Source organism: Mobula hypostoma, chromosome 7 (genome assembly GCF_963921235.1).
Source record: "Mobula hypostoma chromosome 7, sMobHyp1.1, whole genome shotgun sequence".
Taxonomy (NCBI): Eukaryota; Metazoa; Chordata; class Chondrichthyes; order Myliobatiformes; family Myliobatidae; genus Mobula; species Mobula hypostoma.
In genome coordinates this window covers 21693161-21759524 of record NC_086103.1, presented here as the reverse complement: position 1 = coordinate 21759524, position 66364 = coordinate 21693161, and the positions used below count along the sequence as shown (strand labels likewise).

At 42.9% G+C, this 66364-nt stretch overlaps 1 protein-coding gene across 5 annotated transcripts; it reads right to left on the bottom strand.

Annotated features, from left to right (window-relative positions):
- Window positions 1-8953: 8953 nt before the first annotated feature.
- Window positions 8954-64548, bottom strand: spry4 (sprouty homolog 4 (Drosophila)). 5 transcript variants are annotated; one of them, XM_063052647.1, is made up of 4 exons: window positions 64233-64548; window positions 61344-62207; window positions 38823-39025; window positions 8954-9112 (listed from the first exon to the last, which is right to left on the bottom strand). In XM_063052647.1, exons 2-3 carry the CDS (start codon window positions 62166-62168, stop codon window positions 38834-38836), a joined length of 1017 nt encoding a protein of 338 aa, XP_062908717.1. In that variant the 5' UTR covers window positions 62169-62207; window positions 64233-64548; the 3' UTR covers window positions 8954-9112; window positions 38823-38833. The 5 variants fall into 5 exon arrangements, with proteins under 5 accessions (XP_062908717.1, XP_062908718.1, XP_062908716.1 ...); XM_063052648.1 differs by lacking the exon at window positions 64233-64548 and adding an exon at window positions 62538-62871; XM_063052646.1 differs by lacking the exon at window positions 8954-9112 and adding an exon at window positions 21993-22016.
- Window positions 64549-66364: the final 1816 nt, after the last annotated feature.

Sequence of the window (66364 nt, the reverse complement as noted above, 5' to 3'; positions counted from 1 at the left end):
GCTTGTTCATCTGTGTTTATAGACTCAAAGATTGAGTTTATGATAGGTTTCCTTTTCAGGGTTTAGAAACATTACCTTTGCTTTTTAGCTGGGGAGGGGTTAGGGGGGAGGGTAGAAAGAAACATTCCTTTGAGGTTTGCTCTTAGCATTTTGCTTAAAATGATGCCGAATTCATTTAGTTCTCCTTTTTCTTTGATGTACTCTGCTTCAAGCGTTTCACTGACCTCTTCCTTCTGTTTTTTTGTCATGGTGATGATAATTTTACTAAAGCTTTTCAGGTCTAAAAACAGCTCAGTGAATTATACAAAATAGCCGTTGTAAAGAAAACTTGCAATGCTCACATTCTTCAGCATTGCCTCTGACTGAGTGTATCTGCCAGTGGGGTCTGTTTATGCAACAAAAGTCTGTTTAGGCACTCTGCCTTAGACTCAATGTGTATCCCCAAGGAGCTCCACTACAGCCCATCTTTCTTTACGTACCAGGAAATGTCTCGACCATTTTACCATATCAGTGGGTGGGAGGGCCACACACCAAGCAAGAAGGATGTTAGAGGAGGGGGGGGTGGTGAAGGTGGAGGCTTGGGGGGGGGGGGTGCGGGTAGCAATACCAGGAGAGCAATTCAATACCAGTCAGTGCAAATAGTCCTTAGAATTTGTCTGAGAGAAAAGAGGTTAGGAAGGCAGAGAGTATGGAGGAAGAAGTCTCTGAAAAAGCAGCAGCTGCTGATGAAAAGAGGAGTGAAACGAGAACATAGCCAGTATTGGAGGGTTAGAGAAGGGGAAGAAGGCAATAAGAGTTGAGACCTGACAAGATCAGAAGACATTTGACGGTCAGTTTGTGCAGCCTCTTCTAGCTCTACAGCCCTCTGAGATCACTGCTTTTCTCCAAATGTGGACCACTCCTTATCTCTAAGTTTCACCGTTGTCAGCCCTGCCTTGAGCTACATCACCATAATTCCCTCGCTTTTCCCCTCCGTCTCTCTAGTTTTGTAAGGCACCCCTAAAAACCCACCTCTTCAACCCAGCTTTACCTCTCTCGTTTAAATCGTCAAGTAAAGCCAATAACTTGAGAATAACGGGCTGACCTGACAGGATTGGAAGACATTTGGAAGTCAGTTTGTGTAGCCTCTTCTAGCTCTACAGCCCTCTGAGATCATCGCTTTTCTCCAAATGCGGACCACTCTTTTCACTGTGGAGTTGAGTTTATTTATTTATTTATTATCGATTTATTTATTGAGATGCAGTGTGGAATAGGCCCTTCTGGGCCTTTGAGCCACACCGCCTAGCAATCCCCGAATTTAATCCCAGCCAGATCACGGGACAATTTACAATGACCGACTAACCTACCAACTGGTGGGTCTTTGGACTGTGGGAGGAAACCCATGCGGTCATGGGGAGGATGTACAATCTTCTTACAAGCAGTGGCGGGAATTGAACCTGAGTCACTGGTACTATAGAGCACTGTGCTAACCACTGCGCTACCATGACCCCCCCCCCATCTGTCATGTGCACAAGTACAGTGAGGTACAGGTACGTTACAAAACGTTCTTGGGGCAGCACCTCAGGCACGTAGGTGCAGACAGCACATGTTTTCCATAGGTTGATACTTTTTGGTAATTATCCTGGAATTTTACAATAAGCTTTAGGTATTCTATCAGGGAGCCACAGGTTTGTGGCATTTGGCATTAACCTAGGAGAAGTAAGCAAAGACAACAGGAAGAAAATGTGTACTTGTGACTCAAATTTGTTCTGGGCATGAGTGCAATGTGGTCAAAAGTGAATCATCTGCCTGCTTCACAAGAGCTTAAAATAATTTTGATATTCACTGTTAGCAACCGTACCCAATATCTCATACTTTCAAGGCTCTGCAGCAGCTGACTCATCTGGTTGCCTTGAGTAATGACAATAAACTTCAATTCTATTCTATTCTATGCTCATGAGGTCATAAATATGCTGCACCAAATTATTTTCCCATTTTCTGTGTTCAGGAGCCAAAAGCCTGAATTGGTGAAGAGGAACTCTGAGAGATTGGTACTCTTAGTAAGATCATGAGTTGCCCCTATACAATGCTATTTAAGTTCTCTTTCAATGTTACCGGGGTGGTCGTAGAAGCAGAGACATTAGGGGCTTTTAAGAGACTCAGATCGACTGGAAAAATGGAGGGCTATGTGGGAGGGAAGGGCTAGATTGATCTTAAAGTAGGTTAAAAGATTGGTACAACAGTGAGCCAAAGGGCCTGTAGTGAGCTATGGAGTTCTATGTTACCCCTGAGCCTCAACTGAAAAATCACTTTGGTGCATAAAGGATAATGACGCCAGTAAGTGCCTGATTAAGTTCCTAGAGTGAATGAAACAACCCTAAAATTGTTTCACTCTCGGAGTAAACAGCCTTATGTAATTGAATTTCTAGTCAATAGGATTTAAACAGAAGAGATTCTGCAGATGCTGGAAATTTAGAGTATAACATACAAAATAAATAACAAAAATGCAATGCAGGTCAGACAGCATCAATGCAAAGGAATAAATAATCGACGTTTAAGGCAAAACCCTTAAAGTTTCTTTCGGTTACTTTTTCTTGGGTTGCAATTAAACTCCTGCTGTAACGTGAATCACAGTTAAAGAGAGATCACTGGCTGCTAGTTCCAAGCTGCCTACGTCTTCTTAACTTAGAGATGACATTGAAAGACATTAGTGCTGTGAGCCTACATCTTTGTTTCCAGGCAACCACTAGGATAAGGAACTGTAAGTGATTAAAGGTCACCTACGTTTACAATATTTCTGTGATCACAAAAAAATGTTTCATTCCTTTTTTGTTTCGTTTTTTTTTGTTTATTTTGTTCCACTCCATTGCTTAAGTCATGAGAAATATTTCCTCAGGAGCCTGAAATTGTCCAGTGTTACTCGGGGCACCATTCTTCTTCAACGAACTAGTACAAAAATATTAGAAAACTAGTCCACTTGATATGCACACACGAGGAATTCTGCAGGTGCCGGAAATTCAAGCAACACACATCAAAGTTGCTGGTGAACGCAGCAGGCCAGGCAGCATCTCTAGGAAGAGGTACAGTCGACGTTTCAGGCCGAGACCCTTCCTCAGGACTAACTGAAGGAAGAGTTAGTAAGAGGGGGAGGAGGGGATCCAAAATGATAGGAGAAGACAGGAGGGGGAGGGATGGAGCCAAGAGCTGGACAGTTGACTGGCAAAAGGGATATGAGAGGATCATGGGACAGGAGGCCCAGGGAGAAGGAAAAGGGGGAGGGGGGAAAGAACCCAGAGGTTCCAGAGGATGGGCAAGGGGTATAGTGAGAGGAACAGAGGAATAAAAAGGAGAGAGAGAAAGAATGTGTGTATATAAAAAAATAACAGATGGGGTACGAGGGGGAGGTTGGGCATTAGCGGAAGTTTGATAAGTTAATGTTCATGCCATCAGGTTGGAGGCTACCCAGACGGAATATAAGGCGTTGTTCCTCCAACCTGAGTGTGGCTTCATCTTTACAGTAGAGGAAGCCGTGGATAAACATATCAGAATGGGAATGGGACGTAGAATTATAATATGTGCCCACTGGGAGATCCTGCTTTCTCTGGCGGACAGAGCGTAGGTGTTCAGCAAAACGATCTCCCAGTCTGCGTCGGGTCTCGCCAATATATAGAAGGCCACATTGGGAGCACCGGACACAGTATATCACCCCAGCCCACTCACAGGTGAAGTGTCGCCTCACCTGGAAGGACTGTCTGGGGCCCTGAATGGTGGTAAGGGAGGAAGTGTAAGGGCATGTGTAGCACTTTTTCCACTTACAAGGATAAGTGCCAGGAGGGAGATCAGTGGGAAGGGATGGGGGGACGAATGGACAAGAGAGTCACGTAGGGAGCGATCCCTGCGGAAAGCAGAGAGAGAGGGGGAGGGAAAGATGTGCTTAGTGGTGGGATCCCGTTGGAGGTGGTGGAAGTTACGGAGAATTATATGTTGGACCCAGAGGCTGGTGGGGTGGTAGGTGAGGACAAGGGGTACCCTATTCCCAGTGGGGTGGCGGGAGGATGGAGTGAGAGCAGATGTGCATGAAATGGGGGAGATGCGTTTGAGAGCAGAGTTGATGCTGGAGGAAGGGAGGATATGCATCACAATGTGGCCCAATTCTGTTCCCATCTGATGTCGGCAACATGTGCAGTTCTTGTGTGTTACTGCTTGCATTAGCAAATAACAAAGGCAGAGTGACAAACAGAATGTGCTTTATTAAAGATAATACCTCTCCATTAAACAACAGTATCTGATATAACAATGCATCAGGGTCATACAGCACATGTGCACAGTTGTGGAAGATATACTCACACGTATCGTATATGCAGTACTGTGCAAAAGTTTTAGGCACCCTAGCTATGTACATATGTGTGCCTAAGAATTTTACACAGTACTGTACATTACAAAATCCTCGTGCATGCTTAGAAAAATATGTAAGCAAATCTACATTCTTTCAGCTCAATTTTGGTTTCATCAGACCATAGAACCTTCTTTCAGCTGACTTCAGAGCCTCCCACATGCCTTCTGGCAAACTCTACCCAAGATTTTATGTGAGTTTTTTTATCTCTTTGCTACTATCCCATAAAGCTGTGACTGGTGAAGCACCCGGGCAACAGTTATTGTATGCGCCATCTCCCACGCCAGCCACTGAAGCTTGCAACTCCTCCAGAGTTGTCATAGGTCTCTTGGTGGCCTCCCTCACTAGTCCCTCTCTTGTACAGTCGCTCAGTTTTTGAGGATGGCTCAATCTAGGCAGACTTAGAGCTGTGCTGCCATATTCTTTCCATTTCTTAATGATTGACTTCCCTGTTCCAAGGGATAGTCAGTGACTTGGAAATTTTCTTGTATCCATCTCCTGACCTGCATTTTTCAGTCACCTTTTTGTGGAATTGCTTGGAGCGTTCTTTTGTCTTCATGCTGTAGTTTTTGCCACGATACTGACTCATCAGCCGTTGGACCTTCCAGATACAGGTGTATTTTTACTACTATCAATTGAAACAGCTTGACTGCACACAGGTCTCCTAAAACAGATTTAACTAATTATGTAACTTCTGAAACCAATTGACTGCACCGGCGATGATTTAGTGTGTCATATTAAAGGGGGAAGAGGGGGTGAATACTTATGCAATCAATTATTTTGTGTTTTATGTTTGTAATTAATTTAGATCACTTTGTAGAGATCTGTTTTCACTTTGACACAAGAGTCTTGTTCTGCTGATCGATGTCAAAGAAAGCCAATTTAAATGCATTGTGATTCAATGTTATAAAACAATAAGACATGAAAACTTCCAAGGGGGTGAATACTTTTTGTAGGCACCGTATGTGTGTACTTTGATAATTAATATGCTTTGATCTTTAAAGGTTTAGCAGACAGCAATCCTTGGGCAGCCTAAGGCAATTTAGCTCCAGCCTTGACCAGGATTATCTAACAATGCTAAAGAGCAAATGAAGGACATTTCTGGAATTGATATCTTAAGACTTCATCATTTGGAAACACGTGGGTTATCAAGATGGCATGAAATAGAGGTCATCCATATTTCAAATGAATCTAAAAAAAATCTTCCTTTTTATCTAAATGATCAATATAATCGCCTTTCAACTTTTTTCTTCCCTTAATCAAATTAGTGGTCAATTTAAGATCCATTGAACAAATCCAAGATCACTAAACCCTGTGATCAAGCGGATTCAGAATGAAAAGTTATCAGATCAAAATTGCAAAAGAATGGATGGTGGGGTGGAGATACGTCTCTACCAAAGTAGTGCAAGCAAGGTGCTCCTTTCCTCCACTAGCCTCCACTTGCCAAGGTGCAGATCCTGCTCAGCCGCCCGGTCAGGATCACATGAAGCCATGGAAGCAGATATGAGCATCTGGGGCATATCACAAGTCCTGGTTATGTGACCACTGACACCAGGCAGACAATCTCTGAAGAAATAGCTGGGGACTCCTGTCTTGTGAAAACAGTGCCCAGAAGAAGGCAATGGCAAACCACTTCTGTAGAAAACTTTACCAAGCACAATCATGGTCATGGAGCTCATGATCACCCATGTCCTACGACTCAGCACATAATGATGATGATACCAAAAAAAATGTACCAGGGAGAAATAATTATAGCATCTGGTACTTTGATGGTCCAAGATGGCCCCGAGCTGCTACCCCTGTTGAATTATAGCTCAGATTTAGTTTTTTTTATTGTTTTTGTGACATAAGAAAGGTTTGGGGGACAGAGAGAGCAGTTAGGAGCCGCATTGGGGTTTAGGAACGGGGATGTGGGGGAATTGGAGGTAAGGCTAGTGTCTAAGTCTCCATTGCATGTTTGAAAGCCAGCAGCATGGGACATCTGTGGTTGGATGTCAGATGTCGGGTCAGCAGAAAGAAAATGCGGACCCACCCCCCAACTCAGTGAGTTGTTGGAGGGTCTGGAGTTGTAGTGGAGGGTCTCGAGTCCGTGTCCGCTGCAGGCTAGAGGCTGAAGATGACGACCTGCCCTAGGGTTAAAGGACTCTGTATGTGTGTGGGTGAGAGGGAGGAATGGGGCCTGTTTTGTTTGGTTGCTTGTTGGGTTTTGCGTTGCACTGCTGAGCATCATGGGCATGCTATGTTGGCGCCAGAGTGAATGGCGACACTTGCCAGCTGCCACCCAGCACACACTCAGATGTGTTGTTTGTTAACTTCACTGTATGTTTCAATGTACACATGATAAATAAACTTGAATCTGAAATCTTGATTCTGTCTGTTTTCTTTTTAAGAATTTGTAGAATGCATTCGTCCAACATCCTGTCCTGGCAGCAATCTGCTTTTATAACTGAAATGTTTGGATTACACAGACTCTGGACCACACGTTACCAATTCAGCTTAACCCCAACACTGAACTTAAAACTGGCCCAACGCTGGTTCCATTCAAAGAAAAGTGTTTGGCAAACCTTTATTATTTTGGGCAGTCGTGTGTCAGTTTCCTTACCGCGAGCTAATCTTCCAAGGCATTGCTAAGGGTGAGTTGCAAAATATGGTATAATTGAGGTTATAGATATGAACGTTCAGAGGAGAAAAAGCAGATTTGCAGCTTGGGGAGATGCTTACAGGGACAGTGAAGTAATTGTTAACGGTCTCATGGTTGGTGCACAGATAACCATCTTCTCAAAATAACAAAAGGTAACATATACAAGATGCTGCAGGAACTTAATAGGTCAGGCACCATCTATAGGGAGGAATAAACAGTCTATATTTCGGGCTGAGACCCATCACCAGACTTCATTCCTCTCCATAGAAGAGAATGGAATAAGTTCCCAAGAATGAAAAAAACATACAAAAACCAGTGGAGACAGTCTAATCATCACAGGCAAAGCTCTCTCCACCACTGAGTATGTCACCGAGGAGCCCTGCCACATAAACAAAACCAGTATCCATGATTAAGGACACCCATCATCCAGACCATGCTGTCTTTTACTGTGCCGCCATCGAAAGGAACCTCAAGGCATTATGGGTCCAATTCCCTTTGCATGTCTGATACAATGGAAGAAAGAGCAAGTTACCTGAAGTTGGAGAAGAGAAGTTATGCCTGCTCCAAGTTAACCCAAAGTTGAAGAGTAAGGCTGCTCATGCCCTAATCTCACTGAGATGCTTGTATCACCATCTCCTAAGTCAACAGCCTTGCAGAGAATCTGCAAACTTGGAACATGTGTGCACTCTTCAAGCTGGCAGCTGGGGAGTCTCCATGGTAAAGGGCTTTCCCAGCGATCATCTGGGTTTATGCTCGCAATTGGCCATCAGCGGAGCATGCTGTTCCAACATCCTACCGACTATGATACAAAGCAGGTAAAGTGACACTTTGGCCAGAGGGTGGGGAATCCATGGAAATTCATTGCCACAGATGGCTGTGGAGGCCAAGTCATTGAGTTTATTTAAACCTGAGGTTGATAGGTTCTTGATTAATAAAGACATCAGAAGTTATGGGGGAAGGCAGGAGAATGGGGTTGAAAGGGATAATAAATTATGGGGAGGGGAGGAGAAGATGACGGTGCAACGCAGCGCGCTGCCGCTTCAAATGATATCATATTTGTTAATAGGGGTCGTGCACAAACCTGATTTGATGGAGACAGATGTGAAGAAGCACGGATGAGCATCTGGAGAAACTTCTGAAATGCCCGCTTCGCTGCCGCTGCTACTGTGCGATCGAGAATCTCCGGAGGGGAAGGCCCCAAATCCTCGGCTTTGCCTATTGCCTATTGTCGGGGCCGGGGTCGAAGCGCTCAGCAGAGATGGTGCTCGGTGCTCAGTGTCAGAGGCTTGAAGTTTTCGGACGGACTCAGAGTCGGACCGTGGTCGGGTGCTTCCAGGGTGCTGCATCGGCAAGTTTGCAGTGCTGGAAGCTCATGGCAGGGAGAGTTTCTCCCTTCTACCGTCTGCGTGAGATGATGGGACTTTCGAGAGACCTTGAGACTTTTTTTACGTGCCCTTGGTCTGTTCTTCATCAAATTACGGTATTGCTTTGCTCTGTTGAAACTGTATGTTATAATTATGTGGTTTTTGTTAGTTTTTTTTTAGTCTTGGTTTGTTTTGTGTTTCTGTGATATCATTCTGGAGAAACAAATTGTATCATTTCTTAATGCATGCATTACTAAATGACAATAAAAGAGGACTGCGTGTCCTCATAATCTAACCTAATCTAATCTAAATCAGCCACAATTGAGTGGCAGAGCTGACTTTGACGGACTCAATGGTCTAATTCTGCTCCTATGTCTAATGGTCTTATGGTAACGTCTCCAACAGAATGGAGAAAAAACAAGTTAAAACAGATTAACTGGAATCAAAGCGGATGTGACCTTGCTCTGCTGTCGAGTAAATACTATGTTCACAATAGAGATGTATCAGCGTGTTTTATATAAACATGTTTACACTGGCAACTGGGGCCATGGTGCACAAACAGAATGGTGGTCGGAGCTGGTCGAGTTCATAAGCTATGATATATCCACTTCGGTTCCAAGATCTTTTCCTGTGAGTAACCCACCTTTTCCAGCCCTGGATGGAGCGTTTGTCCTCCTGGTGCCTGGATACAGACATCAGTTTTCGCCACAAAGCTGACAGGCAGGTCCTGCTCCCCTGTGATACAAGGTACAAATGACAAATTACAAAAGTTCAAAGTAAATTTATTATCAAAGTTTACATTTGGTTCTGTGCAAAAGTCTTAGGCACATAGATATAGCTAGGGTGCCTAAGACTTATTTTATGAATTGTATTGTACTGCTGCTGCAAAAAAAAACAAATTTCATGACATATGTGAGTGATGATAAAGCTGATTCTGATATGGGTTTCTATTGTGGACTGAGAGTGGGAAGGGGGCAGGGAGAGGGGGAATCACGGTTGGGAAAAGGGGAAGGGAGAGGGGAGGGAGCATGAAGCACCAGAGAGATATTCTGTAATGATCAATAAACCAAATGTTTTGAATCAAATAACCTTGCCTGGAGTCTCAAGACTGGCTGTGATGCACCCACATCTCCCCCTGCCCCTGGCAATCCTCCTCTGCCACCTGTCCCACAACACCACCCCTTCCACCCCCCCCCCGCGGCACTCCAGCCTCGCCACTCCCAACATCCTTTGCTCCTGCCAATTTACAAACTCACTCCCCGCTCCATGTTGACAAAGATAGTACTGTAAAAAGGTCTTGGGCAACCTAGCTCTATATATATGCCTAAGACTTTTGCACAGTACCGTACATCTTCTTTCAACTTTTAGGTTTTGGACAATGGATAGTCATTCCATCCAGGTGGTCAGTTTCTATTGGTGGTCTCTATTCGGGTGGTGTACAGGTCATAGCAAATGTTGTAGCACATGATATTCAATACCCTAGTCACACTTTATTAGCTTGTTAAGCACCTTTCTCAGGGAATGGAGAATTGCAAAGGCTAGTATGCAGAGAACTACATCTGAACTCTATATGTATTCAAATTCCTATCCCTTAAAAATATTAAGATTAATGTTACACTCTGAGAAGTGCCTTGGCTGCGTTCTGCAAATGTGTATCTGTGGCAGCCTTAATTCCTTATCAGAAGTGTGACCTTTCCTTCCTGTGAGGAAGACTGGTTGGAACTGGTTTTCTCCACTTTGACCTTTATGGTTATTAAGAAAAGGAAGGGCTGGAAGGGGTTCCTGGAAAACCTGTCTTGCGTTTTCATTTTACAGGCAGTCAAAAGCATATTTACCAGTAATGCTGTAGTTCTGCCATGTAATGATCACAGTAGTGTTGAACGCGCACACTTGAAAAGTAGGCTGTGCATTGCAAGCCCTACCCCTCACGTACTTCATTACAAATAACATCTTCACCCCTTATTCCCTTTCCGAAATAGTCCCTATAGTACTCAGGGGAGAAAAAAACGAGAGATTATTTAACCCTTTGACTTTTTCTTTCTGATGGCAATGACCTATAGTGTCAAGTTAAATGCACCAAAGAAACAAATCAATCAATATTGTTCAGTGTTTTACCCCATTTAAGTTGCTCCCTATTTTATTTCATAAAACCATAAGCCTATGAACCTATTAAGTCATTTCACCAATCCATCAAAGCTGATTTATTGTCCCTCTCAACCCCATTCCCCTGCCTTCTCCCAACCTTACTAATCAAGAACTTATCAACCACTATGTTAAATATCCCTCAAACACAAGGAAATCTGCAGATGCTGGAATTTCAAGCAACACACATAAAAGTTGCTGGTGAGCGCAGCAGGCCAGGCAGCATCTCTAGGAAGAAGTACCTCTTCCTAGAGATGCTGCCTGGCCTGCTGCGTTCACCAGCAACTTTTATGTGTGTTGTTAAATATACCTAATGACTTGTCTCACAGCCATCTGTGGCAAAGAATTGCACAGATTCACCACCCTCTGGCGGAAGAAATTCCTCCTTGTCTCTTTTCTAAAGGGATGTCCCTCTATTCTGAGTCTGTGCCCTCTGGTGCTAGACTCCCTCACTATAGGAAACATCCTCTCCATGTTCACTCTGTCCAGGCCTTTCAACATTTGATAGGTTTCATTGAGATCCCCCCTCATTCTTATAAACTCCAGCGATTACAGACCCAGAGATGTCAAACATGCCTCATATGTTAACTCTTTCATTCCCAGAATCATTCTTATGAATCTCCTCTGCTCTCACCTTCTCTTTTTGCTGACAAAGTTCATAAGGTATTGTTTCAAAGCCATCATTCACTCTCAGCTGCCTCATCCAGGTAGCCAGTGTTCATTTTCAGATTTCGACGTTGAACACGAGATGGCTTCTCATGATTGAGTAAATACAGAGCTGAATGATTTCCTGGCTACATTTAAGTTGTTCTTTCAGAGACCTTTTCAGCTGTTTAGAATTGTCTCAGAGACATTTAAATTTTGAAGAAGTACCTTTGAAACTTCAAAATATAAATAAAAAAATGAAAACATTACTGCATATTATATAGGAGGCCATTCAGCCCATCAGGTTTATGAAAGCTCATAGAGCAATTCCATTTCCCCATTTAATTTGTCCTGTAGCCTCATTACCATTAACTACCTCAGACATTACCCCTCACTAACACATGAGGGGCATTTTATGTTAACTTATACTCAGTTGTCACTTTATTAGATACAGAAGATACCTAATAAAGTGGCCACTATAGTCTTCTGCTGTTGTAGCCCATCCACTTCAAGGTTCGAAGTTTTGTGCATTCAGAGATACTCTTCTACACACCACTGTTGTAAAACCTAGTTATCTGAGTTACTGTTACCTTCTTGTCAGCTTGTCTGGCCATTCTGCTTTGACCTCTGTCATTAAAAGGTGCTCTCGCCCACAGAACTGCTGCTCACTGGATGTTTTTTTTTGGTTTTTCACACCCTTCTCTGCAAACTCTAGAGACTGTTCTCCATGAAAACCCCAGGAGATCAGCAGTTTCTGAGATACACAAACCACCCCATCTGGCACCAACATTCATTCCACAGTCAAAATTATTTAATTCCCATTTCTTCCCATTGTATTGTTTGGGCTGAATGACATCTGAACCTCTTGACCATGTCTGCATGCTTTAATGCATTGAGTTGCTGCCACATGATTGGCTGATAGGATATTTGCATTAGCGAGCAGGTGTACTGGTGTACCTAATAAAATGGCAACTGAGTGTATAACCTGCTTGCCTTTGAGATGCAGGGAGAAGCTGGTGCTCCCAGAAAAAGCATGCCTGAACCAAGGGAGAAATTGTAAAGTCCACAAACAGCACAGGATCCTAGAATTGAACCCAAATTCATTGGATCTGTGAGACAGCAGTTCCATTAACTGTCCCCAACAAAGGAAAAAATATAACTCTGCTTCAGATTTTACTTAAAGTTGAATAGTAAAGCTGCTCATATCCTAAGTTCACTGGGATGTTTGTCCCACTATCTACCAGGTCAATGTCCTTGCACAGGAAACTGCAGACCAAGGATAATTTACTTGTGAAATGTGTTGGCAAAAGGAGAAGATGTAGTGAGCAGTATTGATACATTAAAGGGAATCCCACGAATGGATGTTAATAAAGACTGGAAGGATATGTTGCATGAGTTTTATTGAATAAAATAGGAAGCAACTTAAATATTTAACTGCTGTAAATTCATTGAAAGTATTTATGTTAAATAATATTGGAACAAAATTTACCTTCAGTTGTCTTTTTGGTGCCAGTTTGAATGAATGAGGTTGTATGGGGGAGGGGGTTGTCAGTAATGTGTATCTAACCCCTCAGTTTGGCATTGGTGAGCACCATCCCCAGAGCCAGAGTGAATGCCGCAGCAGGGAGTGAGGTCAGGTGCCAATGAGGAATTCAGAAAGATAATGACCTATAAGTCTCTTGTCGATAGTTCTCTTTGGGTAAACCTGCGAGAGCTGAGCACATTTGAACCCAATAACATCTACTGGTTCATGAGGTGACCAAATCTTTTTTTCTTCTTCAGAAAATACCCAACTGTTGCAAGAAGTATACCTCTGCCAATATAGCTCCGTACCAGTAAAAAAAGGTGAAGTAACCTGGCTTTTTACATTCTTCATGCCCAGTTCCTTTTCATTACCTTTCTTCACTATTTCGGATCAGAGGAACCTGCTCTCTTAGATGCTGTTGTTCAATTTTCCCCAACTTTCTATTCCTCCCTCCATTCACAGCTCTTAATCGTTCCATTCAAACAAAATATATAGTATAGAAACACACCATGGGTCCTACAAAATCATTTCCCTTGGCTCTCCATCCAATTCTCCTTCGAAAGCACTGCCCACCAAGCACCTGCAGGGTTTAAATTTCAGATCAGAACCACTGTCTGTATGAAGTACTCTTTCCTCCCATCTCTTCCCACCCTGTAATCTTCTTGCCTTCTTTTAACCTAAACCTAGTCCTTGATCTACAGTATTTCCCCATTCTGAACCACTCACAATATTATAATACTATAAATCCTTCTTTCACCCTTCATTGGTCCCGAAAGAACAACCTTAACTTGTTCACTATAAACTTACAGCTAAGAACTGTTTTCCTTCAACCATTCTAGTTAATCTTTTTCAAAGAGAAATTGTGAAGAAGCAATTTTATGACTGCCCTAGAAAGGCAGGGGCAAGTCAGTCCCATTCTCCAGAAAGTGGATGTTTGAGAAATCGTTTGAGAAATCATTTGAGGGTTAAAGAACAAACAGATAATGAGGCTAAGCATGGATTATTACTCAAGGCTCACGGTAAGTACACAAAGTAAAGATGGCAAGAAATAAGTGATTAAAGTGTTCAGTTTTGCATGACATTACATTATGTGATAAAATTAAGGTTAAACAGTGTATGAATAGGCATGACTGTATGTGTTTGGTTTGTGTATGTATGTATGTACAAATGTATGTATGTGTACATGAGTGTGTGTGCACGCAAGTGTATGTGTGCGTATGTACACAAGTGTGTGTATGCATGTGAGTGGGTGTGCATTGCGTGTGTGTGTGTGTGTGTGTGTGTGTGTGTGTTCTTGTGTCTGATTCTGTTTTGCTTACATTTATATTTACACTTGTATGTGTTTAACTCTTCACTTGCTTGTGGGATTTTATGTGCGTTTATATAAATAAAAAATGTTATAGATAACAGATTATGTGTATGTTTGTGTGTGTATAGGTTAATGTTTGTGTACTAATGTATACACATGATTGCAAGTGTGCAGATATTTGTATATATCTGATTCATTCATGTGAATACTTTTGTGTATGTTTTGTGTATGTTTATGTCCAGATATATTACTGTACTCATTTATGTGCGTTCGGATCACTTTCTGAATGATTTGTGTGCATGTGTGGAATTTATACACAAATATAAATTTTCATGCATTTGTATGCACATACGAAATGGTTGGCGACTGTCTATGTTTGACTCCCCAAGTGTTTGCTTCTCTATATTTATGTGCATATGTCTGGGTTGACTACATTCATTTTAGTGTATTGATAATGGTAAATGTCATATTTTTGTGTACAGATGATTGCACTCAAGAGGAAGGTAGAAAGGAAATACATTTTTTAGAACAGCAAGAACTGTTCCAAACGGTAAGAATACCGGGGGCAGAATAGGTAAACAAGACAATAGAAGTACAGTAGATTTAATTCTATCAGCAGTTATCTTAATTACAACTTTCTTGGTAGCAAGCCGCAACCTCCTTTCTCTAGCAGAGAACATGACTTAACTTTGGCTCTGCTCACCAATACATTAATAAACTGACCTAAACAAGAGCGTTCTTGCCAGGATGCTTTGTACACGAGTGAACACAAGTTACAGATTGAAAATGTTTCCTAGAGTTTTTCCAGTACCAAATTAAGAGTATCATCAGCAAAGCAAGTATAGCTGGGACGAAACCACATAACCCTGAAAACTCTTTGTCTGTCAACAAGACATTAATTGATTCTTAAGGATGAAAGTTCATTTATCAACTTTAGTTGCCATATACTTTTACATGTATTCGAAATTTGCAGCGTTGTATTGGTCAGGGCATGACATGGAACAATAAACAGCAAAATTCAACAATTACACATAATAAAGAATTATAAGGCACAGTAGCATAGAGGTTAGCACAACACTTTACAGTAATAGTGACCTGGGTTCAACTCCCGACACTGCTTGTAAGTAGTTTATACGTTCTCTCTATGACCACGTGAGTTTCCTCCGGGTGCTCTGGTTTCCTCCCACAGTCCAAAGACCTACCGATTAATAGGTTAATTGGTCCTTGTAAATTGTCCTGTAATTAAATTAGGAGTAAATCAGGAGATTGCTGGGTGGTGCAGCAAAAAGGGCCTATTCTGCATTGTAACGCAATAATTAATTAATTAATTAAGTTAGCGGTTAAAGTATGAACGTAGAATAATATATGCATAAATACATAAATACCAATGTGTCTTTACAATGCAAACAGCATTATAAACTGTGATTTAAAGTGTTTACAGTACCTGCAGTGATGGGTGGTAATAATTTGAGGGGGAAGGGGGAGCTAACTATATAGGTTGATCAGATTAACTGTTCGGGAAAGAGTTAAAGGTTCTGTGTTCATTGCACTTTTTGCCTGATTTCTATTCCTTCTAAATCTCAAAAAATATAGTTCCTTCAAAAAACATACTCAAAAGATGAGGATCAGTCTTCTGGAGTTGAGAATTTCAGGGATCAAAGTTCAAAAGTTCAAAGTAAATTTATTATCCAAGTACATATATTCACCATATACAACACAGAGATGTATTTTCTTGTGGGGCATACTCAGTAAATCCAGTAAGCGTAATACAATCAATGAAAGACCACACTTAACCATTCGGGCAAACAAACAACATGCGAAAAGTAACAATAGTGCAGATACAAAAGAAAAAATGATAATAACAAATAAATAAACAAACAATAAATATTGAGAACACAAGATGAAGAGTCCTTAAAAGTGAGTCCAAAGTTGTGGGAACATTTCAGTGAAGGAGTGAGTGAAGTTGAATGAAGTTATCCTCAGTGGTCCAAGTACCTGATGGTTGAGGGATAATAACTGTTCCTGAACTTGGTGCTGTGGGTCCTGAGGCTCCTGTACCTTTTTCCTGATAGCAACAATGAGAAGAGAGCATGACCTTGGTGGTGAGGGTCCTTGATAATGGAGGTTGCTTTCCTGCGTCTATGCTCTGTGTAGATGTGCTCAATGGTGGGGAGGACTTTACCATGATCGGCTGGGCCAGATCCACTACATTTTGTAGGATCTCCTGGTGTTTCCATACCAGGCTGTGATGTCGCCTGGCAATATACTCTCCACCACACATCTAAAGACGTTTGTCAAAGTTTTACATGTCGTGCTGGATCTTCGCAAACTTTTAAAGAAGTAGAGGAGCTGCTGTGCCTTCTCCGTAACTGTACTTACAGTATGTGCTGGGCCCAAGGCAGATCCTCTGAAGTGATAATGCTGAGGAATTTAAAGTTGTTGATCCTCTCCACCTCTGATTCTCCCAGTGAGGACTGGCTAACTGATCTCCGGTTTCCTCCTCCTGAAGTCAACAATCAGCTCCTTGGTCATGCTGACATTGAGTGAGAGATTTCCAGCCTTCTGAAGAAAGACGTTTTCCTAACCTCAGTGCCAGCTTGCTCTTTGAGACTATATCCCCCTAGTCTGCATTCTCTCACCTGGGGAAAGAGCCTCTCTACACTTACCCAACCGATTCCTCTCAAAATCTTAAGTTTCAATGGCATCTCCTGTACTTCAGAACTACAGGGAGTCTGTGAAGATTATGCTCAGTTTCTGCTCAATGGACTGCCCCACCCTCACTAAAAAAAAGACACCAGTGCATTGAATCTACCCTACGCTGACTCCAAAGAAAGAATATACATCATTCAGATGCAGACAAAAACTGCACATGATTTTCTAATGCAGCCAACAACAATTGCAGCAAGACTTCCTTATTCTTTGACTAAACCCCAAGTAAATATAATAAATGATGTTTCTATAAAGCTATCATTTGTCATGGCTTATCAGAGATTCCCCTTCATTACTCGGTCTCGCTGTTCTGTCCTATCGGACAAACCAATTCTTGGAAAGCCATGCCAATTTGCTTAATATTGACATTTCAGTTCCATTTGACTGTGTGAACAGTCACTTTGGTGAAAGCAGAAATGTTTAAGAGTCAAGTCTGTCACTGTTCAAAGTCCAAGGCAGCCTGCTGGCTTTATGAGCAGATACTTGAATGACAGCTGAACCTGGGAGAAGCATAATTACTTCCTTTGGTGGAGTTTTGTGAAGGACAGTGAGAAAATAGGCCCAAGGCTCAGACTTTTAACATTTTATAGGCCACAGACTGGCATAAATAATTATTAGGAGAGGTGATGGTTTTGCTAGATTAGTAATAGGAAACAGAGCCTTTCAACTGATCGAAAAATTATACTTGAGCTCATAAAAGAGAACTATGTATTGCATTTTATAAAATGGCCTACGCAAAGTGCAAACAATTGACATCATTTACCCAAGCCTAGAAAAAAAAATGTTCAGTGTAATTTAAAGAGCAAGACAGCAGCATGGTGATTAAAGTCATTAAGGACTTGAGCAGCAGAGATCTGACACGCTGACCTGACATTTTATAACAAGTTATCTTGTCTCATCACAGCACTAGAAGCTCTAGGAACTCCGAATTCAGGAAAAACTGCATTCTTAGGTAGCATTTTCCTAACTTTGGGTTATCTTTACTAACTTTATCTCAGAGCATACTTTCAAAGAGTGAAAAAGGTACGGAAACACCATTGTAATCTGTATCCAACTGCTCCAGGGATATCAGGTTCAAGCATTAATAAAGCACAGGGTCTGGTATAGCTGTGATGTTCCCTGGTTCTTGGTTGTCACCCATGAGTGATGCCTGATTGGATGAGCTGCTGGAAGTTTTGGTTTGGTTTATTCTTATCGTCACATGTACCATGATACAGTGTCTTGCAAACTGTTTATACAGATAACATCATTACATATTGCATTGAACTAGAGCAAGGGTCCCCAGTCTAGGGTCCATGCACCCTTGCTTAATGGTATTGGTCCATGGCATAACAAAGGTTTGGAGTCCCTGCTCTAGAATATGGTAAAGCATTAACAATGCAGAATAAAATGTGAAAGCTACCAAAAAAAAGTGCAGCACAGGTAAACAATGAAGTGTTAGAGGAGGCCAAGAGTCCACCTTATCATAAAGAGCTCCTTTCAAGAATCTGGTAACAGTGGGATAGAAGCTGTTCCTGAACCTGGTAGTACGTGCTTTCAGCTCATTTATCTTCTGCCCAAAGGGAGAAGGCTTGAGGTTAGAAGAAGGTTAAAGAAGATTAGCTTTATTTGTCACATGTACATCGCAACATACAGTGAAATGTGCCATTCGTGAAAACAACCTTCTCAGCCTGAAGATGTCCTAAGGCAGCCTGCAAGTGTCACCATTCATCCGGCACCAACTTAGCATACCAACAGCTCATTAACCCTAACCCACACATCTTTGGAATGTTGGAGGAAGCCCACATGGTCATGGGGAGAACATGCAAACTCCTCAAAGACAGCAGCGGGAATTAAACCTCACCCTGACAGCTGGCCCTGTAAAGCATTACACTACCATTGCACCTGGGAGAATGCCTGGAGTGGGTGGGATCTTTGAAGGTGCTGCCTACTTTTCTGAGGCAGCAGGAAATATGGACAGAGTCCGTAGTGGGAAGGCTGATTCTGGTGATCTCCATCTTCAATTCTGCAATTTCTTGCTAGTCATATGCATGAGCTGTTGGTGTGCTAAGTTTCCATACCAAGCTCTTCATGGTGCATTGATAAATATTGATAAGAGTTAATAGGGACATGCTGAATTTCTTTAGCCTCCTGAGGAAGTAGAGGCATTGGTGAGCTTCCTTAGCCATGACATCAATGTGACTGGACCAGAGTAGGCTATTAGTGATATTCACACCTCGTAAGCTGACGCTCTCAACTTCAACAATGTTGATGCAGACAGGAGCGTGTACACCAACCCCCACCCGCCGCCGCCCCGAAGTCAATGACCATTGTGGGACGGTCCCCAGTGAAGAGATGAGTTAAAGGAGCAGGATTAGAGTAAGTAGAGAAAAAAAGAAAATCCATATGAGGACTACTAATGGCTATCACTTCCCTCACCATGAGGAAATTTACATTTAGCAGCAATAAAATGGTTTGAAAGCTCTTCTCCCTGCTACCATTTGACAAAGTCCTCCACTAGGGCCCTGCATTCGTCCTTCTGTCTTCCCTCCATACACCCAACTATGGCTGAGTTATCGAAGAATTTCTGCAGATGACGTGACTTAGTGTTGTATCTAAGGTCTGAGGTGTACAGGGTAAACAGGAAGGGAGTCAATATAGTCCCCTGTGAGACCCCAGTGCTGCTTGTAGCCATGTCTGACTCACAGCTCTGAAGCCGTTCAAATTGTGGTCTGCCAGTCAGGTCGTCCATTATTCAAGTTACAATGGAAGTGCCAATCTGCACTGAATGGAGCTTTTTCCCCAGCAATGAAGGCTGTATGATACTGAAGGCACTTCAGAAATCAAAAAATGTGATGCTCACAGTGCTGCCCTGCTTATCCATATGGGAATAGGAGTTCACTCAGCAGGTAGATGACAACTCCAGTGTGCTCCTGGTAGACAAACTGCAGGGGATTGAGGGCTGATCTGACCAGGGGTTGGAGGTGAGCCAGGACCAGGCTCTCTAGGGTCTTCATGACCTGTGAGGTCAAGGCCACTGGATGGTCATTTTCCACACAGTCGGGACCCTTTCCAGGCTGAGACTCAGATTGAAAATGCACTGGAGAACTCCACACGACTGCTCAGCACACTCCTTCAGGACCCTGGGGTTCACACCGTCCAGTCCCAATGCTTTGCCACGCCTGAGTTTCCCCAGAGCCCTTCTCACCTGCTCAGTACTGAAGGTGAGTCCGTGATGACTGGGGAGTTGGTGGAAGTTGGGGGCTGGGTGAGGTGAGGATGGGAATGATAGCAGTTGGTATGTGGAGGTGTGGGTGGTAGGTTCAGGGCAAGGAGGGGATGTAGACAGTGGTAGTCTGTGTTGTTCATCCATGTGTTGAATTGGAGGGGGGAAGAGGGAGGAGGGGAGACTTTGGTGCAGAGGGACTGAGGGGGATGTGAACAGGAGGCCAATTTTCAAACCTATTGAAGAATTGGTTTAATTTATTAGCCCATTCATGGCTGCATTCCGAGGCTCTACAGCCTGGCTGACTGAGCCAGTGAAGTTCTTCATGCCCCTCCACACCTCCTGTGTGCTGCTCTGCCCGAGCTTGTTCTCCAGTGTTGGGCAGAAGAGTTTCACTGGATCATCATAAATTGTCATTAAATATTGTCCAACTGATTAAAAACGCGAGCATTTAACCTACAGACTCACTTTCAAGAATTGTTATTGCTTATTTATTTATTTGTTTATTTATTTATTTATTTATTGTTATTTTAATTCTTTTCTCTTTTTGTATTTGCACAGTTTGTTGGCTTTAGTTGGTCCATCTTGATTGCGGTTACTCATTTATTCTATTGTGTTTCTTTGCATTTACAGTGAACACCTGCAAGAAAATGAATCTCAGGGTAGTATATGATGACATTTATGTACTTAGATAAAATTTACTTTGAACTTTGAACTTTTTTGAACTAACATAATAAATGCACAAAATAAAATCTGAATTCCTGTTTAGCCAGGGTGGGGATTAAGGTATATTGACTGACAGAGTTTAGTGGACTTTGAAAGTAAACATAGAACATAGTACAGCACAGTATGGGCCATTCGGCCCTTTAACTCTTCCAAGATCAATCTAATCCTTTCCTCCCACATAGCCCTCCATTTTCCTTTCATCCATGTGCCTATCCAAGTGCTTCTTAAATGTCCCTATGTATCTGCCTAAAGTAAGGAAATGAATTGTATTTAAGCACCACCTTTCATTACCTCAGGATCTTAGAGTGACTCAAGCACTTTTAGAGGGAAGTTACTCTTGCAGGAAAACGCAGCAGCCATTTCGCAGTTGAATTATACTCATATAAAAAGGATTGTCTTGCTCTTAAAATTGTATCCCCAGTCTTGAATATTTCCTACATGTTATACGTATTAATATGGAGGCCATTGCTATTGATCTAATTAACTAACTAAAGTGATTTCATACACAAACATGAGGAAATCTGCAGATGCTGGAATTTCAAGCAGCACACATAAAAGTTGCTGGTGAACGCAGCAGGCCAGGCAGCATCTATTGGAAGAGGTACAGTCGACGTTTCGGGCCGAGACCCTTCGTCAGGACTCATTTCGGATCTCCCCCTCCCCCTCCCACTTTCAAATCTCTTACTAACTCTTCCTTCAGTTAGTCCTGACGAAGGGTCTCGGCCCGAAACGTCGACTGTACCTCTTCCTACAAATGCTACCTGGCCTGCTGCATTCACCAGCAACTTTTATGAAAGTGATTTCATACCTTACTGGAGCCATGTGGCATCAAATTCAATAAATAGGGTACTAAAGTGGAAAGAACTGAGAATTTGGCAAGGTTGGTTAAAGAAAGGGTAAAAATGGTATAAGAATACTTGCAGCATTCTGCTGGCCTCAGCTGCCACGATCATTGTCTTGATCAAAAACACAGCCGTGCGATAATAATGCAGCATGCTCTTATGTCTACCTGAAGGAATTATAAAGTCATACTATACCAACACAGGCCCTTCAGCCCACTAAATCCGTGCTGACCACCCTGATCCCTTTACAATAATCATATTTTTTTTCTCTGCATACTCATCAACTCTCCCAAAATTCTTCCACTCTCCTATACACTAGAGACAATTAACAAACTTTCCTACGTTTTCTCAGAATGTGGAAGGAGGCCAGAGTACTGGAAGAAGTATCATGATCTCAGAAGCCAAACGTGCAAACTCCACACAGACCGACCCAGAGGTCAGTCTTGAACCCGTATTACCGGAATTGTAAGCTCTATCAGCTGTGCGATTGTTCCACTCTGCTAAAACCACACAAGATGTTGCCAGGACTTGAGGACCTGAGTCAAAGAGAAAGGATGAATAGGTTCAAAGGTTCAAAGGTTTATTTATTATCAAAGCCGGTATCCATATACAGATAGCTGTGAAACAAAGAAAGAACATAAAAGTCATTCAGAGAGAAACATCAAACTCATCTTCCCGCCCCCAACAAAAAAATGGCATCCCAATCATCAGCCTGCTAAAACCACCCTCCCCCTGCGCAAAACAGAACAGGAACATCGATCCCCAAAAAGCAACCCCTCCCCCACACAAAAAACTAACAGAACGCAACGCAACATCAACCCCCAGACTCTCTCCCCTCGCGCGACAAAATGGAAGAGGAACGGGTAAGGAAAAAAAACACAGAATATAAAAACCGTTAAGTCTGAAAAAAAGTCCACAGTCCATAAATGCAGATCCATGATACCATACTTTGATATCACCAACATTCATCTAAAGAGAGGGACACCACACAAGGCAGAGGCCTACCCACCTGCCATAGCGAGCCACACAGGGATAGGCCACTCCCGGACGCCTTCTCCGGCAGCAATATAAAGGAAGGCAGCCGGCGATGAAATTCTCCCTCACCTTCCACATTCGCCTCGATATCTCAATCTTCCTTGATGGTTTAATCGGAGATTAATGGACATTTTAAACAGCATAATGGAATCAAGCATCGACATTTCTTTGCATCGAGGCCATCTGAGTACGCGCTCGCTTCTCAGAATCTTGGAGACAGCAAAGTGCTGAGTCACTCAACCAACCTCCAAACCGTAAATCGAAGGCTCTTACAGTCCCAGAAACACAGTTAAGGTGAAAAACAGATGTAACTGAAGAAAAATATATATTTCGTGAGCAATCCGGAAGATGTCGACCGAGGGAATGTTGTACGCTGGCACTATCTTGACCGGTTAGGATTTTATTTGCTGGAGTTTAGGAGAATGAGGGTAAATTTGACAGGGGTACAGTATATGAAATTATGAGGGTATAGATAGGGTAAGTGCAAGCGGGCATTCTCCACTGAGGTTGGGGTCATGGGTTAAGGTTAAAAGGTGAAATGTTTAAGGGAAACTATAGGGGGAACTTCTTCGCTCAGGGAGTGGTGAGAATGTGGAACGAGCTTCCTTCGGAAGAGGTGGATGCAGGTTTGGTTTAAAAGAAGTTTGGATAAGTACATGGATGGGAAGGGCCCAGATGCAGGTCAATGGGACCAGATACAATAACAGTTTGCCATGGACTGGATGGTTTGAAGGCATGTTTCTATGCTGTCATGCTCTATGATTCTATGGCTCTACAAACTCGTAACTCTAGTATGAGTGCCCATAAGATGTCAATTTAATCGTGACTGGCCCTTTTACATCATCACCGGTTAAAGTGGAAAAGCACTTTATTCTTGAACAACAGGCCCTGAATGAAAAAAAAATTGAATCAACCAGAAGTAAATGGCATATTTTAAAATGAATTTCCAGACTGTGAAATAAACCACATTTCTTATTGTTCAATACCTTCTGCACCTCTTGTGGTCACCTTTTCCGCACATGTCTCAAAGGACTGAACAGCTTCAATGATTTTCCTTTCATATCCTTTAGTAACTAGGGACCGGTGCCTTACTCTTTGAAATACCTCCAAAATTTGAAAGTTTCCCACATGTTATAAGCATTAGCGCAGAGGCCATAGCTTTGTCCTAGGAAACCAGCAGAAGTGAGATCAAACCTCATGAGCACTATGCGGAATTGAATTCAGTAAAGGGGCTTCCAAGGTGGAAGTGACCGTAAAATTTGACAGATTGATGTGAAAGTCTAATGTCCTTCAGGGTATGAAGGCTACTAACCCACCTGGTGTGAGGTTTTAAGCTCTGTGATCGAGGATAACGCTCAGTGAGGAAATTTTTAAATGGGTAAATATTGCCCATGTTATGAGAAATGCCTTAAAGTAATTTTGAATCTTTATCTACAGTTTATTTAGTTCAGAGCTCTCCTTGCTCCTTGCTCTGTTGTTTTTTGGCTTGAGTTCTACCAAAACTCTGAGATTTTTGAAAATGTCCACCTGGCTTTAGCCTGACATCTCTTTCATTGCCTCCTTGTACTTTCTGCTAAATCTGTGTTTGATACGTCACCTAAGGCTCTCTCACATTTCCACAGATGTACTGTGGAGAGCATCCTGACTGGTTGTATTTCCATCTGCTACGAAGGGACCACTGCACAGGATCAGAAAAAGCTGCAGAAAATTGCAAGCACAGCCAGCTCCATCACTGGTACTAACTTCCCCAGTGCCCAGGACATCTTCAAATGGCAATGGCTCAAAAAGACAGCCATCTATTATTAAGGACCATCGTCACCCAGGGCATGCCCTCTTCGCTTTGCTACCGTCAAGCAGGAGGTACAGGAGCCCGAAAACACACACGCAGCATTTCAAGAGCAGCTTCTTCCCCTCCACCATCAGATTTCTGAATGAACAATGAACCCCCATGTGCACTCCCTCAGGATCTCCCAGTGGCCGCACATTTTAATTCCACGTCCCATTCCCATTCTGACGTGTCTATCCACGGCCTCCTCTACTGTCAAGATGAAGCCACACTCAGGTTGGAGGAACAACACCTTATATTCCGTCTGGGTAGCCTCCAACCTGATGGCATGAACATTGACTTCTCTAACTTCCACTAATGCCCCACCTCCCTCTCGTACTCCATCCATTATTTATTTATATACACACATTCTTTCTCTCTCTTTTTTCTTCCTCTGTCCCTCTCACTATACCCCTTGCCCATCCTCTGGGTTTTTCCCCCCTCCCCCTTTTCCTTGTCCCTGGGTCTCCTGTCCCATGATCTTCTCGCATCCCTTTTGCCAATCACCTGTCCAGCTCTTGGCTCCATCCCTCGCCCTCCTGTCTTCTCCTATCATTTTGGATATCCCCCTCCCCCTCCCACTTTCAAATCTCTTACTCAGTCTTCCTTCAGTTAGTCCTGACGAAGGGTCTCGGCCTGAAACGTCAACTGGACCTCTTCCTAGAGATGCTGCCTGGCCTGCTGCGTTCACCAGCAACTTTGATGTGTGTTGCTTGAATTTCCAACATCTGCAGAATTCCTCATGTGTGCACTCCCTCAATATTTTTATTTAACTTTTGTTCTCTTTTTACACTACTTACTTCATTAATTTTATATATATATATTTCTTACTGTAATGTATAGATTTTTATTATTGTTTATTGCAACGTGCTGCTGCCACAAGACAACAAATTTCACGACGTACACAAGTGATATTAAACCTGACTCCGATTCTGATTCTGTGTTTAATTTCATCTCCTATGCTTTTGTTCATTTATCCTGCTCGACTTGCAGTAGCTAGGACCAACTCTGACCCTTCCTGTTTGTTACTGCCTGCAAATTTGCATCATATTCTGAACCCTGTTCATGAATGAAAATTGGAAACAGTAGGAAACCCAACAGTAATTCCTTTAATACCTCAATTAACAGCATACCATCCCAGCCCCCCATGAGTCTTCTAACTAGTCCCTGCTGTTCCCTACCCTTCAGTGCTTGGCTTTACCATGAATCTTTATCATAAAGCTTAAATTGTAGTTGCTTGCATAGAATCTGGCCAAATGCTTTCCGGATGTCAAGGCAACACTGCGTCGTACACTTTTCCATGCTTAAAGCATTTGTCTGGAATTCCTGTCTGCTGCTTTACCTCAATTTAAAGTTATACCACTGTCACTATTTGCCTGTGTGCATAAAGTTAGATATTCAGCAATGTGTGAATGCGCCTCTGTTTTGGCAATCTTCCTTCCATTCTGTATTGACTCTTGCAGAAGTACAGACTGTCTTCTGCCATCTCAATCTAACGACTGCCATTGGCACTAACGAGAAGCCGCCCAGTTAATTTGACTCTTAATAGTGACGGAATCAAAGTCATAGGACCTTTACCTTACTGAGCACATGCCTCCTATTAAGCATCAATCTTACACTAATTTAATTCTATTTTCCCGACTACCCACCCCTACAGATACGACCATTCACCTACACGCATCAGGCAATTTATAGTGGCCAGCTATCAGCTGGCACCTTATTGGGATGGGCGTGGAAACCTGTGTATCAGGGAGTGCGTGTGAACTCAAGCAGAGGTCAGACCTGGACCTGGCTCACCGGAACTATAAGGTCACAACTATGCCATTTCACCGCTCAAGCTTCGGATGTTGAAGCCAGGCTCTAGTTCTTCTTCCAAAGTCGGCTATTTGAAAGAAGAAGTAGGCGAGGTGTGCTTACGGAACGATTACAAAAAAAAATAATAAGCATTCTGTCTCGATGCATAAGAGCTTGATGTGGCAACTGCACTGCAAGAAACTGCAGAGAGTTGTGGACACAGCTCAGCACATCTCAGGGAACAGCCTCTCCACTATATCCGTGTAAGCGGAACAAGGGCTACACATGCCCTTACACTTCCTCCCTCACCACCATTCAGGGCCCCAGACAGTCCATCCAGGTGAGGCGACACTTCACCTGTGAGTCGGCTGGGGTGATATACTGCGTCCGCTGCTCCCGATGTGGCCTTCTATATATTGGTGAAACCCGACGCAGACTGGGAGACCGCTTTGCTGAGCACCTACACTCTGTCCGCCAGAGAAAGCAGGATCTCCCAGTGGCCACACATTTTAATTCCACATCCCATTCCCATTCTGATATGTCTATCCACGGCCTCCTCTGGTGTAAAGATGAAGCCACACTCAGGTTGGAGGAACAACACCTTATATTCCGTCTGGGTAGCCCCCAACCTGATGGCATAAACATTGACTTCTCAAACTTCCGCTAATGCCCCACCTCCCCCTTGTACCCCATCTGTTATTTATTTATATACACACATTCTTTTTCTTTCTCTCCTTTTTCTCCCTCTGTCCCTCTGACTATACCCCTTGCCCATCCTCTGTTTTTTTCCCCCTCCCCCTTTTCTTTCTCCCTGGGCCTCCTGTCCCATGATCCTCTCATATCCCTTTTGCCAATCACCTGTCCAGCTCTCGGCTCCATCCCTCCCCCTCCTGTCTTCTCCTATCATTTTATATCTCCCCCTCCCCCTCCCACTTTCAAATCCCTTACTCACTCTTCCTTCAGTTAGTCCTGACGAAGGGTCTCAGCCCGAAACGTCGACTGTACCTCTTCCTAGAGATGCTGCCTGGCCTGCTGCGTTCACCAGCAACTTTGATGTGTGTCGCTCTCCACTATACTTCTCACTGCCTCAATCATGGTCTCAGCATCAACAAAAACCCCACCACCCAGGACAATCTCTCTTCCAGTAAAAGATGCAAAAGCCTGAAAGCAAGTACCACCAGGCTCAAGGACATCTTCTTTCCCACTGTTATCAGACCCCTGAATGAACCTTTTGTACAATAAGGTGGACTTTTGGTCTCACAATTTACTGTGTTAAGATCGTGCACTTAATCATTTCCCTGCACTACATTTTCTCGGAAGCTTTTGCGCTTCACTCTGCATTGCTGTTATTTTACCGTACTCTAGCTCCATTCACTGTGTAATGACTTGATCTGTACAAACAGCATGCAAGACAGGCTTTTCACTGTATCTTGGTGACATGTGTCAGTAATAAACCAATTCCAATACCAATACCAAATAAGGAAGGAGGATTAGAAATGCTTATGGAGCGAACGATAAAGAATTGGGATTAGATATCTATAAGTTAATCCATCACTGACAGGGTAAAGGAAATTGAATTGCTAACACTGTGCCAAAGGACAGTAAGTAAATGAAAGCATCATTATCTCTCTGCTCGACTCCAGAGCCCTTCAACCATCAGGATCCTGAACCAGCAGCGGTAACTTAACTCACCAATTCTGAACTGACTCCACAACCCATATAGACTAACTCCCAAGGACTCTACAATTCCTGATCGCAATATTAGTTATTTATCTTTATAAATGTATTTGCATGAAACATCCTCTTTTGTACATTGGTTGTTTGTCAGTCTTTGTTATGTATCGTCATCACCATGTGCCATGTTGTATGACATAGGTGATCATGTGACCATGATTGTTCTTGTCAAATTTACCACAGAAGTGGTTTGTCATTGCCTTCTCCTGGGCAATGTCTTTACAAAACTGGTGACCCCAGCCATTATCAATACTCTTCAGAGATTATCTGCCTGGCGTCAGTGGTTGCACAAGCAGGACTTGTGATATGCACCAACTGCTCATACGACTGCCCACCAGCTGCTCCCAGGGCTTCACGTGACCCTATTCGGGGGGCTAAGCAGGTGCTACACCTTGCCCAATGGTGAACTGCAGGCTAGCAGAGGGAAGGAGCGCCTTTCACCTCCTTTGGTAGAACATATATCTCCACCCCACGCGTTATTGATAGCTTCTCATAAATTCAATTGTATTTCTTTATTTTCCAGTAAATGCCTGCAAGAAAATGAACCTAGAAGTAGTATATGGTAATATATGTGTACTTTGATAATAAATTTACTTTGAAAGTTAAACTTAGCATCCTCAATTGGACACATTCACCAATTTCTTGCTCCCGGCTTAAAATTCTGCTTAATAACACAGTGGGTGTACTCTCGCCACGTGGACGGCCTTGGTTCAAAAGCAGCATAAATGCTCCCTCTCAAAAAGCAACGAGGACTGGGCAATAACCAACAGCGACACCCAACCCCCCCCCCCCCCCAGAGTGACTATAGCAAACCTAGCAAGCCTTTGTACTGAGGCCTGGGATCGGGAAAGTGTCAGCCAGAGCACTGTGATCTGAACAGTAAGTAGTTAAAAATATGAAATGATAAGCCAGGGGAAGAAGTCATTGTGGCAAGAATGTGTGCGATGCTCCCATCCTGCTGAATGAAACTGGAGCTGTGAATTTTATAGCTCCCCTTCACTTTGGAGAGGAAAAGCATTAGACCCAATCTGGATCCAGCTATGACAGGTCTAATGCCTGGGGTGAGATTTTATTATGAGGTTGTGTAAACACAGCAGATTCAATGCCCCAGTGGATGGTTGTTATGATTTCCTAAATGTATTGTTCCGTCCACAATTGTGAAAAGGGTCTGAAGTTCAAAGACAATCACTTGTCAGTCATTCAGGAGCGAGCCCTTTTTCTCAGGCATCTTGCTCCACGTTTACAGAGTCACTCTATGGCTAATTTGCTGTTCTCCTTTTACCTTTTGACTGCTTTAGCAGGCACAGAGAAAGGAACAGCGTAACCCCTCGAGCTCTACATTGGCACTTCTGTCCTGATGAAAGTGAGAAGGGCACATTCCATTCAGCTTCACCTCAACCTTAGGCTCCACAAAGGCCAAGCACGACTTTGCTTGAGAAGAACACGCCTACCCGGCAGCAGCAGCCAGAAAATCAGGCACATGGTGTTAGGAGAAATAGTAAAAGAGAATTTTAAATGGAGATCTAATGAACGCTGCTACGCAGATAGATAATCATGCACAGAGCTGAATATGCCTGGGCCCTTTCATTTTTGTGGTTTATATTCTATGTGGTTGTTTTGCACAAATTGTTTCTTTTTGCACGTGGTGGGAGGGGTTTGATATTTTTCTTTGAACAGGTTCTATGGTTTTCTTTGTTTCATGGCTGTCTGTGGGAAGACAAATCTCAGGGTTGTGTACTAGATACATACTTTGATAATAAATGTACTTTTTGTTCGTTTTCACTTAAATAAAACCCCCTGCCAGGGGTGGTGGTACAGTGAGATACTTAAGGAACATTGAAGGGACTCTTAAATAGACCCATGGATGATAGAAAAATGTAGGAGAGAAGCATTAGATAGATTTTAGAGTAGGTTTAACATGGTTGGCAAAGGGCCTGTACTGTGCTGTAAGTTTTTATGTTTTATTTCAGTTGGGCAGAAAGATGAATGGATTGTTAGTCTAGGGAAGTAAATGATAGGTCCAGGAAAAGTTGGTAATTCTTATTTAATTCCCACTCTGGAGTGTACCTTCATTAAGGACAGTGGAATTTAGACTTCACAATCAGATTTATTATCACTGATAAGTTGTAAAATTTGATGTTTTACAGCAGCAATACAACAAAATACATAAAATTACTATAGGTTGCAATAAGCAATATAAAAATACATAAATAAATATATTATGCAAAAAGACAGCAAAATAATGAGATAGTGTTTATGTGGGTGGCGGGGCAGAGATGCGTCTCTACTAAAGGAGGTGTAAGACGTTCCTTCCCTCCGCTAGCCTGCAGGTCACCCATGGGCAAGGTGTCGCACCTGCTTAGTCCCCTGATCAGGGTCACGTAAAGCCACGGGAGCAGCTAGTGCACATCACAAATCCTAGTTATGCGACCACTGACTCCAGGCAGATAATCTCTGAAGGGGCTTGTAAAGACACTGCCCAGAAAATGGCAAACCACTTCCGAGAACATTCACGGTCATGGAACGGCAATGATCACTCATGACACAACACATAACGAACAAACGCATGAGAAGCGTTTGCTGGCTCTGGGCCTACACTCGCTGGCGCTTTGAAGAATGAGAGGGGATCTCATTGAAACCTACTGAATATTGAAAGGCATAGATAGAATGGATGTGGAGAGGAAGTTTTCTCTAGAGGGGGACTCTTAAGAGCACAGGGCACAGCCTCAGAGTACAAAGATGAACCTCAAGAACAGAGATGAGGAGGAATTTCTTAGCATAGGGTGGTGAATCTGTGCCATTCATTGCCACGGACAGCTGTGGAGGGGAAGTCTTTGGGTATATTTAAAGCAGAGGTTCGTAAGTTCTTGATTGGTAGGGCATCAAAGATTATGATCAAAAGGGCGGAGGGGTATCGATGGGCTGAATGGCCTAATTCAGCTCTTTTGTCATAAGACCATAAGATGTAGGAGATTTAGGCCACTTGACCCATTGCCTGCTCCATCATTCTGTCATGGCTGATTTATTATCTGTCTCAACCCCATTCCCCTGCCTTCTCCCCATAACGTTTGGTACTCTGACTAATCAAGAAACTAATAATGGTCTCACAGAAACACGCACTATCACCATGAGAACTTTCAAACTCCATACGTAGACACCATAGGTCAGAATTGAACTCGGGTCAGTAGATCTATGAATCATTAGCTCTGCTAGCTGCACCACCACACTACGCCTATGTACGTGTTAAGTCACTAAACCGTTAAGGCATGGGAAAGGGCTTGGCCTTTTGAGCCTGTGCTGGTCCTCTGCAAGAGCAAACTCATTAATTCCATCTCCTTCTCAGCCCTGCAATCCTGCTTCTTGATATCTTTTTATCCAATCTCTAAAGCATGGGTTCCCAACCTGGAGTCCTCAGTTAATGGTAAGGGCCCATGGCATAAAAAAGGTTGGGAACCCCTCGTCTAAAGAGTGTAAATACGGTTCATCAAACGGTGCACTATGTGCCAGCATTTACACGATTGATATTGGCATTGGTATATTATTGTCACGTGTGCCAAGACATAATGAAAAACTTGTCTTGCAGTACAACATACACAAAATGTTGGAGGAACTCAGCAGGCCAGGCATCATCTATGGAAAAAAAGTACAGTCGATGGAACTGTATCTACAGATTTTCTCTTGTTTGTCATTACACATTACATTCAATTAGTAAAGGCATCCGTTAGTCTTGCAAGACCATGGATCTGCACCTGGAAAGTCTTCACTCTCCAGGGCACAGGCCTGGGCAAGGTTGTATGGAAGACCAGCAGTTGCCCATGCTGCAAGTCTCCCCTCTCCACGACACCAAGGGAAGGGCATTAGGACACCAGTGTCGTCGCAGAGCAATGTGTGATTAAGTGCCTTGCTCAAGGACACAACACATTCCCTCGGCTGGGGCTCAAACTCACAACCTTCAGGTCACTAGTCCAATGCCTTATCCACTTGGCCACGTGCCCACACATTGAGTTAGAATGAGATAAAGCAATAAAAATGCCGAATGAAATGTTAAAGCTACCAAAAAAAGTGTAAGATCATTGCGGACTTGTAAGAAAATTTAAATGAACATTGAGCCATTTAAAGACTTCTTTTGAAGCCTTGGCTACCCTGTCAAGCCTCCCGTTTCATTGCGGTAAACTCTGTAGGCCATTTTAAGACCAGTAAGACCATAAGGCATAGGAGCAGAATTTGGCAACTCGGACCAATCCAGAGGCAGAATTGGAAGAATAAACATCAGTTTTCACTCTAGACATATTCCCAGAATCTGCCTTGGTCCTCAGAAGTGTTCTTTCATTTGGGGAAAAGGCAAAATCTGATCAATAATCAACATCAATGAAGGTGCTAAATAGGTATTGAGGAGCGGAGACAAGTTTTCTGAGGATTGTCTGCATTTCTTCTTACCAGAGTACAGACGGGAAGTGGGGTCAAAGGAGACTAACAAGGAAGTTGATTGGATGGGCAACTTGAAAGAAGAAGCTGCAATGAGAGAGTAGACAATAAGGAACAGGAACTGGATGAGAATCAGGTTTATTATCGCAAACATAGAGCACTGTGCAAAAGTCTTAGGCATCTATATACAACTACGGTGCTTAGGACTTCTGCACCTATGGCTATTTGTCAATGTGAAGCAGAGAGCGAGCTTATAAATCTGGAGGGAGAAAAGGATGTTGGGAGTGGTGAGGGTGGAATGCTGCAGGAGGGGTGTGGAACAGGTGGCAGAGAAGGGGTGGAAGGGTTGGGGGGAAGGGGGGGCTGCAGACACATCTAGCCCTGAGACAGCAGGCAAGGTCATTTGATTCCAAACAACTGATTTATTGATCATTCCAGAATGTCTCTCTGGTTCTTCCCACTCCCTCCCCTCTCCCGTCTCCCTTTCCCAACCATGATTCCGCTCTCCCTGTTCCTTTCCCATTCTCAGTCCACAATAGAGAATCAGACATATGTTATGAAATGTACTTTTTTGTGTGGCAGCAGTACAGTGCAACACATAAAATTAATGCAGTACTGCGCATAAGACTTAGGCACCCAAGCTATATATACATATATGCCTAAGACTTTTGCACAGTACCGTATGTCATGAAACCTGATAAGTTACAGCTGCAGTACGGTGCAAGACATGAAAAATACGAGAAGTCACAAATTAAATAAATAACGCTAGAGATGGCAAGTTCGAGACTTATCAATCTTGGCCTCAACTTCCTGTTCTTTCCCCATAGTCCACATTTCTCTCTTGGAGAGATATTTCAAATATTTTTCACTCTCCAGCTTAAGTACCTTCAGTGCCTTTACCTTCACACCTCTCTGTGCTGGAGAATTCAAGAGAAACATGATCATCTGTGAGAAGAAATGTTCTCCTCATCTCTCTCTCTTAAATGAGCAACTCTTCATTTTGAAACTATTTTCCCTAATTCTAGATACCCAACAAATGGAAAGCGTGCTCCTAACAACCAACCTGTCAACCTAGAACTCCTCTAAACTGCAGTGAGTATATGACCAAATGTTACCCCCTCCTCCCAAGGATCAATGAAGTGAACTTTATTGCATTGTCTCCAATGCAGCTATACAAATCCATAAATTTAAATCATTAAACTTAAATCTGAAGCCAAAATGTGATAGCCATATGAATACCCAAAGAATGGAAGGATGTGGATGTGTTGGCAAAAATTAGTAGATCAGTTACTGTTTAATTTCTAGTATATTAGTTCAGGTCAACACTGTAGGCTGAAGGGCTTGTTACAGTGCCATGTTGCTCTGTCTTCTAATACAATGGTCCCCAACCTCTGGGCTGCGGACCGATACTGGGCCGCAAAGCACACAGGGGTGCAGCGGTAGCCGGAGCGCACCCAGCACATCTTTAAGAAAAAAGCCGAAATAAACAAGCTAATTAATTAGCAGCCGCCCAGAAGCCAGTCTTCATTAGAGGAACTGAGGTGGAGAGGGTCAATAACTTTAAATTCTTCGGCATTAAGGATCGACATTTCTCTCTCTGAAAAGTGTTAGAGGATCTGTCCTGGGACCAGCACGTAACTGTCATTACAAAGAAAGCACGGCAGTGCCTAGACTTTATTAGAAGTTGGTGTAGATTCAACATGTCACCTCGATCCTGACAGCCCTGTCTTTTCAGCCTGTCTGGGCTGGCGTTTAAATTGACCAAACAATGGAACAGCGAAAGGCTCCAGCAGCCTGGAAAGAGGAGTGAACATCGCGTAGAGCAAGTGAAATCAGCAATCGCCTCTGATCTGGGCCGACATTTACGTGTTGGGCGGCACCTAATTAATTAGCTTGTTTATTTCGGCTTTTTTCTTAAAGATGTGCTGGGTGCGCTCCGACTAGCATTGCACGCCTGCGTGCTTCACAGGTTGGGGACCACTGTTCTAATAGAATCGTAGACAGTACTCCAAGAGTAGTTGCACCAGCATCTTATAAAGTTTCATTGACTTCCCTAATTTCAGACTCCACATCCCTTGTAATTAGTGCCAGCTTTCCATGAGCCTTCCCTGATTGCTTACAGTTCCTGAATGACAACTCCTTCACCTGAACGTTTTGTAGGCATTATTCTAACCTGCCCCTCCTACATAGTCCTTGATCCTCTATTTTTTTTTCTTTCTAAGAGTCTTTTAAATGTCCCTAATGTAGCTGGCTCTACCACCACCCCATTCCAGACACTTGCCACACTCTGTAAATAAAAAGCTTGCCTCTGCCGTCTCCCCTAAACCTTCCTCCACTCACCTTACAAAGAAATCCTCTGGTATTAGCTGGGAGAGTGAGAAAAGGAACAAAATATAATCTTAAAACATCCTAATTAGGGAAAGTATAAACAGCAGAATTTCTTACTGTAATGGACACAATAAACTAGATAAAGTTTCATATCAATCTAGTCATTTCTTGATCACCGTTACCAATACCAGCTTTCTAATTTCAGATTTATTTAATTGAATTTAAATTCACTAGTTACCATGTTGCGATTTTTGAATTTTTCTCTAGGACATAAGCCCCTCCGCCCAGATACTAATAACCCACCCATAACCCATAATTTGTCATAACTCCACAACACTGTTTAGCAGACTTTTTTCCGACTTTGATCAGCATTTTAACCACCAACGGTAAGAAACAGATCCATTTGATCCTGCTCTCAGTCGTTCCTTCCACTGGCAGAAGTCATAGCAGATTACAGAAGAGATTTCACCCATTGTGCACTTTTAGGTTTCAGCTTGTATTGAACAAAAAAAGCTTAAGCTGAACAAAGAAAATGTGAAATTAATTTTTGAAATGAAAAGTAAGATTTGGTCACCATTCATTAAATAAAAAGCACAGTCAAATAAACTTTCCAACAATGAATTTTGATTTGCAGGCCTTTTTAAATCAAAATCAAAAGAAGTGGAAGGTTAACGATTGGATAAGAGACAAATTGAGGGCAAAAATAATGATAGCTCAATTTGGTTTAGCATATCTTTATCACCTAGTACAAGCATACAGTATGCCAAGAACATTGTTAAAATCCCCCAAACCTCTGTAAAACCATAAAGCAGCTTATTTAATTACCATAAACTAGAGGCCATTTTTACAAACATACTGCTCAAAAATAATGTTTATAATTCGGAAACTCTGCATGATCATTTACTCTGAAATGGTTTCTTGTGCACCTTATCCCTACAGTTTCACAAAACCCAGTTAAAATAACAAATAAAATTAGCTCGTCCCTTATCAGCCCATAAATGACGGGAAGTATGAAGGACTTGTCTTTATGGTGGCTTGTTTAGTCGGAGACAAGAAGTTTTTAAGTGTGGCAAGTGGCAAGGGACGGTTCCCGTCTGTTCCCTCAATAACTTACGGGAAAGAAATTTACTGACCTGAACTGTTTCTCCCATGTTTTTTTGTATTTTCGCACTAACTCATTTGGAGTGCTTAACCAACAACCATAATTAAATTATAATGCACAGCAAAATTAAACTTTGCAACTTTTTTCACCAGCTACCGCATATTTCTAAGAGATTCACAAGACAATTAATATAACTCCATTAGATTCCCATCAACCTATTGCTTTAATCAAAATAACCTCCATGTTTCTGTAGCAATTGAAAATTACTTGACAGCTGGACTGTGCATTTGACAGGCAAGGCTGCCATTCCTTTTTTTCCTGGCTCCAGTCTGGCTCCATCCTGCTGGTTAATAGAGGACAGAGACTACTAACTGCTTCCTAAATACCATCAGTGCACACTGTAAATTTCCACTCCCCTAGGCCTTCCTGAATCCAGTCCTTAACCCCCAGTTGCAATCTGCCCTGCCCTGTAACCCAAAGTCTGACCAATGCCTCAAAGGTCATGCGACATCTATCCCCCATGCCTTCGTGCATTAGATCCTGCAGACAGTTCCGCCAGTTTCATCAAGAGCAATTTCCCAAGTCATAAAATATCACTGAATCCCTCAATCCTGTCACTGCTATTACTAGTAGGAATAGGAAAGCTCCTCTCTCAGAAGTTCCTGCTAACAGCTATTATCCCTTCATACAGGAAAATATCACTTTAGTCCTGTTGGTCTCGGCCCGCTACATCAACTGTTTATTCTTCTCCATAGATACTGCCTGAGTTCAGCATTTTATCTGTGTTGCTCTGGATTTCCAGCATCTGCAGAATCTCTTGTGACAAGATCACTTTCATATGTTTCTGTCTTGTCCCTTCAGCGATGCAATTAATGTAAAGTAAGTTCCTCCCCATGCCAACTTGGCGCATCAGGCGGCAACCTTGCCATTTCGTTACTGTCTGTCTGTTTTATGCTAGCTTGACACTTAACCCATCATGAGCAGAACTCAGGGCAGGAGCGGGCTGGACCTGAGCCCGGGATCTCTCGCCCTGAGGTCTGGTGCGGATACCACCTCATCACCCCACTGGCACAGACAATGCAATTAGCGAAAGTTTCCTAAATACACCGATAACTCCAAACGTCACTTCGGTGCCTGACATGGTGAACTAGCACTCCCAATTGTGTGCACCTTGGAAGTTCTAACTTCCCTTCAGAATCAAAGTTTATGAGTACATGTCTGACAGGTCAATGATAATCTTACTTGCAGTAGCATCCAGAGGCATATTGCATCATATAGCAGCATTCATAAGAAAAATATAAATTAAATACAATTTTTACAAGAACTCATTTAGAATGGAAAATATCTGTTTTAGAACAAAGTAATCAAAGTGGTGATAGTCACAAACAAGAGAAAATCTGCAGGTGCTGGAAATCCAAACAAAATGCTGGGGAACTCAGCAGGCCAGGCGGCATCTATGGAAAAGAGTACAGTCGACGTTTCAGGCCAAGACTCTTCATTAGGTTTCTGCTCTCCCACCTTGTTTACAATTGAATTCCATTCCAGTTCTTACTTAGTGAGGCAGTCGTCTTTGTTTAAAACTCTTGCCCTCTCGTCTTAGAGCGGAAACCTGATTGGATGAGGACTGACCAATCAGGAGGGATGGACTACAGGGGGCATAAATACCACCGGACTAGACATGCCCAGGCATCATCGCTGACGAAGATGGCAGAGTTTTTTCATCACACTGTTGGTTATAATCGATACCTGCACCAGGCTGGCAGCCCGAGAAGAGTTTATTCTAGTAAGTAGGCTGTGCAAGTAGCTGTTCTTGAACTTAATGGTGTGGGACTTCAGGCTTCCATATCTCTTGTCCAATAGTAGCGGCAAGAAAACAGCTTGGCCCGGATAGTGAGGGTCTTGAGCAGCTCTTCCTGTAGATACTGCTGATGGTGGGGAGGGGCATGCCCTCGAGACATTGGGCACAGTCCACTACTCTCTATAGTTTCTTACATTCTTGCACATTTGAATTGATGCATCAGACCATGATACAGCCAGACAGACACTTCAAACAGTACATCCATAGTAAATTGGAGTGGATCCAGGTCAGAAATTGATTCACGACACGACATCCTGAGGCTCTTCTATAGTTGATGTAAGCACTACCTGACAGCAATCATTGATGCAGGTTGTCACATTTTTCCAGGGCGCCAATACAATAGATGTCTTTTTAAAACACTAGGTCGAATACTCCAGCCAGTTAGTCTGTACAGATCTTTAGCCAGGAATGCCGTCCGGGCCAGATGTCTTTTACGCCTTTGAAAGAGACTGAGATGACAGGGTCATCCGGAGAAGTGGGGGCGTGCATCAATGTCATAACTCTCCCTATCAAAGTGTGCCGATAAAGCATTGAGCTCATCTGGGACATGGTGGAGGATTACAAATACCTGGGGATATGAATTGACAATAACTGGACTGGTCAAAGAACACTGAGGCTGTCTCCAAGAAGGGTCAGAGCCGTCTCTATTTCCTGAGGAGACTGAGGTCCTTTAACATCTGCCGGACGATGCTGAAGATGTTCTACGAGTCTGTGGTGGCCAGTGCTATCATGTTTGCTGTTGTGTGCTGGGGCAGCAGGCTGAGGGTAGCAGACACCAACAGAATCAACAAACTCATTCGTAAGGCCAGTGATGTTGTGGGGATGGAACTGGACTCTCTGACGGTGGTGTCTGAAAAGAGGATGCTGTCTAAGTTGCATGCCATCTTGGACAATGTCTCCCATCCACTACATAATGAACTGGGTGGGCACAGGAGTACATTCAGCCAGAGACTCATTCCACCGAGATGCAGCACAGAGCGTCATAGGAAGTCATTCCTGCCTGTGGCCATCAAACTTTACAACTCCTCCCTTGGAGGGTCAGACACCCTGAGCCAATAAGCTGGTCCTGGACTTATTTCCTGGCATAATTTACATATACTATTTAATTATTTATGGTTTATTACTATTTAATTATTTATGGTGCAACTGTAATGAAAACCAATTTCCCCCGGGATCAATAAAGTATGACTATGACTATGACTAGGAGATGAATTGATGCCCTTTATGCAACCTGATCTCACCTTGTAGGAAGTTACATCGCACAAGCCTGCCACAGCTCTGAAGTGTCTGTGTGTGATTCCAGTTTAGCCTGAAGTTTCCTCTCTGTGCTTTCAATGGCCTTCCAGAGATCATACCTGGACTTCCTGTATGATTCGGGATTTCCAGCCCTGAACACCACAGATCTGGCCCTCGGCAGATTATGAATCTCCTGGTTCATCCACAGCTGCTGGTTGGGGAAGATCCAGAAAGTTTTTGTGAGTGCACAGTCATCCACACATGTCCTCAAGAAGCCAAATAACAGAATAATCTATGAATGCATCCCAATAACTAATGGAAGTAAAAGCCTTACAATCATAATGAAATCTTATTGACCCCAAAACTCCTTATAGGAAAATAAGCTCTTTTTAAACAGTTATCACTATCATAATTTATACAGAAAGTGCAGAATCACAATGGTACCTCCCCCACTAAGAGCAATAGTACATTTGGGACTGTATAATCAGTTTTAAAGATGTTAGTTGAGGCATAAATGCTGACCGTGACTTTGGGAGAACTCATCAGCTTAGGAAATAGTCCTGTGCAAGTGTTTTATGTCCACTCCAGAATGCAGCCCAGGCTGTGGTCTGACAAATGTCAGTATCTCTAGTAGTTCATCATTCCCCCAGGACAGCACTGACATGTCAGCATACGCTTTGTCCTGCTTCTACACTATAACTCAGAGCAAGTTCACTTGTCCTCCCGTGAAGGTAGACATCAAATATGAAATAAATCTTTATGCCTAATTAAGAACTAAAAGAACATATTAGAGGCATAGAGCACCACAGCACAGAGGCAGGCCCCCTGTCCCACCTAGTCCATGCTGACATATTATTCTGCCTAGTCCCATCAACCTGCAACGGAACCAGAGCCCTCCATATCCCTCCCGTCCACGTGATTATCAAAACCCACAATCAATCAAACCCACATCCGTCACTTCTGCTGGTAGCTCATTCCACTCTTGCACCACCCACTGAGTGAAGAAGTTCCTCTTAAATCGTATTTCCCAGCCTGAGTTCCACAGACCCCTCAACTAATGGTAGGGGGTCCATGGCATAAAAAAAATTGGGATCCTCTGCCTTACATAGTTCATCTTTCACCCTTATCATATGATCACTAGTTCTAGCCTCACCCAACCTTAATGGAAAAAGCCTGCTTTCATTTAACCTATATATATACCCCTCCTAATGTTGCACACCTGGTACAAAATTAGGTACTGCCAGCTTTGCATATTCAGCTCACTGACCAGTCTAGAGCATTGTTGAATTAGGGTGTAGAATTGTTGTCTTCTTTGTAATTTTTTTCTTGTAGTTTAACTTTTCTATGCTTGCTTGTATTCTTATATTATCACTTATATACGTGTAATTTTCTAACGATTACAATACAGTTGCGTCTGTGTTTTTCTAGAAGCTTCTTAGTTTTTAGTAGCAGATGTTTCACCACTTGAATCTGGCCATTTTCTAGGTTAATTGTTCTCACTGAGATTTTGTTTTCTCTAGTCTGAGTATGGGGTGAGCACAACGGCTTTTTCCATTGTCTTTTCTTTGTCCTCTTGGCTCCTCCATCTTTGTTCATTCTTTATTCTTGTAACCCTCAATTAAATTTGGTGCCATGGTAGCGTAGCGGTTTCCGTGACATTATTACAGGCTATTCTTTAAGGAGTCTCTGTACGTTGACTCCTCCCTAAGGAATACCTGGGTTTTCTCCGGGTCCTCCAGTTACCTCCCACAGATACCGGGTAGGTTAATTAGTCATTGTAAAATGTCCTGGGAATAGGTTAAGGTTAATCAGGGTTGTGGATTTTTTGGGGTGGCATGGCTTGAAAGGCAAGAAGGGTCTTCACCATGCTGTATCACTAAGTAAAATTACTAGTAATAGGTTTTATGCCTTATTCTTGACTTTGGTAGAGACTTTGGATCATAAAAAAGCATCAGGATCCAACAACTCAAATAGGGGTAGATGATTGACAAAGACTTTAGGTTTGACTATAATTGTCATTTTAGGTGAGAAGCTTTCTGACATTCACCCTTTTGGCTGGGCTGCTTAATTGTCCTCTACCTGAGGTACGGAAGGACATTTGACCCCTTTTGAAAGAGGGCAACACAGTAGGAAAGCCAAAGCCACAAGGAAGTGAATCAAGGTGCTTGATCCTAGTTTGCAGCTCACAAAACAGACTGCAAACTAGGATCAGAAAAGCAGTGTCCACCATTAAGGATTCCCAGCACCTAGGCCATGCCCTCTTCTCACTGTTACCATCAGGAAGGAGGTACAGAAGCCTGAAGACACACACTCAGCGATTCAGGAACAGCTTCTTCCCCTCTGCCCTCCGATTTTTAAATGGACATTGAACCCATGAATACTACCTCACTACTTTTTAATTTATTTCTGTTTTTGCACTGCTTATTTTAATTTCACATTTAACATACATATACATACTTACTGTCGTTCAGGGTTTTTTCTATACTTATCATGTATTGCATGTACTGCTGCTGCAAAGTTATCGAATTTCACAACATAAGCCGGTGATATTAAACCTGATTCTAATTCTGAAATAACCTTAACCATCCTTTGTATTAAACGGAATGCAGTGCATACTGAATCCTAACACAACGTGATGTTCAGGCCATTATTTATCCTACTAAAAGTAAAGTATATTTTCATTCCATTCTGTCAGTGAAAAAAAATGACCATGAAACTGGTCATGTGATTCCACAAAGATACATCGTGTCTTCTATTTTCCTGACCTTTTATTACTCTTTCACCTACTCTCATTGATACCACATTCATCACGCCTGGCAAACAATTTTTGAAAACACTAAAATAGAGATATTACATAAAATAAACAAAACCTTGCATATTCTAAGGAATAACAAATGTCTAACAGTGTATTTCAAAGCAGCTATTCAGCCTTGCGGTCTTGCTGACATTTGTGAGCTCCTCAAGTTCTGTTCGTGTGGTTTAGGATATGAATTACAGGCTTGTAACTGACTACCGGGCACATATCATTTTGTATATAATACACCTGTTTAATGTTCAAGGTGAAGAAGTTCATGACAGAGCAGCTGCAGGATTCTGAGTGTCAGGTAGTGTTGGGAATAGGAAAAGTTTTGGCAAGTTTTGGGGGGATTTCTGGGAATGGCAAGCCCTTCAGGGGTTCGAGTGTGTTCGAACTTAAAAAGCAAACCATTATAACACAGTACAGACCCTTTGGCTCATGATGTGCGCCGACCTTTTAACCTACTCTAAGATCAATCTAGCTCTTCCCTCTTTACATAGGCCTCAATTTTTCTACCACCCTCATATCTAAGAACTTCTTAAATGCCCCTGATGTATCTGCCTCTACGACCTCCCCATTCCATGCACTCACCGTTCTCTATGTAAAAACCTACCTCTGACATACCCCCTATACTTTTAAAATTATACCTGTTCACTTCCACCCTAGGAAAATGCTTCTGGCAATATGCTAACTATAGCGTCCGGTGGTGTGGTGGCATCAGCACTGGACATCTCAGCAAATGGACCCAAGTTCGATTTTGGCCGGCCCCTTGCACGCTTTCCATCCGTGCTGGGTTGAGCATCGAGCTAGCAGCTCGGCCTCGTAAAAAATAGACAGATGCTAAAGAAACAGCAAGGTTACTGCCCAATGTGCAGAAAGGAAAAACAACAAACGTACACAAACTATGCCTCTTATCACCTTATACACCTCTATCAAGTCACCTCTAGTCCTTCTTTGCTCCATGTAGGAGAACTTAACTCACTCAACCTATCCCCGTAAGATATGCTCTCTAATCTGGTACATCTCCTTTGTATCCTCTCTAAGGCTTATAGACAATGATATTGTAGTCATTGAATAGCTGGCAACTGTAACAGTGGACAAGGCCAAGACAGGACAGAGACAATACCAACAGGGCCTAGGCCTCACTTGGGACTGCGTTGGGTTACCTACAGTACACCTTCAGAATCAGAATCAGGTTTAATATGTGATGTGAAATTTATTGTTTTGAGGCAGCAGTACATTGCAATACATGATAATAAAAGTTAAAAATTACAATAGCTGTGTACGTACATCTATTGATGCTTCTGGACATATCTTCAGTGATGTTCCTGGAATCATCGGGTGTTTCAGGTCTTTCAGCATCATACAACCTCCTCCAGGTGACCCAGCCGGGGCTGATCAGACCCCAGCTTGTGTCCAGATGGCTAGCTACTTATGACTCCATGGCTCCCCTCTTTTGAGCCACAGCCATCTTGAGGCCCTCTCTGCCGCATCGGTGGTACTGCGGATGGCTCTCCTCTTCCTCTCTCCCTCGATGCCCAAAATGCTGAAGGCTCTGGCAAAGGAACGGGCTACAAATCCCCTACAACCAACCTCCACTGGGAGACACCTCGCTCTCCATCCAGCCTGCTGACAGTTGCTGACCAGTCCTGCGTACTTGGAGAGCTTCCTTTCAAAGGCCTCTTCCAAGCTATCTTCCCATGGGACTGTCAGCTCCAGCAGCACCACTTACTTAGTAGACTCAGACACTAGGACAATGTCTGGTTGCAGGGTGGTGGCTGCGATATGGTTGGGGAACTTCAGCTGCCCTTTGAGGTCCACCAACAGCTGCCAGTCCCTTGCAGAGGTCAGAATGCCTGCAGATGTTCTTTTGGCAGGTATCAGCTGCTCCCCAGCTCTGACAAAGGCAATGGTCTGCTTGGAGGGTCGGGACCGCTTCACCCACTCAACTCCTGCACTGACGGCTTCAGCGATGGTCTTCAGGACCTGATCATGCCTCCACCTGTACCGTCCCTCACCAAGTGCCCTTGCACAGCCGCTGAGGATGTGCTCCAGGGCTCCTCGCTTGGAGCACAGTGGGCACGCAGATGACTCTGCCTTGCCCCATGTGTGCAGGTTTGATGGGCTTGGAAGCACATCGTACACTGCCTGGATGAGAAATTGGATGTGGTGTGGTTCGGCTTTCCAAAGGTCAGCCCAGGTCACTTTCCTCTCAACCGCATTCTCCCATCTTGTCCAAGCTCCCTGTTGCTTCATTCCAGTATATACAGTACAAAAAATAAATTAAGTAAGTAGAGCAAAAGGAGAGGTTAATAAAAATACAGAGGAAGAGTTCATGGGTTCACTGTCCATTCAGAAATCTGATGGTGGAGAGGAAGGAGCCGTTCCTGAGTCGTTGAGTGTGTGCCTTCAGGCTTCTGTACCTCCTCCTTGATGGTCGCAATGAGAAGTGGGCATGTACTGGGAGATGGAGGTCCTTAATGCTGGATGCCATCTTTCCAAGGCTCACCTTCAATGCTGGAGAGGCTAGTGCCCATGAGGGAGCTACATAGTTCGGCAACATTTTCCAACCCTGTTTGGTCACCCCTCTATACCATATGGTGAAGCCACATCTTGCAGAGTCAAATTCAGATTGAAGCCTAAATTTTCAAGTTGTTCCACTAGAAAATGCTCAAAGGACAATCATGGAATGTTTTCCTTGTGTTTTCAACTGCTCCTCGTCTCAAGCCCTTGATCTGTATGTCCAAACGCAGACCATCAAGACAAGCTGTAAGTCAGATGTGTTGACTTCTCTCCTTTGCTGAATCTAAGTTCAGGACATGGGGAAGAAGCTGTGAAAGGCAATTAATGTGTTTTGGGGCATTGCCTCACTATCCGATGCCTAAAGCCTCTTCACGATATGAAGCCTGCTCCATTCTGACATATGCCTGTCAGGTACAGCAGGTCATCTCATTCAACCCCTGCGGTCACGGATTTCTGCAGATGTACCATGCAGAGCATTCTAACCACCTGCATCACCGTCTGGTATGGAGGGGAGAGGGGTGAGGGCACAGCAGAAGGCTGTAGACTCAGTCATCTCCATCATGGGCGCTCGCCTCCCTCCCCAGTATCCAGGACATCTTCATCTTCAAGGATCATGCCTCAAAAAGACGGCATCCATCATTAAGGAACCCCATCACCCAGGGCATTCCCGCTTCTCATTGCTACCATCAGGGAGGAAGTACAGGAGCATGAAGACATCCACTCAGTGATTCAGGAATAGTTTCCTCCCCTCTGCCATGAGTTTTGTGCATGGTCATTAAACCCATGAACATTACCTCACTACTTTTTTTAATCTTGTTTAGCACTGCTTATTTAATTTCTTACTGTGATTTACAATTTTTATTATTATGTATTGCAATGTGATGCTGCTACATAACAACAAAATTCATGACATGTGCTAGTGATAGTACACCTGATGATTCAAGACAGGTTAGTCTAGGTAAGTGGCCTCCCTGGTGGGTTTGGGCAACTCCATGAGCATGAAAATTCTAGCCAACCTTAAATTAAAAGAGTCAAATCAGATTATAGTTGACTTTAGGAACCTTCACCATCCAGGACTTGCCCTCTGCTCATTACTGTCATCAGGGAAGAGATAAAGATTAGCTCTATTTGTCACATGTACATCGAAACAGTGAAACATACAGTAAAATGCATCTTGTTCTTCAGCAACCAACACAGTCCAAGGTTTGCGCTGGGGGCAACCTACAGGTGATGCCATCCTTCCAGCGCCAACATAGCATGCCCACAACTCACTAACCCTCATGAAATGCCTCTGCAATGTCAGAAGAAATGAGAGCACCAGGGGGAAACCCACATGGTCATGGGGACCATGTACCAACTCCTTATAGAGAGTGTCAGGAATCAAACTCCTATTGGTGATTGCTGGTGGTGAAAACCATTGCCTTGCTTTACAACACCAGCAATCACTGCTGTGCTAACTGCTACACCACTATGCAATCCACCAGGAAGGAGGATGTATATAATATATTTCACGTTGCAGTTCCTTATGTATTACACTGTACTGCTGTTGCAAAACAACAAATTTTGACAACATATCTGTACACCAGTAATAATAAACTTGATTCTGCATCTGGCAGTCCCAGAAGGATAAAAGATGAAATGCAGCAATTTCCAGTTAATTGGACTATCGATGACTAGGGACAGCCGCTTATTTGGGACAACTCCAAAAGAACAAAAACAAATGGAGAAAATTGCCGGGATTCCCTTCATTTATTTGGGGCACTATCTCACCTAACTGGGCCAGGAGACTGTTGCAGAAGTTTCTGACTAGCGTCAGTAATGTGCAATTGTGTGATCGCTGCACCGAGCTTAGCATGAACAGTTTTTAAATAGCATCAGTTGCGTGTGTTTGTTTTCAAAAAGCAGTGATTTTTGTCACTGATAGGTGGTGAGAATTAAGCAGTAAGACAACACAGAACTGTTTTGCTCACTGCAGTTTCAAGCATTCAGGCTTGGAGATGCCAGAAATGGCTGGGAGTAAAATTGAAACGATTTCACTACTTCAACAAGTTTGGGACTAAGAGAGATTTGAAGGTATTGGCAATCACCTTGAATGAAGATACGGAGGATGCAATTACTGAAAGTGTTGTCCATTATTTACACTTGGTGCCTACTCTGACGTTGTTCATTTACACTGGGGGCTGCAGACCTGGGGTCCACTGACCCCTCAGTCAATGGTGGAGGTCCATGGCATAAAAACAGCTGGGAGTCCCTGATGTACAGTCAATCAAACGAACATGGCAGTGTACGCTAGATTAATTCCTCCAACAGTAACTATTAGAAACTAAAACACTGTTTTAACATATTGTAGTCGTGTTGGTAATATTCTAATTTGTTCTGGATTTCATTTAAATATATAATTTGTTACTCAATTAAATGGCATTTAGTCTATTTTAATACCTTTTAAACTATTTCCATGAATCTTTGGCTAATCAGGGAAGGCACTTAATTGGGCTAAAATGTACTGGTCCCAATGTGCCCCAGTTAACTGAAATCCATTGTATATTTATTTTAATAAAGGAATATTCTGAGATAGAAACAGAAACAAAAGCAGAAATCCAAAGCGCTGATGTAATCTGTTGGCAAAAAAAAACGCACCATTCAAAAAAATGTAAAATAACTGCACCATCTCTTGGGCAGCGGGAAGCATTCCTATTTATTACCACTTTCCGGATGGTCAAGAACATTTAAGTTAAAAATTACTTTTCCCCCAGGATTGGTTTCTTCAGTGAGTTCCTTTAATTGTTTGTCATTCTTTTTATAGTTTGGTTACTAATCTCTTGGCCCAGAGGATGTCTGAAGCTAGAAAATGCTCAATGCACATATCTTTAGAGTAACTCACTGAGAAGTGAATAGCAACCAGGGTTCTATTTTTACTTTTCTATTGAAGCAATTTATTATTAGTAACTTCATCATATTCAATGTCACACTGATGCTTTCCTGCCACCGCAGTTGTAACTGTTCAATGGGGTGAAAATCAAAAGACCAGAAATGCAATCATGTGCCACTAACAACAGAAACAAAACTTTTCCCTGAGTGAAATATGATTAAGACCAGTTCAGTATAATTTCTGGAAATTCAGCTACGCACTTGCCAGTCTGAGTCACATCTGTGCGACGGACAGACGCAATTTCCGTGACAGATGCACATCAAAAGGTGTCGATCTGCCCTTGTGGGATTGCATTTGGAATATTTCACACATATTTGGTGGGCCTACATAAGGGAGGGCACAGTGTAGTGAAAGCTTATTAGATTGCTTTTCAAAATAGAAATTGTCGGAGAAAGAGAAGTTAAGCAGACAAGTCTGTTTCTAAAAGTCGAAAGTAGGCCTTCTGGAGCAGGATAGTGCACTGGAAGAATCTTTGGTTATCTGTGAGCCCGCTACCGGTTTAATGCCCAGAGGTGGCCTGTTCTGGGGTTGGACCACCGTCAGCGTCTGTGAGTGGGTGGTTGGGAGAGAGAAAAGAAGCTTATTTTGCTGCTGTTGCTTTGTTTTGCTGCCGTTAGTATGTTACAGAGTCATAGAATCATAGAAAAGTACAGAAATAGGCCCTTTGGTCCATCTAGTCTGTGCCAAACTATTTAAACTACTGTACTTCCATTGATCTGTACTGGGACCATAGCCCTCCATAACCCTATCATCCATATACTTATCCAAACTCCTCCTAAATGTTGAAATCGAGCTCAAGAACAGCTTGTTGTTGATGCTGTTGTTAGTGTTGTTGTGGTGAACATGGCAGCCATGCAAACTGGGTGCCAGAATGTGTGCTGACACTTGCAGGCTGCCCCCAGTACATTCTAGTTAACGCAAACAACATATTTCACTGTATGGTTCGATGTGTAAATGAACTCGAATCTGAATCTGAATCACTACTGACTCAGTCAATCAGAACATTCAAGTCTGACATTGACAGACTCTTAGATATTAAAGGGTTCAAGAATTCAGGGATATATTCCTATTGGAGAAGAATAACACTGAATATAAGATCACACACGATGCTATTGAAAGGCAGAACAGACAATAGGAGTTGGATAGTCTACTCCTATTCCACTTCTTGTTCTCCATTTAGAACAGGTGTTCCCAACCCTTTGTAAGCCATGAACCAATACCATTAAGCAAGAGGATTGTGGACCGAAGGTTGGGAACCACTGATTTAGAACATTGCCAGGATTATTAGCCAATCAGGCAGCATCAACGGAGGGGAAAAAACAGTTGGCATTTTGGGCCAAGACCCTTCATCAGGACAAGAAGGGAAGAGGGAAGAAGCCGGTATAAGAAAGTGGGGGGAGAGGAAGGAGAGCAAGCTAGAAGGTGATAGGTGAATCCAGGTGAGTTGGCAAGCGGCAGGGTGGGGGGAGAGGAAGGAGAACAAGCTAGAAGGTAATAGGTGAATCCAGGTGAGTTGGCAAGTGGCAGGGTGGGGGGAAGGTGGATGATGTGAGAAGCCGAGAGGTGACAGGTAGTAAAAGTAAAGGGTTGAAAAACACTGAAACTTTTAGTTCAAAGTTCCAAGTTAATTTATTATCAAAGTACATATATGTCACCATATACAACACTGAGATTTGTTTTCTTGCAGGCATACACACTAAGTCCAATAACCATAATAGAATCAATGAAAAACTGCACCAACAGGGCAACAACCAGTGTGCAAAAGACAGCAACTGTGCAAATACAAAAAGATAATAATTTTAATAATAATTAAAATATTAATAATAAATAAGTAAGCAATAAACATCAAGAACACGAGAGGAAGAGACCTTGAAAGTGAGTTAATTGGTTACGGGGACAGTTCAGTGACGGGGCAAGTGAAGTTGTCCCCTCTGGTTCTAGAGCCTGATGCTTGAGGGGTAATAACTGTTTCTGAACCTGGTGCTGTGGGGCTGAGGCTCCTGTATATTCTTCCTGATGGCAGCACAGAAAAGAGAACATGACCTGGGTGGTGGGGGTTCCTGATGATGGATGCTGCTTTCCTGTAACGACACTCCGCGTAGCTGTGCTCAATAGTGGGGATACTACGCTGTATCCACTACATTTTTCAGGATTTTCCGTTCAAAGGCATTGGTGTTTCCATACCAGGCTGTGATGTAGCCACACAATATGCTCTCCACAACACATCTATAGAAGTTTGTCAAAGTTTTAGATGTCATGCCAAATGTTCGCAAAGCCATATATGTGCTCAATCTATGTGGATTTAGCTAGTCCTGTCAAAGGTGGACTAGTTAAATTCCACAGCACAGTCCTGAAGTCAGGACTGATCTCTAACTTCCACCCTCTTGGTCTAAGGCATGCTTCACTTTAAAAATATGCTTCAGTAAAATAAATAGATTATTGCATCAATGCTGCTGGAGTCCCATTGTTCTTCCATTCTGACAGAAATATAACCAAGTCATCACTGGGATATCCTACACATCCTGTATCCACTTGTACCCGGGAGGTGTTTTGCGTAATCCTGGATGTTCTTGGCATTTTTTGCAGTTTATTCCTTTTTCAAAGGAAATTAACATAAATAATCCTTTGAGATCTGAACTTCCTTTGCATCTATCAAAATATGTGTGCATGCACACCATAAGCACACATGTGCATCCCAGAATGAGACACCTGCAAAGCTCGAGCGAACAGTCTGTACCCAGGCTCAACACTGCTTATGGTCTAAATGGTTCTGATCTCTTGTGGTGAGAGCTCAAGATATTCCCTCAGACCTATGAATCATGACTCCACATTGCTGAATGTACTGTTTTGAAATGTTTGTATAATTTAAAGCAATAATTAGAACATGTCTCTTCCGGCATCTTTTTTTTAACTCCTCCACTGCAAAAGCCCATAACATAAACCACAACTCCATCTCTTGATTGGATCTTATTTGTCTACAGAAGTCTGTAAACACAAGAGTTTCTGCAGATGCTGGAAATCCAGAACAACACACACAAAATGCTAGAGGACCTCAGCAGGCCAGGCACGGCATCAAAGGAAGGGGATGGACAGTTGACATTTTAGGCCAAGGCCCTTCGTCAGGACTGGAAAGGAAAGGGGGAAGAAGCCGGAATAAGGGTGTATTTAAAGTGAAGGTTGACAATTCTTGATTAGTAAGGGCGTCAAATTTTGCAGGGAGAAGGCAGGAGAATGGGGTTGAGAGAGATAATAAATCAGCCATGATTGAATGATGGGCCACACTCGATGAGCCAAAGGGCCTAATTCTGCTCCTTTGTCTCTAGTCCTTATGGCCTCAATACATTCCTTTGCATCAGTGTCACTCATATCTTTCCCTTAATCAACACGCCCATCATGTGTTTGAAAGGTTATTTAGGCAGGACACAGCCCCTCAGTGTCCAGTGACGGCAGGCCCCTAGACTGTGGTCCTTCCCCACAAAGCCTTTGTGGTGGCTGCCCCCTACAATGTGTCAGTCGGCAGCTTTCATAGAACAAAAAGCAGAGAACAATACAGCACTGTATAGGCATTTCAACCCACAATCTTGCGCTGACCTTTGTTCAGTAATCCTGCCCCGCAATTAAACCAACCCTTCGCTCTTACACGGTCCATAACTGGTTCTGGCAATGTTGAAGTCTTGTTTGCATCGCCCTTTGTCTAGGACCTCCTTCTTGACCTTACCACCATAAATGACCCTACCAGGAGCTAAGTGCCAGATGGCTAAACTCCAGACAGCATCGCTCTCAGGATGTCAGGAACTCACAAGCCTGTCCACCACGACAAGCCGCCATTCCTCATTTCATCCACTCCGCAGCTATCTCAAGGGCAGTGTGCAACGGGGTTGAGGCCCCGAGTATGCATGAAGAACCTGCTGGGGAGGGTCTCCCTTTCATTTTCACTTGTGCTGACCTTTGTTCAGTAATCATACCCCATGATTAATCCAACCCTTCGCTCTTGCACAGTGGTGACTACTTGATGGACCTGTAGTCAAAGGTGTTTTCCTGCATGGACCTTTCTCTGAAGTACAGGTAGCACGGCAAGGTCCAACTGAATGGAACCATGTACAGCAGTGAGGCCATCTATTGATGGTTCTGATCTGGGTTAGATGGCCGTGTCTCTGGAGTGGAGCTGAGAACCGGCTATTTTCTGTCTCAAGACACTATGATCACAGTAAAAGAGGCTTTAAATAAGACTGTTACGTATAGGAGCAGAATTAGGTCATCAAATCTGCTCCATCATTCCATCTTGGCTGATTTATAATCCTCCAAAAAGTAGTGTATACAGTCCAGTCCCTCACGGGTAAAGCTCTCCTCATCACTGAGCACCATTGTCGCAGGAAAGCAACATCCATTATCAGGGATCCCACCAACCAGGTCATGCTCTCCTCTCACTGCTGCCATCGGGAAGAAGGTACAGGTGCTTCAGGCCTCACACCACAAGGTTCAGGAATAACTATTACCCCTCAACCATCAGGGTCTTGAACCAAGGGGGACAGCATCACTCAATTTCACTTTCCCCCATCACTGAACTGTTCCCACAACTTATGGACTCACCTTCAAGGACTCTTCAGTTCATGCTCTCGATATTTGTTTCTTCTTTATTTCTTCTTATGATTTCTTTCTTTTTATATTTGCACAATATGTTGTCTTTTGCACAGTAGTTGAATGCCCAAGTTAGTGCAGTCTTTCATTGATTCTATTACATTTTTATTATGGATTTGTTGAGTGTTCCTGCAGAAAAACGAATCTCTGGGTTATATGTGGTGGCATATATGTACTTTGAAATAGAGTTTACGTTGAGCACCCAACTAAATTTATCACTCACAATGCAGCCACCCCATACAAGATATATTTATACATGATGATGAAACATTAAGTGAGATCCCTCTTTTCCCTTTGATCATAATCAGGGACATCTGCCATAGCTCACATTCTAGTCACCTTTACACTTATCACCTTATACAGCAAATGCTTATGTGTGGGCTCATCACGTTCAGTTTGACAAAAACCACATTTGTGGGTTCACACATATTTGCAGAGACCCAGTAAGCAACTGATCGGTTACGTGCTCAAAATGCAGAACTGACAATGAACCTGAGTCTCTGTCAACAAGATAGGGATGACATTGATCATACAGAATTTATCTGTGCAGGTCAACTGTGAATTCTTTCACTTCCTCCCTCACCTCCATTCAGGGCCCCAAAGAGCCCTTCCAGATGAGGTGACACTTCACCTGTGATTCTGCTGAGGTCATCTACTTTATCCAGTGCTCCTGATGTGGCCTCCTCTGCATTGGTGAGACCCGACATAAAGTGAGGAGAACTTTGTGAAGCACTTCCACTCCATCCACAAAGAGCAGAATTTTGCAGCAGCCGACCATTTTAATTCCTATGCCGAGTTCCATTCTGCCACGTTGGTCCATGGGCTCCTTTGCTGCCACAGCGTGGCCCCTCTCAGGCTGAAGGAGCAACACCTCATATTCTGTCTGGGTTGCCTTCAGCCTGATGGCATGAACATCAAGTTCTCCAACTTCTAGTAATTTCTCCCTCCTCCTTCTCTCTTCTTCTATTCCCCACTCTGGCCTATTACATCTTCTCCTCACCTGCCTGCCACCTCCTTCTTGCCTTTGTCCCTTGACCCACTCTCCTCTCCTATCAGATTCCTTCTTCTCCAGCCCTTTGCCTTGTCCACCCATCATCTCTCAGCTTCTTACTTCATCCCTCCTCCTCCCCCACCTATCACCAATCATCATGTAGCTTGTGATCTTTCTCATCCCCCCAACACCTCCTTCTTATTCTGGCATCTACTCCCCTTCCTTGCCAGTCCTGAAGAAGAGTCTCGACCCAAAACATCAACTGTTTATTTATATCCATAGATGCTGCCTGACCTGCTGAGTTCCTCCAGCATTCTGTGTGTGTGTTGCTCGGACTTCCAGCATCTGTAGAATCTCATGTTTAAAATTTGTTGTTAACTAGTTAAATTATTAGATGTTTAGCAATTCAATGAAGAAAGTTGTATTAACTTAAGACTTGCTTTTCCCTTATGTCCTTGGCAAAGAGTAAGCTAATCTAATTGTGTTAAGTGCAGTTTCAAACTTGCTGAATTCTGGAAACAGGTTCTCTTGCAACTGCTATCTACAGATAGTCCTTAAGTCTTCTCTATTTTAACTAACAAATCCCTGAGGAGATCGGTTTATCACCAAAGACTCTAGCAGATTTCTGCAGATGTACCGTAGAGAGCGTGCTAACTGTCTGGTTTGGAGGGGCCACTGCACAGGATTGGATAAAGCTGCAGAGGGTTGTAAACTTAGGCACGGGCAAATGTTGTAAACATGGGCACGCGCCCCCCCCCCCACCATCGAGGACACTTTCAAAAGGTTTAATCCACTATTAAGGACGCTCACCACCCAGCACACACTCTCTTCTCATGCTCCCATCAGAGAGGAGGTACCAGAGCCTGAAGACACACGCTCAAAATTTTAGGAATGGCTTCTTCCTATCTGCCACCAGATTTCTGAATGGACAATGAACCCATGAACACTACCTCACAATTTCTTGCTTTCTTTTTGCACCACTTATTTAATTTTATATGTATATGATTGTTTTAGATATATTATAATTTATAGTATATTTATGTATTGCACATAAATATACAACACAACAAATTTGACAATATGTGTCAGTGATAATAATCCTGTTTCTGATGCTGGCTTCTGTCCCATTGATACTGAGCTCACAGGTTAACTTTGAAGGTGGTTCGTCACCGCAAAGAGGCATAGATCTTTTTATAGGCAGGAATGACAGATTCAGTAACCAATGTTGTTTGAAAGAATGAACTCTCTATTGGTAGGTTAATAGCCTTTGTTTTATGAATCCCATTATGTGAAAACCTATCTCTAGCATTCATCCTTGTGTCTCTCTGACTATTGGTCCAGCTCAGGGGTAAGTAAAGTTGCTGAAGCTGATTTTCCTTTGTGTTAAATTTGAATTAGTATTCTAGTCCCTCACACTGGCATAGAAATTTGTCATAAATTATAATTAATGAGTCATAGTGTATTACAGCACAGAAACAGGCCCTTTGACCCAGTCATCCAAGTGTTTTTCCTCAACCAGCCTCTTTGCCTTTGTTTGTCCTGTACCCCTCTAAACCAGGGGTTCCCAGCCGGGGGTCTATGGACCCCTCAGTTTAGGGTAGACATCTCACGGCATAAAAAAGGTCGGGAACCCAAACATTTCCCATCCAGTTACCTGCTCTAATGAATTCCAAATCCATATTCACCACTTCCACTGGCAGCTCGTTCCATAAAATCACCACCCTGTGTGCAGAAGTTGCCCCCCCAGCCCTTTTCAACTGTTCCCCTCTCACTTTCAATCTATGCCCCCTAGTTTCAGATTCACCTACCCTTATATTGTAAAAAAAATCACTATATATAAAATATATAAATATTCTAGTTAATCTACAGGAGCCGGACTTATTGGTCTACATGTGTAACGGCGGCCACATCTTATATCAGGTAAACAATCTTTCTAAGTCAGCCTGAGAGATGACTTATACTCAGAAATTTATTGTGGAATTCATCCCAGTGTCGTGACCAATGTTTAGTCCTCAACCAACATCACCAGAGCAGGTGATACAATCTCTTATATTAGTCACATACACTCAGTGGCCACTTTATTAGGTACTTCCTCTACCTTCTGCTGCTGTAGCCCATCGCCTTCAAGGTTCAATGTGTTGTGTGTTCAGAGATGCTCTCTGCACACCACTACTGTAACACTAAGACCGTAAGACATAGAAGCAGAATTAGGCCGTTCAGCCTGTTGAGTTTGCTCTGCCATTCCATCATTGATGATTTACTATACCTGTCAACCCGATTCTCCTGCCTTCTCCCCATAACCTTTGACACCCTGATTAATCAAGAATCTATCAGCCTCCACTTTAAATACACTCAACGACTTAGCCTCTACATCCATCTGTGACAATGAATTCCAAAGATTCACCACCATCTGGCTAAAGAAATTCCTCCTCATCTCTATTCTAAATCTACATCTCTCTATTCTGAGGCGGTGCCCTCTGGTCCTAGACTCACCTACAATAGGAAATATCCTCTCCACATCTACTTTATCTAGGCCTTTCAATATTTGTTAAGTATCAATAAGATCTCCCTTCATTCCTCTAAACTATGATGAGTACAGGCCCAGAGGTCCTCGTACATTGGTCTTTCATTCTTGGAATCACTCTCGTGAACCTCCTCTGGACCTTCTCCAAGCCAGTACATCCTTTCTTGGATAAGGGGCCCAAAACTGCTCACAATACTCCGAGAATGGTTTAAACGATACCTTATACAGCCTCAGCATTACATCCATGGTCTTATATTTTAGTCCTCTTGAAATGAATGCTAACACTGCATTTGCCTTCTTTAAGTTAACTTTTGGTAACATGTGGTTAATTGAGTTAGTGTTAGTGTCAGCTTAAACCAGTCTGGACATTCTGCTCTGCCCTCTCTCATTGATAGGGCATTTTCCCCCATAGAACTGCCACTCACTGGGTGTTTTATGTTTCTCACACCATTCTCTGTAAGCTCTAAAGACTGGTGTGTATGCAAATCCCAGGAGATCAGCAGTTTCTGAGATACTCAAACCACCTCATCTGGCACCATCAATCATTCCACAGTCAAAGTCATTGAGTTGTTGTTACATGATTGGATGATTAGATATTTCCATTAACAAGCAGGTGTGTCTAATAAAGTGGCCACTGTATATAGATTCCTGAAAAATGGCCCATTAGATATTAATTCAAAAACGTCTGTACTTCATTAACTGCAAGGCATTAAGAGATGCCTTGAAAGAGGAGTAAAATGTTTTATACAAATATAAAAGTACGAGCTGGCGCCATGGCCGTGGTTTGTGTAATGTTTCACAGTGTCAGCTGTAAGACTGGAATTCTGATTCCTGCCAGTCTGTAAGGAGTTTGTACGTTTTCTCCATGACCACGTGGGTTTCCTCCAAGTTCTGCAGCTTTCTTCCACATTCCAAAGACGTATGGGTTAGTGTTTGTAAGTTGTGGGCATGCTATGTTGGCATATGGTGACACTTGCGGACTGCCCCCAGTGCATCCTCGACTCAAACGACACATTTCACTGTACTTTTCAATGTTTTGACATACCTGTGATAAGTAAAGCTAATCTTTACTTGTTCTGCTTAGGTAACTAGAGGCATGCACTTACATTATGTAGGTGTCTGTGTGTGAAGATCAGGGTGAGGACAATTGGCTGCCAAACAGAAGCAGCTGATACCAGCCCCATGGGACACCACAGCGAAGGCCAACCTACCCTCGTTCAACTTTGCCTTGGAAACGCAAAGGCCCTTGATATTGACACAACCAACCCAGAAGTTGGAGCCTATATTGCCCCCATCATTATTGGGAAGACATGCGCTCCCTGAATTATCACGGAAAGTTTAATTCAAAACTGCACAAGTTATACATTCTTTGGGAGAAAAAAATCCTTAACACGACCAAATCAGTTTTTTTATCATCAATATATTTTTCTGATTCATACATACATCACATTTTCCCCTTTTATTTTACACAATCAAAGAAATCTCACAACAAGAGAAAATCTAAAATAAATACTATAAAATAGAACCTTCAAATAAATATTCTTACAAGAACCCTTTTCCAACAGAATCCGAAACAGAACTCTACACAGCTTTCCATGTTAACACAAAGGTGCCAAGTTAAACATGAACAGGAAATTGTAATGACTGGTACTGATAGCTTGAATTTCAATGAAGTTCACAATTACTCAAGTTGTTTCTTAAAGAGTACCACACAAATGGAGATTTTGATAGGTGCCAACTTAGTTGGGTTTTTTTTATTCAGGAACTAGAAGGGATGAACTTCAATTCTCATTTGAGTCTCATTTAATTCTGCTTTCCATCTCTCTTTCTCTCTTTCCCATGCAAATGAAGTATTTTGATGGCACAATAAAAGCTCAGGGAAGGAACCCTCACACATATTGAACCATAATATTACGGAGGAGAATTAACTGTCGTCTGGTGGTTTTGTTACAAGCTTAAACCTTTTGTTTTGCCTAAGGTGCTGACATATACCGAGGTATGGCTCTGATGTCTCAGACTGCCTTGTGCACTTTACCCAAGTGGTCGCATATAAGCCCAGAGTGCTGTGCGGTCCCTTCCAACCAACTGAATGACGTCCTCAACGAACCCAAGCGCTTCCTTCGACCGCCACTCACGCACAAGGGTTTTCCAACACGGGTCATTAACTATCAATCACAGGAGTAATTTTTGCTCTGTCCCTGTAAGCTCATTAAACCCGTCCCCTATTAACCAATAACAACTGACATGTTTGGGGAAGACTGTAGATGGTAGTTTACACAGAGGAGACTGATGAGGACCTGCCATCCCTGACATTTGTTTTCCGATAGAAAGACTACCACCAAGTGACCCAATGACCTACCTTTAACATTCAGTAACATTGCTGTAATGAGGAGAGCCTAAAATGCATTGGACCTCTGACTGGCTTTACATCTAAGCCTTTCTTCTCTTCTCAGGCATTTATACTTTTGTAGAAAGTGCCTTATATACCACCAATCACTATACCAGGAACAGCCTCACTGCACTGAACGGGTTGTAGCAGGGGGGAAAAAAGCATCTCTGCCAATGGGACGGTTTTTAAAGAAAGCTTCCTGCCTTTAGAACTACTGTATTTACAGAACAAATAGGAACGTGCACAGATTCCACCGTGGCATGTTACATTCAACAGAAGGGAAGAATATTTTTAAGGCTGTATCAGCCATACAGGTACACTTACAAAACAGTGACAACATAGTAGGAACAGCAACACCAAACTGAGCTGGGCAGATGTGGAGAAAATACAATCCGACATAAAGAGCCTACATTCCATTTAGTTAAACAAAAAAGTGGAGCTATGCTGCGGGCAGGCACCTGTATATGGCCACGCATTAGCCTGGCTCAATTTGGGGATCTGAATTTTATTTGGGATGGCAGGGAAACGGAGGATAACGTAAAGGAGGCAAGAAGTCCCTTAGCTCCCCGCCCCCCCCCCCCCCCCACCACCAACAAGACTCCTGTCAAAGAAAGCGGCACACAATACACGTTTATACATTGTGAATTGAATTACAACAGGCTGACAGTTTGGGTAAATGGAAGCAGCGACAAAGGGGCTAAGCACTTGTCTGTGACTTGTCTATGGAACATCACGTTACTGAAGCTGTCATTTCACATCCTCCATTCAGACGACCGGCTTTGTTCTTTCAACATTCGTGTTCAGCACTGCAAGGCTGAACTGCCTTTCTTTCAAACGCGTGGTAGAGCCCCGGACTGACTAGCACCGCGACCAGAGGTTTCCCTTGCCGGGGTGAGAACAACAAGAAGGGCAGCATCGCTGGCGCAATATTCTATTCACTCCCTGATCACTATTCTGGTTGGCCACGAACATCCTGTTTCCATTAGTCATGCTGGTCTGGAAATTGGAGTTCTGTCCCCTGTGGGTCATCACACCACAAATAGCAAACACTGCACTTGCTTCGTTTGCCAGCAATTTTCAGGACAGAATCGGAGGTTAACCTGCTTAATTTACCTTTAAAGCTACTTTTATGGGGCTTCTCAATAAATAACTGTCAGTATAAATATGCAGAATCAATTCTGCGAAATATATATGCATTGCAGTCTGTGTGTGCACTTCACAGACTTAGTCTCATGACCCAGCAATATTATCAATTGTAAGCATCTGTTCTGTTTTTTCCCAACCTTTTTCTAATTCTCTAGATGGAATAATCATGTCAGTCAGGATTTTAACCATATTAAAATAATTCATTGCCCTAAATTGTTCTTCCCCATAGTTATCAATTCCGCCACAGACATTCCCAATCCTGGCTGTGAAAGGAGAGTGGGGCATGGGGCTCACAACCCTATCCTGTAAAATTCCAGAGCTACAGAAACTCCAAAGACCTCATCCCTAGGACAGGAAGGATCTTAAGATGGGATACACCTGGGGTCAACTTAAAAGGGTGGCCCGGGACTCAGGACTCGGGCGAGCTGCTCTCAGCTGCCTGTGCCCCAGTAGGGTGATGGCTTTACACGCACACATTTATCACTCAGCAGATACCAGAATGGTAGGTGCTGTCTCTGATTAACCTTTCTTTTTAAATAACTTACTATCAAGAACACATATTTTTAAAAATTTAGCTCAAGAATGTTTCTGTTTTTCATTATTTTTAGAAAAACTTAAGACTTTTAAGGTCTTGTGAATATTAAGCACAGATGAGAATAGTTGATGGCAGCTCCACAGAGAATAGGTTGAGTGGGTGGTTTTTCTTTACAATTCAAGTTGTCCAATTTCCTGTTCTTTTTGTCCAATCAGCTCCCCTGGTCTGTTTACGACAAGGCCTTACACAGCTTCATAGGTGCTAATGTTGACAATCCGGGCCTTCTCACACAGCCCACGGTCATCGTTGTGCTGCATTGAGTCGATTAGAAGTATTACACTACATTGGGACATTGGAGATCCGCCGTGGGTGGTCCCAAACCCAGATGCAAAAGGAGGGTTTGGCATTGGGGGGGGGGTAACAACCCCATCCCGTTAAAAACCGGAGCTACAGAGATGCCAACATAAGCTCCGAAGTCCTCATCCCTGGGAGAGGGGAGACCTTCACCTAGCACACGTATGAAGTGATGTGATGAAAGCAGAAGCCACACGGCCAATCAGGCTTCGGCCCAGGGTCAGAGGACCTGGTGAACTGCTGTTGGCAGCCATGCCCCAGCAACAAAAAGGGGATGGGTTTAAGAAAAAGGTGGTACAAGTTACCTACAGTGGCCCAAATCTGCATAGTATTGGCAGTTAAAAAATGTTTAAAAATACTAAGACATCACATGTGCCTTCTGTTCCCACAACCATATTTATAGTAATAATTATAAGATATTATTTTCATATCTAGTAAAATGTTATTTGCATTGTTAGCAGTTATTTACTTGGTTGATTTTATTCTGAAAGGAACTATTGTCGTCTGCCCATGCCTCTAGTGCTTGTAAGGCACAAATCTCTCACACCAACAAAATAATCCCACTAATTACTGGCATGACTGGCGTACTAAAAAACTCTTGTGATGCAAACCAAATAAAAGAACAGACATGGATTTAATTAGGAACAAAAAAGGAAACACGAAATTTTGTTGAAGATGAGTAACATACATAAAAAATATTTTTCAAAACACTTAATCGTGGACCCTTTCTAGTATTCAGGGGATGGCTTTCCTGTTCCCTAAAGTTAAATATCCTAACACATCAAAAGCTTGAGTGACCCATTGGGTAGAGAGCGAGAATCCTTACCTACAAAACACAAAAATAGTTTGCTATATTGCTTCAAGACTCCAGCCTAAAGTGTCTAGCAAGGTTTTATCTCCATCCACTAGTACCGTTGTCAATCAGACAGTACACTGAATTTTGCAGTCAGTATCATTTCTTTTAAATGCCCTTTGCTCATACGTTTTGGCACAACATGGGTCAATAGTTCTAAGCGTGACTGATTGAGGGATGTGTGTAATCTGGGAAATTTAAGGGAATAGTAGCAATTGATTGTATTCCAAAACAAAAAACCTGCTTCTGTAACCCTGGAAAATATTAAAAGGTGTCTGGGTAAATTCAGTATGAGATGTTTATATATTGTCTTTAAAAAGCAATGGATAATGGTGATTCTGAAACACCTGAGCACCAGTTCAGCCAGTTACACTACATGGTAGGATTTAGAGGTAGTGATGTAAACTGTTTAAAATTCCGTTTGCCCGTTCACCCCACCTCCCCTCCCCCACCCCACTGTCCCAACACCCCCACCACATCAACGACAACAAAAAAAAATGAAACCCTTTAGTTTTTAAGAGGAGTATCAGGGGTAAAGACGTGGATTTCGACAGAACTTTTGAAAACCCCATATTTAGCTGCTTCTAAAAGGCTTCACTTAATTATATATTAGGTCCTTTTCAGAAAGCTGCAGGAAAGGTTTGCCCACTCAGTACTGAATAAACCATGTATTTAAAAAATAAACAAAAAAAAAACTTGCAAAGGGCCGAACCAATAAAGTACGGATGCGATCAATGGTAACGCCAGCCCCGCATCATGAGGGTTTGTCCGCACTGCAGGCCGACACCTCCGGAACCTTACAGTACACGCTGTTGGAATTCTTGCAACGGCAGCCCGGCCTACTGACCGTGTCATAGAACTTCTGCGCCAGCTTGACGCACCCAGTCGCCGGCAGGTAGCAGAACAAGCAAGGCAGGAACACGGACATGGTGCCCATGCAGCACCAGCGGGCACAGCAGTTAGAGTGGGAACAGGAACACGGGTGGTCTGCGCAGGAGCCCTCCTCGTCCTCATTGGTGCAGTGATAGAAAATTCCTCTGACCAGACACATGCAGGTCGTATAGTTCACAATGTCCTGCGGGCTGCACTGACAACTCTGATTGCAAACCCAGCAGTAGGGAAAAGTTCTGGGTGAGGTGCAGTGAGTACACTTGCATTTCCCGCAGCCCTCGCAGAGTAACACGTGCTTGCCAGTCTCCTGGCGCTGGGAGGTCTCTTTAAGATCGATCGCTTTGGAGCCGGATGACTTGGGCTGTGATTGAACGGCCCTCTCACAGACAGGCTGATCGGCCACGGACGGCGGGGCAGCGTGGTCCAGCAGCCTCTGATCCGACGAGGTACTGCTGCTGCTGCTGATTGAACCAGGTCTACTGCTGGAAGTCCAGGACAGGCTGCTCTGGCTGGAGAGCTGGTGGTGGTCACAGCCCTGGTCGCGGGGGCCACCGGATGTCCTCTCTTGATGGGGCTGCCTGCTGTGGGCGCTCGGGTTCCTGCTGGGCTGGGTGGCGATCGGATTTTCGACGTAATCATTCTCCAGGCGGTTTGGTTTCATCTGGTCCATGGGCAGGATTGTGGTGTGTTGCAATCTGCCATAAGGCAAGCGGCCGTCCAGCAAGGGTTGGAACACGGAAGCGGGGCTTCCAGCATTCCCGAGGGAAATCCGAGACTCCATTTGCCTCAGTCTTCTTGATCCGCACTCGAATTCCACTCCCTGCAACAAAGAATTACCAACATTTTAAAACATTAAACACAAGAGATTCTGTGCAGATGCTGGAAATCCAGAGTAACAGACATAAAATGCTGGAGGAACTCAGCACGTCAGGCAGCATCTATGGAGATGAATAACGAGCTGACGCTTCGGGCGGAGGCTCCTCATCTGGACCTGATGTGACGCAGTGAAGGGTTTCTGTCCAGAAAATCGACTCTTTATTCTCCTCCGTGGATGCTGCTTGGCCTGCTGAGTTCCTCCAACATTTTGCGCGTGTTATTTTAAAATGTTCTCATATTGAAATCAATCAAAACTCAGCAACGTACAACGCACCTGGCCGAGACAAAGTAAAACTCCACTTGGTCTAAATATTACCGCTGAATTGGAAGCACTGGCAATTTCGACGGATATCTGTGGTCAAGGACACTGGCGGACTCATTCGTTGCCTTCCTGGTACTTGACGGTTTAGCTCATTATTAGTGGCTATTCCCCGAATATTTTTGTCATCGAAGTCACAGGTTCTTCATGCTGGGAACCCCACCAAGACCATTCAAGTCAACGTCACAGTCCTGATTTATTCTTAGATTCAAATAGATTTCCGGATTTGCCCGTTTCTGTCCACTTATGTGCCAAGCCTGTGCTGGTCGTGAACGCATTTCACTGTATGTTTCCAGTACATGTGATAAATAATCCTGAATATCAAAAACAAGAAACGAAAGCGGAGCTGGGAAAGAGGAAAACGTGTATAACTAACTCAAGGCCCTTAAAGAGTCATAAGCAATAAAGAGGAGCAATCAACTCTCCAATCCTTCAAACCAATAATATGTCCGCTCTGCTACAGTTAAAGTGATCGGTTATATTAACGTTATGACAGCCATATGGGATCTGTTCCCTGCTCGTATCTCCACCGCCTTGCCCTTTGATTTCTCTCCCACTCTTTGCTGGATTGTCAAGTTTTCTATTCATAACCCCGACTTGGCGCAGTAACCCACGGAGAGGGCTAGGCTGCTGTTTCCTCCAGTGCTTGCATTATCTACAGACATGTAAAAGGGGTGCATGTATCCCGAATAAACCGGAGATCGTTCGCACACACCGACCCAAGGAAGGAAGAATAGGCAAAATAATATCATCAAAATGCCCCAGATTAGACCGTTCCTTTATTCATTACGAGGTTAGAAATGCCCCCCTGGATTACTCCAGCAATATTTTATGAACTAAAACGCCCCTAACACGAAAACAGATGTTTATTCCATTTATTTAAACATTACACAGGGACATGGTTTATATACGGCGATGTTTTCTATTCTAAATAATACGACATTTGAACAAGCACAATAAGAGATCGAAGGATGAATCACTATTATAATTTTAACCGTGAAGGCAGCGAGTCTGCATCTGGGGCGCAGTCAATAATGGAATTTCATTCATAAAATTGCCGATTATGAATGGAGCCATTTGGCCGCACTCCGGGAGGCTAGGATGCGTTTTTCATCAATTTGAATAATCGATGCAAGCCATTGAAGGATACAATTAAACATATTTTCATAATAACCCTTATTTGTAATGGCAAGAGACGGGTTCGCACAATAAACCCAATATTTACCTCGATCACCTCGGAAATGTTATTAAACTCGACTCTAATCTGAGAACCGAGGTCCCGGTTTTCCATTTTAGTTAATACAACAGAATCAATGTTCAGATACCGAAAATATACTGCGTTTTTGTTTGGAGGTCGCCGAAACAGCATCTCGTCGAAATATAACATACCGTATGAGAATTTGAATAAAATCGGCACTGTAGAATTTATAAATAGACCTTTTCGGTATTCAAGATTTAAGCCTTTTCTAATTTTCTGACAGAAATTCGCTTAAACGATGCAATTTAGCATTAATTTTAAAATCCGTTGTCTAAAAGGAAAGAGGAATAAGTCTGATATTATCCTTAATACGATCTTTATCGGAATCATGTACTATAATACTTAACCCATGAATATAATGTGCTCAGCAATAATAAATAGAATATACTTACTTTAAACGTCCCCAGAATAACAACAAGTTCCGTTAACACCCAGGTGCAAAAGGGGGATGCTCTGCTTTGTAGATGCAGTACCGCTCGGCGTGAGGGCGCACAGTGGCAGATCCTGCGTAATTTTTGTGAATGAAGCGTTTGGCAGTAGCCGGGAGGGTAGTATTTTCTTTAATAATATATTAAATCAACAACAAATTTATAAAAAGGAACTTGATACCCCAGTGGTAAGCATTGGGAGTATAGAAGATGCAGTCGTTGCTTTTGCAGGTTCACTGTGGGGATTGTGGCTGAATCATTGATAAACTGCAGAGTCTCCGACTCAGTACCGTCCATCAGCCCCACTTTCTGTGAAATGCATTTTTTTCTCTCGCTCGGCGCTCATGAATGAAGAGGCACAGTCAGCACAGTGCGCAGGCGGCTTACTTGCAGTGCACTATGGGCCATGTAGTCTTTCACTATTTATTCTTCCCCGATCTGGAGACTCACGGACTACAATTCCCATCACCCACTGCAGGACGCCCCCGCTTCCCACGGTTTTATTTGCATACCAGTTTACTATTGGCTGTAAGTAAACACACGCGATGTTGATTGGATAATTAAAGAGGAACTGCCGCATCCGGTGAAAGATGATTGGGCAACTAGGAATGGGCTTGTAAATTTGCACTCTTATTGGACAGAAGGTGTTCATTGATATATTCTCTGAGATTGTTGTGAATTAAAGAATGGAGACAGACAACGAGAGAGAGAGAGAGAGAGAGAGAGAGAGAGAGAAGACGACAGATGTGCCTTAAAGGGAGAGAGAGAGAGAGAGAGAAGACGACAGATGTGCCTTAAAGGGATATCGACTTTTTGCACTGTTCCTATCAGCCACATCCATTGAATCCTTCGGTCAAAATGCAGTATTGAATGAAGGTTTATACCTTCTTTACCATTTGTTGCAACAGTATATGTTCCCCGTTAAGAGGGTGTTTCCCCTCGCTCAGTTAATAGTATTTTCTCAAGCACAATGGAGGACTGGCACCTTTGCTAAGTGTAGAGATCACATCTTTACAATTAAATCCCAACGCTGAGCTATAACCTTCTCCAGAGCTACAGTGGATTGTACTTATTTTAATGGAAAATTATTTAATATCTAGATCAGAATAACCCAGTTATAATTGTTGACAACAATTCTGATAAATATATATAATAAATGTCATGCCTTGAGCTAACCCACTCGAAACCAGAGATATGGGAGTAATATCTAGAGGCCCTTTGGTGCTGTTATCCACTAAATGAAATAATAGAGACAGAGCTGCCAATAAAACAAGCTTTTATTGAAGACAGTCAACTTTTAATACCAGCAACAATCTATCAAAAGCCACGCTACTTTCTACTGTCTGTCATTAAGGCTGCATGTACTATCACTTGCATTATGCAATTTCAAAATGGTGACAAAGTTATACAAACTAACAACTTTCTGGGGCGGCATGGTCACATAGTAGGCGACTGGGTTCAGTTTCCATCCTGCCAGTAAGGAGTCTATACCTTCTCCCTGTGACCACATGGGTTTTCTCTGGGTGCTCCAGTTTCTTCCCACAGTCCAAAGATGAACCGAGTGGTAGGTTAACTGGTCATTGTAAATTGTCCTATGATTAGGCTAGGGTTAAATTCTGGGTTACTGGGAGGCACAGCTCAAAGGGCCAGAAGGGCATATTCCACAAAGAAAAACTATCTGAAAGCCATGAATTAACAATTTGCATACACATTAATTACACAATTAACTATTTATAGAGACATATACACAGCTCAAAATATAACCAACTAAAAAAAAACTCAGTCTTTTGACAAACAAGTCATTCACTTCATATCTCTAAAGTAACCGTGACAAGTATTGATAATTCCAATAGATTACTTATTCAGACAGTTTTCATACACATTTCAATTCACATCCTGCCTTGCAACTGTTGTCTGTATCCAAGTATGCAATGAATACATGTTCTAAACATCTGCGTCAAAATTAAACTTAATATAGGCTTAAAACGCATCAACATCTACAATTATACATTGAGCTTATGATTGTCAGTAATGAGCTAATTAGGCCTGTTTCTGTGCTGTAGATTCTGTGGTTCTATTCAGTGGGACTAGGCAGA

Bases quoted from the DNA above. Each gene is read 5' to 3' on its own strand.
- spry4 (XM_063052647.1), bottom strand. From the start codon at position 62,168: ATGGAGTCTCGGATTTCCCTCGGGAATGCTGGAAGCCCCGCTTCCGTG. The intron at 39,026-61,343 runs GTCAGTAGGCCG...CCCAACCAGCAG, and splicing joins CGCAGAAGTTCTATGACACG to CTGTGGATGAACCAGGAGAT.